General features: G+C 35.6%; 2 protein-coding genes across 2 annotated transcripts; one reads left to right on the top strand and one right to left on the bottom strand.

Moving 5' to 3' along the window:
* Positions 1-18,044: 18,044 nt before the first annotated feature.
* On the bottom strand, positions 18,045-18,584 carry LOC144450394 (uncharacterized). The gene has a single exon (XM_078140994.1). The coding sequence runs from the start codon at positions 18,582-18,584 to the stop codon at positions 18,045-18,047; it is 540 nt and encodes a 179-aa protein (XP_077997120.1).
* A 13,430-nt stretch (positions 18,585-32,014) lies between these two features.
* Positions 32,015-48,597, top strand: LOC144450230 (ras-related protein Rab-27A-like). The gene is made up of 4 exons (XM_078140821.1): positions 32,015-32,176; positions 43,221-43,303; positions 46,820-47,047; positions 48,402-48,597. Exons 1-4 carry the CDS (start codon positions 32,015-32,017, stop codon positions 48,595-48,597), a joined length of 669 nt encoding a protein of 222 aa, XP_077996947.1.
* Positions 48,598-72,089: the final 23,492 nt, after the last annotated feature.

Raw genomic sequence — 72,089 nt, 5'->3', positions numbered from 1 at the left:
CATCATTTCCACAGTTTTGTTATAGTTATCAATTCTCTCTGCTTTCCTCCATCATTTTCACAGTTTTGTTATAGTTATCAATTCTCTCTGCTTTCCTCTATCATTTTCACAGTTTTGTTATAGTTATCAATTCTCTCCGCTTTCCTTCATCATTTCCACAGTTTTGTTATAGTTATCAATTCTCTCCACTTTCCTTCATCATTTCCACAGTTTTGTTATAGTTATCAATTCTCTCTGCTTTCCTCCATCATTTCCACAGTTTTGTTATAGTTATCAATTCTCTTTGCTTTCCTCCATCATTTCCACATGTTTTGTAATAGTTATCAATTTTCTCCGCTTTCCTTCATCATTTCCACAGTTTTGTTATACTTATCAATTCTCTCCACTTTCCTTCATCATTTCCACAGTTTTGTTATAGTTATCAATTCTCTCTGCTTTCCTCCATCATTTTCACAGTTTATAGTTATCAATTCTCTCCGCTTTCCACCATCATTTCCACAGTTTTGTTATAGTTATCAATTCTCTCTGCTTTCCGCCATCATTTTCACAGTTTATAGTTATCAATTCTCTCCGCTTTCCACCATCATTTCCACAGTTTTGTTATAGTTATCAATTCTCTCTGCTTTCCTCCATCATTTCCACAGTTTTGTTATAGTTATCAATTCTCTCTGCTTTCCTTCATCATTTTCACAGTTTTGTTATAGTTATCAATTCTCTCCACTTTCCTCCATCATTTTCACAGTTTTGTTATATTTATCAATTCTCTCTGCTTTCCTCCATCATTTCCACAGTTTTGTTATGGTTATCAATTCTCTCTGCTTTCCTCCATCATTTCCACAGTTTTGTTATAGTTATCAATTCTCTCTGCTTTCCTCCATCATTTCCACAGTTTTGTTATATTTATCAATTCTCTCTGCTTTCCTCCATCATTTCCACAGTTTTGTTATGGTTATCAATTCTCTAGTGCTTTCCTCCATCATTTCCACAGTTTTGTTATAGTTATCAATTCTCTCTGCCTTCCTCCATCATTTTCACAGTTTTGTTATAGTTATCAATTCTCTCCACTTTCCTCCATCATTTTCACAGTTTTGTTATAGTTATCAATTCTCTCTGCTTTCCTTCATCATTTCCACAGTTTTGTTATAGTTATCAATTCTCTCTGCTTTCCTCCATCATTTCCACAGTTTTGTTATAGTTATCAATTCTCTCTGCTTTCCTTCATCATTTCCACAGTTTTGTTATAGTTATCAATTCTCTCTGCTTTCCTCCATCATTTCCACAGTTTTGTTATAGTTATCAATTCTCTCTGCTTTCCTTCATCATTTCCACAGTTTTGTTATAGTTATTAATTCTCTCTGCTTTCCTTCATCATTTTCACAGTTTTGTTATAGTTATCAATTCTCTCCGCTTTCCTTCATCATTTCCACAGTTTTGTTATAGTTATCAATTCTCTCTGCTTTCCTCCATCATTTTCACAGTTTTGTTATAGTTATCAATTCTCTCTGCTTTCCTCCATCATTTTCACAGTTTTGTTATAGTTATCAATTCTCTCTGCTTTCCTCCATCATTTCCACAGTTTTGTTATAGTTATCAATTCTCTCTGCTTTCCTCCATCATTTCCACAGTTTTGTTATAGTTATCAATTCTCTCCACTTTCCTTCATCATTTCCACAGTTTTGTTATAGTTATCAATTCTCTCTGCTTTCCTTCATCATTTCCACAGTTTTGTTATAGTTATCAATTCTCTCCACTTTCCTCCATCATTTTCACAGTTTTGTTATAGTTATCAATTCTCTCTGCTTTCCTTCATCATTTCCACAGTTTTGTTATAGTTATCAATTCTCTCTGCTTTCCTCCATCATTTTCACAGTTTTGTTATAGTTATCAATTCTCTCCACTTTCCTCCATCATTTCCATAGTTTTGTTATAGTTATCAATTCTCTCTGCTTTCCGCCATCATTTCCACAGTTTTGTTATAGTTATCAATTCTCTCCACTTTCCTCCATCATTTTCACAGTTTTGTTATATTTATCAATTCTCTCTGCTTTCCTCCATCATTTCCACAGTTTTGTTATGGTTATCAATTCTCTCTGCTTTCCTCCATCATTTCCACAGTTTTGTTATAGTTATCAATTCTCTCTGCTTTCCTCCATCATTTCCACAGTTTTGTTATATTTATCAATTCTCTCTGCTTTCCTCCATCATTTCCACAGTTTTGTTATGGTTATCAATTCTCTAGTGCTTTCCTCCATCATTTCCACAGTTTTGTTATAGTTATCAATTCTCTCTGCCTTCCTCCATCATTTTCACAGTTTTGTTATAGTTATCAATTCTCTCCACTTTCCTCCATCATTTTCACAGTTTTGTTATAGTTATCAATTCTCTCTGCTTTCCTTCATCATTTCCACAGTTTTGTTATAGTTATCAATTCTCTCTGCTTTCCTCCATCATTTCCACAGTTTTGTTATAGTTATCAATTCTCTCTGCTTTCCTTCATCATTTCCACAGTTTTGTTATAGTTATCAATTCTCTCTGCTTTCCTCCATCATTTCCACAGTTTTGTTATAGTTATCAATTCTCTCTGCTTTCCTTCATCATTTCCACAGTTTTGTTATAGTTATTAATTCTCTCTGCTTTCCTTCATCATTTTCACAGTTTTGTTATAGTTATCAATTCTCTCCGCTTTCCTTCATCATTTCCACAGTTTTGTTATAGTTATCAATTCTCTCTGCTTTCCTCCATCATTTTCACAGTTTTGTTATAGTTATCAATTCTCTCTGCTTTCCTCCATCATTTTCACAGTTTTGTTATAGTTATCAATTCTCTCTGCTTTCCTCCATCATTTCCACAGTTTTGTTATAGTTATCAATTCTCTCTGCTTTCCTCCATCATTTCCACAGTTTTGTTATAGTTATCAATTCTCTCCACTTTCCTTCATCATTTCCACAGTTTTGTTATAGTTATCAATTCTCTCTGCTTTCCTTCATCATTTCCACAGTTTTGTTATAGTTATCAATTCTCTCCACTTTCCTCCATCATTTTCACAGTTTTGTTATAGTTATCAATTCTCTCTGCTTTCCTTCATCATTTCCACAGTTTTGTTATAGTTATCAATTCTCTCTGCTTTCCTCCATCATTTTCACAGTTTTGTTATAGTTATCAATTCTCTCCACTTTCCTCCATCATTTCCATAGTTTTGTTATAGTTATCAATTCTCTCTGCTTTCCGCCATCATTTCCACAGTTTTGTTATAGTTATCAATTCTCTCTGCTTTCCTCCATCATTTTCACAGTTTTGTTATAGTTATCAATTCTCTCTGCTTTCCGCCATCATTTTCACAGTTTTGTTATAGTTATCAATTCTCTCTTCTTTCCTCCATCATTTTCACAGTTTTGTTATAGTTATCAATTCTCTCTGCTTTCCTCCATCATTTCCACAGTTTTGTTATAGTTATCAATTCTCTCTGCTTTCCTCCATCATTTCCACAGTTTTGTTATAGTTATCAATTCTCTCCACTTTCCTCCATCATTTTCACAGTTTTGTTATAGTTATCAATTCTCTCTGCTTTCCTTTATCATTTTCACAGTTTTGTTATAGTTATCAATTCTCTCTGCTTTCCTCCATCATTTCCACAGTTTTGTTATAGTTATCAATTCTCTCTGCTTTCCTTCATCATTTTCACAGTTTTGTTATAGTTATCAATTCTCTCTGCTTTCCTCCATCATTTCCACAGTTTTGTTATAGTTATCAATTCTCTCTGCTTTCCTTTATCATTTTCACAGTTTTGTTATAGTTATCAATTCTCTCTGCTTTCCTCCATCATTTCCACAGTTTTGTTATAGTTATCAATTCTCTCTGCTTTCCGCCATCATTTCCACAGTTTTGTTAGTTATCAATTCTCTCCGCTTTCCGCCATCATTTTCACAGTTTTGTTATAGTTATCAATTCTCTCCGCTTTCCGCCATCATTTTCACAGTTTTGTTATAGTTATCAATTCTCTCTGCTTTCCTTCATCATTTCCATAGTTTTTTTACGATACATCCTGACAAGTGAGAAGGAAATGAAGCAATTGTAAACATCATTTCCTGTGTAATTTTAAAACCTTCTTAATATTTTGTCAGGAAATTTTCACATTTATGTGATGACCCCATCCTAGGTTGACCTACTTTGATAGTACACTTTACTGCACAGTGCTTGCAATCAAAATATGAACAACAAAACAGACACATCGAGCTCCAGGACTAATGCTACTGAAACTGTGATATTGATAATATTACCTAAATGTGTCCGTGACTTTGTACAGAATTTAGTAGGGTCAGATCAAAGATGTGCCATAATTTGTGTACATCATTACTGATAACTTCAATTGTATTACAATTTGTAACAAATTTCAAATTTGGCACCTCTTACAGTTCCTAAGGTTTGTTGTCTAATACATCACTCTGTACATCTAGCCATGATGATATCTACCAATAGACAGGGTTTATTTGCAACAATGAATAGGCTGTACCTGTTTGGTGGCATACTATATATCAAAATAAAACTGCTATTCAACTTTGCCGCTGAGTAGGCAATGTTGTGACTACTACTTAATGATAGATAAAATTACGTCAGTGCATCAAGACAAGTTCAGTAATATATCAATATGTTGCAGTCCATCGTTCATACTTTGATTGGAAGCATTGTAAAACCTACTGTGTAGTACATGTAACTGTAAATGTAAATAGAGTGTACATTTAGGATACAAACAAAGAGAACAAACCTAGTACATGTAGAGCCATCCGCACTAAATAAATATTAAAACTGCATTCAGTGAGCAGTACTGTTTCACAGCTAGTCAATGTGTTATTCTAATCACATAGTGTAATTTCTTCCAAATAAAGACGATATACATTTGAAATACATGATTGTACAAATGTATGTAGTTTACTGAGCTGAAATTTAACTTCTACACTTGGTAGTGAGATTTAGCAAAGTGAATTATTTCAGCTAGAAATTTCTATCGATTTCCCTTAGTAGTAAGGGAGTGTACCATAGATTTGGTAGTTTTCAATCTCAATACAAATTGCATATTTCTTTTTTAAGTCTAGGTACTTACTTAGAACTACTGCGATTAAATTTTGAACTCCAACATTTGCAAATACGTGCATGTACAAATATAAGCAGTAACTTGTAAGAGAAGAGAACAGACCATCTGTACTTAACAAACAATAAAACAGTAGTACAGCGAGGGTTTTACAATCCCCAGGTTGTAGTGAAAACGGTATAGATGAGTCATTTATTCGATGTAGGTCACTTCAATTAGCATAAAAAATGTTTCATCATTTATCGGTGTGACAATGATCATGAGATTTCTAACCATGTCACGTTTACATCTATCTATGCATGGTATGTTGATGAATACATGCTCAGTGTCTCCAAACCTTTAGCAAACACACTATAACTACAATGATCTGGTTATATGCAAACCTCATTAAATATGCACACCTACTCATTATGTATTCATAGGTCATTAAATATTCATACAAATTACTACATACTTTTATGCATGAAATTCAGAAAAAAAAATTAAAATGTATGAATCATTTCCTGTTGAATTACAATATCTGATGGCCAGTGTGCCTTCTAATGATAGCCAAATTTTTTTAATGTGAGTCAAAATGAGAAAACCTGGCATTTCTTGTGACTCACCACATAGTAAGAGATAGGGAAACACCAAATTTTGGTGCAACAGTGATCACTAGAAATTGTGTGCCACCTAAGTGGTGCATCAAATTGGCTTAGAGGGCAGACTGCTAGTATCCCTGATTATACTTATTACAACAACTTTGATGGCTGACAAAAAATTAACAAAGTTGAAGGACGTAACTTGCTCAGCGATGTCTATATGTGTGTTTAGTTCTTTGCTATGACAGACATGAAGTTGGCAGTATTATCCATAATGTGAGCTTAAGTCAAGTGTGATCTTAGAATAACTTTGACTGCCTACTTACTGATCTTAGACTCTGTACATACCGGTATGAGTTCCTTCTCTGTCTGATGTTAGAATGACTTGGACTGCCTTCTTCAAGATCTTGGTGATCTTAGACTCTGATACATATGAGTTCCTTTTCAGTGTGATCTTAGAATGACTTAGACTGCCTACTTCTTGATCCAAGACTGTGATACATGTACATACATGTATGAGTTCCTTTTCTGTACAGTTTACTATAGTCTCTAAGTCTCCCTATATAATTTCTCCTGCTTGAACTACAAATAGTCGTACAGTACATCATGAAGACTGGGTCACAGAACCAGCAATGTCAATCAAACAGGTTAACAAAAATAAATACATTTATAGATATACAGTCAGTTGATGACCTATACTATTGCTATATTATATCTTGCCTTGATATCCTATGGGAAAAAATATTGATTTGAAACATCAGTAGTGAATTTATTTATCAGGACGGTTCTACTCATCACTTTTGCACGCCAGGATACTTAATATGCCAGGGATTCAATTACCAGGTTCTTGTCTTAGTGTAATCTTATCTATGGAGCCTTAAAATTAATAGGATTTTTTGTATGTTCTGGACTAACTATTTCTATAACTGCCAGACAAGTGTTTGTCTCTCAACTATAGTTTAAAGTGGCTATATGGATGAGGATTTGATATTTATTTTGGATTTTTAATTTATAAAACAATTTTATCATGGCATCCTACTTGAAAATCAATGTGAAACAACATGCATAAATTTGGTGTGTCACCTGAAATTGTGTGCGTCAGTGGCGTGTCAAATTGGTTTATACGATACACTGCACCTGGGGCTGTAGGTACCTGGTACTTGCAGACCATAGTCACAGCATGATGTGAGAATGATGTTCCAGCCACCTTTATAGTGATAACACACAACTCAGGCAGGCTATTACTGTCCCAAGAATGTATATCAAGTGGTATTTATTTTGACAGATTAACTAGAGTAGTTAATGGGATTATATAAATTTAATGACTTAAGTTAATACAGTGTCTACTTGACTTAATCTCTAGAATCTAGTTTGATATTGATTGTGTGTGTGTGTGTACACAGGAATTATAATAAGTTGAATCTACAGATTAAATCATGTAATAGCCTCCATGTTACTATGAGTATTTCCCAAGATACATGTACCTGGAGTAATTATACATGTACTATGTAGTGTAGCTCAGGAATTGTAATTTTTTGGGAGCTTAAAGTAAGATAAATGCAGAAAGGACTCAGTTCTGGATTCCAAGTGCTTCAAGTTAGCCATTGATTATGTGTACATGTACCTACTAACTTCTAAGCCAATTTGACGTACCACTGACATGCACAATTTCTAGTGATGTACCCAAATTTGGTGTTCCCCTATCTCTTCTTGCTAATACTATGTGGTGACTCGCAAGAAGTGCCAGTTTTCTCACTTTGACTCACAGTGTGCAACAAAATTTGGCAATCATTAGAGAGAACACTGCCTACTTGTACATGTATTATTGCATACCCTGAACAGTACTGAATCATCGTTGGGTAATGTATTTGTACCTACATGTATGGTGCTATATTTGAATAAATCAATACAAATTGATTTTTGGGTCCGCAATATATTGCAAAAAGCCCAAAAACTGTGTAATAATGTTTGTTATTGTACATACATTTTGCACATTTATCAATCTTTTTCAATATATTGAGTTACAAACACAGACCTATGGTCAGTGTTGTTTTACATTGATTTTCAAGTAGGATGCCGTGATAAAATTGTAAATTATATATTAAAAATTAAAAATAAATACCCAATCCTCATCCATATGGCCACTTTAAAGTGCAGAATACAAAATGTATCTTGTACACATACATGTAACCTAGGAAACGTTCTAAACTAGATGCTAACACTGCAATTAGTGACTAACTATATACCCTGATGTTACAAATGTCAAGTGATAAACAGTGACTCACTTAAACACATTGGTGAGACAGTTTCTTGTACGTTGGTGGAATTACATGACTGTGTAATTATCTTTGCATTCTCACGCAAGGAAGGCAATTAGGTCTGCTTCATGTGGATATTAATTTTGAAATCAGTTACTAACAATATGCCCTCTAATGATAGCCAAATTTTGTTGTTGTGAGTCAAAATGAGAAAACCTGGGATTTCTTGTGAGTCACCACATACATGTAGGAAGAGATAGGGGAACACCAAATTTTGGTGCATTACTAGAAAGTGTGTGCTACAATGGTGTGCCAAATTGGCTTAGACTCACTGACTTAGAGAGCACACTGACCACATAGAAAGAGATAGACCCCTGGCAGGCCATCTTTCTTCCTTACATGTACATGAAGTGTCATATTACATGTACCACCTTATTTCACTGAAAACACACGGATTAAAATAAATGATAAACCGTGATTTTGTCAATTTTTTGCAAAGACATGTAAGTATTTCACGTATCAATTCACATAATTGTATACCAGAGTGTCCCTAGAAATTGTGTGTCAGTGGTGTGTCAAATTGTCTTAGAGGGCACACTCACCACAAAGTAAGAGATAGGGGAACACCAAATTTTGGTGTGTCATTAGAAATTGTGTGCATCAGCGGTGCATCAAATTGTCTTAGAGGGCACACTCACCACAAAGTAAGAGATAGGGGAACACCAAATTTTGGTGTGTCATTAGAAATTGTGTGTGTCAGTGGTGCATCAAATTGGCTTAGAGGGCATACAGGTAACTAACTATATGTATACAGTAATGTTATAAGTGTCAAAATAATTTACTTATTAGCACAAGTCATTTGAACACATCGGAGAGACGAATGAAGTACATGTACACTTATCAAGCTTCTGTGACATTGTGCGTTTATTGTTCTTAACACAAATATGTCTACTTTCATGTGATTCAATGCTACATGTGACGTACATGTATACAATATTACGATATGAAGCCATCATATCTAACAAAATAGTTTTAAAAAAACAAATATATTAATTTATTCCCACAGGTGATTCAATCCTGTCCAGACTGTACAAACACGACAGCTAACAAAGATTTTCAAAAAACTCATTTCAGTTGCTGCATGTAAAGTAAAGGTATAGCTATAGGCATTTAGTAAAATTTCAATGTTGATTGTATTTGATTTACAATCTCTTAGTGTAATAAATGAAAATAAACTGGTTTGGAATTCGGTATGATACAAAAGAACAAGATTGAGACAGTGTTTTTGCTTTAGGTTGGGTAACTCCAAAAGGAATGGATAAAAATGCTAGTGTTTCCCTATAGAGTCTATGGTATTTTGTTTGGTAACCCAGGTAACAGAAAGTGAGAAAGGGATAAAAATGGCAGTGTTTTCTCCATAGAGTATAAGGTAATTTTGTTTGGTAACCCTGGTAACAGAAAGGGAAAAGGGGTAAAAATGGCAATGTTTTCCTGTAGAGTCTATAGTAATTTTGTTTGGGACCCAGGTAAAATGATTCGGGCACCCCAGTAGAATTTACCTATTTTTTGTACTTACCGCCCTTAACTGAAACACTGGTAGGTAACCCTTGTAAAAGTCTTTGAAATTATTGCGATTTTGTTTCTATAGCGAAGTAATTAAAAATAAATGTTTAGCGAAAATTTCCAGGTTTGCAGTATCCTGGATTTCAGATTAGTTTTGTAACAATGATTTGACTTCAATGTATTCAAGGAGAGTGGTCTTGAAAGACTTTTGATTGTATTTGTGGAACAGCTGAAGGTTTATCACAGAGTATAAATGACAAACATGTATTGCAAAATCTATCAACAGCAGGCAAGTACGCATACATGACATATGAAAGGAACTCGGAAATGAAAAGAAGTTAAATTTTTACCAAACCAGGTGTGTACACAAATGATGAAAACAGTGGGATTGTAAATATGGTAAAAAATTAATAAACAACCAAGTGGATATTTACGTAAAAGCAAGTCAACTTGGAAATGAAAACTTAAGTTTCTTTAATTTCAAGATACCAAGTGTATATTATTGTACACTTGATCAAACAAATAATGAACACAGTGGAATTAACAAGATTGTAAAGCTTGTAGTTGAATAAACATTCCAATAATATATGTAAATGTGCCTAGCAATAAGACCACACCCATAGCAACAGCTAAATGATCACTTACATGTATATTGCATTAGATAACAGGAATTAATAGACAAATGAATAAACATTCCAAAAATGTATGTAAATGTGCCTAGCAATAACTTATAAGACCACACCCATAGCAACAGCCAAATGATAGCATATATTGCAAAGATAACAAAAGTGGTTAATAGGCAATGAATAAACATTCAAAAAGTGTATGAACATATACCTAGCAACAAGACCACACCCATAGCAACAGTCATATGATGATGTATATTACAAAGATAACATCAGGTATTCATAGATAAATGAACTAACATTCAAAAAATGTATGCAAATATGTCTAGCAACATGACCCCGCCCATAGCAACAGTCCGATGATCGGGATATGCTATTGCAAAGATAACAACATGGTTGGATAGGCAACCGGATAATCATTCAGCAAATGAACACCTATACGTAGCATGGATTAGCAGATGGATAAACAATTCTAAAGACTATACAGTTGTGTTTCAATGCCATTGGCGCTATTTTCATACATGTGGTCATATTTGAAAGCCAAAGATAGTACTCTTAATTGTAAAAAAAAACTAATGAAACCAACAGGTGTATCTGATCAGATCAAACAAGTGATGAAGACAGTGAGGACTGAATCTATTGACAACTTTGTGTTTCTCAGGAAATGACAAGTTTATAACATATTACATACAACAAGTAACATAAATTAGGTAAAGCAACGTATACTGTTTCAATTGGTTTATTTACAAGCCTAGAGCATGTAGCGCATTTCTAATGTAGCCATGAAATGAAAAAGTATACTAAGTCTTTTACACGTACAAAAATTTACATGTAATATGAATGCTATAAAGTATAAACTAATTTATGCAAACATGTATAGTCTCAGTTACACAGACTCTCACCACTGGGGACTCTTCTGCGAGACCACCCAGGCGAGTCTGGAAAAACCACGTTCCAACTACCCAATGACGGAAGACACACAGTACATTTCTTCCAAGCTTAAAAAATGGGTTTATGAGGTCTGGTTGTTGTAATTAATATATTTCGGTCACTTGAGAAGTGATAATCTGTAGCAAAGGTACCTAAATCATTCAGTCTGCAATGTTGGACTTGAAGTACGGGCATGCCCCATGATGCACTGCTCCAGAGGCTACTTCCTGTGCAGGATAGTTGTAATCTCATTTCCCCAGACTCTCATTTGGGATGGTCTCGTAGACAGAGCCCCAGTGGCAAGAGTCTGGGTAACCAAGACTAGATGGTCTCGTAGGCAGAGCCCCCAGTAGCGAGAGTCTGGGTAACCAAGACTAGATGGTCTCGTAGGCAGAGCCCCCATTGGCAAGAGTCTGGATAACCGAGACTATGGTACACAGAGAAAATGCTAAATACTTTGGTGTTATGGGGTTATACACTGTGTGAGTCATGACTGTTATTTGTATCTTATCTGAACAGAGATGACATCCAATCAATTTGTCACCAACTTAATTGAAATTAGATTTATATCTCACTACTTGGCAGTTAATTAATTCTGACAAATATTCACAAAATTAATTACTATATGTTCTAACAGTTAATTAGGAATTACTGAAAAAGATCAGACATTTGACCTTTGACCTTTAGCTGTAAGGATTATCATGTTACTTAGATCTATGAATTTCTAATTTCACTTAGAAATAAATCTAATGTTATAGTCTTTACATTGGAATTCAGTCGTGTTGGGATTTCACTCTCAATTTTTCCGCTCCCATGCCTGGGATTTTGCCAGTCGTTAAATTTATTCAAATGTAAAATCAGATTACCTTTTACCCCAAGCAATGTTGAATATACATATTGTACATGTATGGTGTTTAAGTTACAAATGTTGAGTTGGTTCTAACATAGACCTTCCACCTGGGTGGAGGGTCAATGGTTCTGAATATCACATGTCGATCCTACTGGCGATGTAATCTCACACAGTCACAGCAGGGTAATTTTAAAATCCAATAAGAATTTGTGCCTGTCTTCAGACCAAAGCTTCACTGTAAATGGTTGCTAGCAAAATGCCAGGGGTGACACTGATAGGAAACAATTATATGTATATTATGTTAACCTTGAAATACATTTGTATGCAAGAATATTTGTTTCCCTATTGTGCATACATATATATTATATATAATATACTGGGTATATACCATATATACACAAATCAAAAATAAATAACAACAGAGGTTGTAAAACATGTATATATATAATTATATTATATTATATATATATATATATATATATATATATATATGGTATACATTTTTATATACGGTATATAATATGTACAGTATACACATGTACATTAAAGCGAAAAATTTTCTTTTGCCATATTTATTTGAAAACCTCATGTACACTCAGCCTAATTGAAGTCATGTAAAAATAGGATTGGTGACACTAAATTTCCCCGAAGAATAAAGTAATGAAGGTAGGGTCAAATCAGCCTCGTCTTGTCACCTTTGCCAATTTTGTATTAGATACAAAATACATCATTTTGTATGTTAGCATGCACAGAGTCTAATGAGAAGAAATTCCATCAAACAGGATTTCAAGTTACAGTTAAATACATCATTTTGTATGTAAGCATGCACAGAGTCTGTATGAGAAGATTTCAAGTTACGTTTTTTATCATTGACTCCTTTGAAGTCAATGAAGTTAATTAACTAGTGATGAGATTTTCCAGTCTGTCAAATACTTGACGACAAATGACCCAACCTAGTGGAAGCAATTTTACGCCACTTTTGCTGCTAATAATATATCTGTGTGGTACATACTGATAGATTTTTACCAACTTTCTACCCTTAGGAGATACTCTTGTAGGGAACCCTGGTAAAATGACTGGGGAACTCAGGTAGATTTTACCTACTTACCACCCTTAACAAAAACACTGGTAGGGAACCCTGGTAAAATGACTGGGGAACTCAGGTAGATTTTACCTACTTACCACCCTTAACAAAAACACTGGTAGGAAACCCTGGTAAAATGACTGGGGAACTCAGGTAGATTTTACCTACTTACCACCCTTAACAAAAACACTGGTAGGGAACCCTGGTAAAATGACTGGGGAACTCAGGCAGATTTTACCTACTTACCACCCTTAACAAAAACACTGGTAGGGAACCCTGGTAAAATGACTGGGGAACTCAGGTAGATTTTACCTACTTACCACCCTTAACAAAAACACTGGTAGGGAACCCTGGTAAAATGACAGGGGAACTCAGGCAGATTTTACCTACTTACCACCCTTAACAAAAACACTGGTAGGGAACCCTGGTAAAATGACTATAGGGAACTCACACAGGTAGATTTTACCTATCAAAAAATACTTACAGCATTAGTTAAAATATTGTTGGCACAAAATATGCAAGAAGTGACAAGGGAACTTGGGTTGATATTTTCATACATCATTACATGCATTTAACATACCGCACGCTTGCCAGAACAATTTATTAGTAATCATATGAGAAGTGGTCAGGGAGCCACAGCTAGTGCCCGTAACAAGATTACTGACGAACAGGCAAATAGAAATTGAACCTGTTGCAATTCAGATTTAGCAATTAGAGTAAATATAGTTAGACGCAGAGTTGTATTCGTACAGAGAATTCCAAATAAATTCACTCAAGAAGTGAAAGGGAAAGTTAATTAAATCATTGATATAATGATAGTAGAACTGACGTACACATACATGCTTTGGAATAAATTGGAAATAAATGTAAGAACTGACGTACACATACACGCTTTGGAATAAATTGGAGATGAAGAATTGACGTACACACTGTGGAATCGATCAGATTTGTCTAGAAGTATATAGATGTACATGTAATTATGTACGATTGTGTGAGTTTGGGAAAATCACTTGATTGTATGGGCTGTTGAAAGATTTGAGATCCAGTCAGATTTTTTTTGAAGTCTAGAAATTTTATCCATTGTTGCATTCCGTCGGTTTGTACTTCAAGTTTGGGAGAATCATTATCAGTTGATTGTATAGACCATGGAGAGGCTTTAGATTTGCTTTCATTTTTTGTAGTCTAGAACTTTAACCATTGAATCGGTTTAAATTTTGTACTGAGTTTCTGAGAATCAGTTTGATTGTATGGACCATGGAAAGACTTAATTATTAAAAATCTAGTCCGATTTTTTTTTTTTTTGAATTCTGAAAATTTAGTCACGGCAGTGAATCTACATTACAGTATATACATCAAGAAAATCAGTTTATTGTATGGACCATACAAATACTTTGATCGAGTCTGATGTTTTTTGAATTCTAAAAATTTGGACAATGTACGTAAAATGGAAGGTTTGAGATTTGAGTCCAATAGGGAACTTGCAATCCAGACTGAGCATGCTCAGACGCAAATGGTTATGGATTACCTGTGGTTATCGTAATACCTAATCTGGAGATACCGATAAAATAAACCTTCCACAGTGGTCAGGGTGACTATGAATTTATTATTCGTGGTTGCAAACAATGTAACAGTATTGCTTACGATACCAATTCATCAGTATTTATTAACACATTTCCCATGATGCAACATTCAACATGGCGGGTTTGCAAGTTCCCAATTGTGCTGAATTTGGGATTTGTGATCTGGTCCAATTTTATGAATTCTGAGAAATTTGGACAGTGTGTTAATACCCTGGTAGACAAGTCTGGATGTCATGTGGTTTCCAACTTAACCAAGTCTAGTCAAAGTCCCTCAAACAGTTAATCATCCAATCAGTAGGGAGTTCAGTGAAAAATTTAGATCCTTAATAGCTATATTTCAATATTGGACAATTATCATCCTAGGAAATTGAAGTAAAACAAAACAAAAATTATTGAAATTGGTCCACCGGTTCAAAAGTTATAACACTTTTACCGCGCTAAAATTTACCCGTTTTTGAGAAAATTGAGTTGTAAATCTCTAAAAACTGACAATTTCCCAATTTTACAGGAACTTAACTTCTTAAAAACTGCATTCATTAGCAAAAATCTTTAAGATTTTGAAAGAGTTATACCCAATTAAACAATATTTATATGACTTCTAAAAAGAAATATTCTATTTTTAAATTTCAGGACATCCCAAAATGCTAAGTATTTCATCTGACTTAGTTTTTTTCAGTGCGGCACCATTGAAAAACATCAAAATCCTCCAACTTTGATGACTGTTAACTTCAAAATAATTCTCTCAAGTTAGCTACAATTTTCAGACAACACAGCTATTTAGTTACAAAATTAAAAAAATATAGTCAGATTATATTCAGATTATATTTCTATATTTTCAACACATTGAAAATCATGAAGAGCCTTATGTTTTCATTATGAACAATGGCGGCCATATTGGCGGCCATATTGGATTTTTAGGAATTTTCATAAACAAACTTTTTCTGTTCATGTAGTTTATGTAACTAATTTATACATTCTCCAAAGTGATAAAATAATTGTTTAGGTGTTTATTTGTATCACATTTAGTGATTGAAAGTATCAAATAATTATCAAAAAGAAAATATAAGTAGGGAGTTTAGTGAAATTTTCATCTTTAAATGTTTTACTTATTTACAACAATTGAATATGAATTTACATAGGTGTAATTCATTGTCTCTTATGTATGATATCAATTTCATATTAGACAGCAAATATTAAATATATGCAAACCTCACCTGATCACCTGAAAGTTAATTAAAAGTATTTGTTCTTGAATGCTGTGTAAGACTTCTCTACTTGATCAATGTTTCTCACTGACCATGCACGCAATAGCGAATCTCTAGGTTCAACATAAATTTCCTTCAATATGAATTTGGGATCGATTGTGGCAACATCATCTTTGGTTGGCCATTTAAAAGAATTATTAGCACGACTGTTCCTCATGAGAAAATGGGCACTGATAGCATGTGGGGTACACGAAGTGACTTCACCAGCAAACCAGTCATCTTCATAGGCAACTGCTATATGGGGTAGGACCAACTCGGCCCATTGCCAACTCGTCCCATCGCCAACTCGGCCCACGTTATTGCCAACTCGGCCCATTCACATGCCAACTCGGCCCATTTACATGCCAACTCGGCCCATTCACATGCCAACTCGGCCCATTTACATGCCAACTCAGCCCACGCACGTCATGACGAAAATGTTTGTGTCATTTAAAGCCAAGGTCTTGAGTCGATGACGTGATAATATCAAATACTAGTAATATTCATATAATCAGAGAAAAAATCCTTTGCTCCAGGCACCGACATCGGTATACTACTACTACTTGTAAAGACACTATGGATTGACATACTAGTACATATACAATGTAGATCGCATGAATTTACTGAAGGGGTTGAGGAACACAGGACTTATATCGATCAAATGAAACAGGAAAACATTAATTCTGTGTTCACTATACACGATGCATGCCATTTCCTAGTCGCGCTTGCATACAGTTTGTCGTCCCTTCGGTGTTGAGGGTACAGTAACGTAGACCCATTCACCGTCGGCAGGACGGGCTACCATTACCTATCTACATGTATTTCAATATAACAACGTGTCCGTTTGACGCACCGTTCACACCACTGATATTAACGCGATTTGACTCGCCCCTTTTTTCAACTCTCCCTAATCATGGATGTATTATCTTACTAATACATCCATGCTCACCCGAACATCACTATGAGAGATCGAAATTTACATGATTTTTCGCTGGTGGTGCTCCTGAGATATGTGACTGATCACAACTGCTTACGGGTTTGGAGGCGTGGTTCCGGGGTAGTCTAGTTCCATGCCCCCTTTCTGCCGGGGATAGGCGTGTCGCGCTGTTTACAGGATGTGGTACATGTGTGTCATGAAATCTTTTATGAATTGACTGTAAGATACCATTGACCTTCCGAAATGTACTACACCGTACTACCTTTTCATCTAATATGCTGAGATGAATTATCTTGTAACTGATCACAATACTGATATTCAACCAAAAAACTACACTGTTATATTGTTATTTGGGAACGGAAATAAATGTAATAGTAGTGTTTTCAGTCACGGGATTTTCTTGTCTGTGGTACAGGGAGGTGTCTACATTTCCTGTTTATTTGTGTAATTGAGAGGACGATGAGCGACGCTAATTGAGTAGGTGTTAAGTGCCAGTTGTCAAACGCCTTCATAAAACGATATACTAGTACTGTATTTTCAAGTGATGATCAAAAATTTGAAATGGGCAGACTTTTCAGTTTTCACAAACTATTATCGAGAGAAAGAACGGAAAGTGGACGAATATCATACATATGGTATTAAAAGTTTTTTTTATGTTTAAAATTGACTTCCCACGAACAAGTTATTGGCGTTTTAATAGGTTGCCGCATTTCTTATTCGGATCCGGTTCGATCCGCCGTCAATTTGTCAAGATTGTTCAATACATAAGGGAAAAGATCAATATTTCATTGTCTGAAAAAAACGAGAACAACAAAGTTCATTTAGTATGGCGGGGGGGGGGGGGGGGGGGGGGGTGTTAATTTTATATTGAAATTGTGTCAGTTTATTTTAAAAAATAATGTGAGAATAAGGGAGCAATTTTCTCAATACACATTCATACAGTAAAGTAGACAGGAAAGCATACTGAACGAAATAAGGCATGAATCTTTAATAACACACTAACAATCAATATACACCATACTACATATAACACAAACAATATTCAAATGCGTGTAAAAGCATTAAACGGAAAGATTAGCAAACATACTATCAAAAAATAACCATTAAAATGTATTTATCTTCAATTGCACAAATTTCAAATTCAAAAAGTACTGAAAAGCATAAAAATGGAAAAAAAATTACACACTAATCATAAAGTACTAAGCTTATGCAACAAATATAAATGCAGTCCATAACAGTCCATAAAATCAATGCAGACCATAACAGTCCATAATAACGTCGTATCACACAAATACTGAATTCACTCTAGTACATCGCTAGGTGGTGGCCTATTCCGCTCAGAAGTTGTGATGCGCTTCTGTCGCCATTCCGATAGTCTGTCCATAGTTTTGATATATGGCCATGATGTTCTTTGTATTGGTGTTTTTGTCGACGGAGAACCTTTCTATCACTCATCAGTTTGGCCTGCATGGTCACCATAGATGCCTCCTCGTGCAACAATTCTATCAATAGATACACATTCAGAGAACCCTTCTTAGCTTTGCGATTTAACCGATAATGCCACCCTTCGACATCGTTGTTTGTTCTTATACTCTGTCCAAACACACTCCATGATGATGCTGGCCAAATGTCACTTGCAATCCATGTGTTATGAACGTAGTCCATCAGCGATTCAAGTGGGGCTGAACTGACTTCTCGTCGCAGACGAGTGAACATCTCCTCTATATGTTCATGCGGCAGATATGGCAGAGCCAACACCTTCCTCACGAACTTCCTAGTTCCATCATCTTCATTATATGCAACTTGCAAGCCAAGTTGTTGAACATCGATAGTATTATAGTTCATAGTGTACAATGTGGGGCTACCTGGGATTATGCTTTTTTAATTTTTTTTTGAACATAGCTGTATGCAGTGAATTATACTTCCATGATCAATGTATCCGAAGATGCGTAACTACTTTTTAATGTGATGATAGTGGAAGCATGGAAAGTATCACAATACAACTGAACATGTAAATATATAATACAATACATGTAAATGAATTATGTAGGTTTCGGCCTTAGAATTGCAGCAATTTTGAATTTGTCTTCAACAATAAAAAGGTAAATAAATTATCGGGATAACTTTACATTCTGACTTATACACCCTATATTCTAGAGCAATGTTATGGCAACAAGTTCGTTTTGCTTCAAGGCTGTTTAGATTATCATTTTTTTCAGTCGAAGTAAATCATGTTTACATATGAAACATCGCAAGCAATGTCGGTATCAACGTAACTCTATCAAAGCATACGATAGTGTGCAATAATTACTAGTATACACTGCTCGGTTTGCGTTTGATGGTTTCGTTGATCGCCAGTTATCACAAAGTGGTCGCGGTATATTTGATAGTGATGGTTATATTGTTTCAAAGGACCCCCTTACGTGTTACACTTTCACACATCGTAGAGAACCTAGCTGTAACAATGTAGTCATTAACGCCCTCGTCGCAAATAATCGCCGATGTGTCTGTCGTATATGCCACACATGGAAGCAAGGTCACTTAACAGTGACCGTGATAGAAGGTTGAAGTTGAAGATTTGCAGTACTAGTGCATTCCTATCTCAGGCTTACCATTCTCCCTCCAGAATAATTGCCTTTACTTAGTCTTACGGTTTGTCCTCGTGCATACAGATGACTCGACCGAAGCCTGTCAATCATCCGTAGATTAGTCGGCACACCGGACAGTTCGTTTGCCTTTTGACACCATTTGCAAATGGTCAAAGTTATTCAACAACTTGACACTTTAAAGAAAAAATAAATTAACTTTACCACCAATGTTATATGAATAGTTATAAACCTTTATTTATTTTCTAGGAGATAAAAGCATATTGAAATGTCTCCATCAAACAAACCGAAACAACATAATTCCAAAATAATCTGACACACTACGCTTGATCGTTTCTCATTCAACATGTAGCTACCCGATACGGGGGTCTGCTATAACAGCCTACGCGTGTCGATCGTTGCTAACTTTTAATAGTTCCAACAAACCATGGAAGTAAAAGCGCCTTGTACTTCCATGGACAGGCCAAGTTTCACGAAATACTTTAATTTCAACAGTCGTCTTCCCAACGATTAATAAAAAAAAAGATCAACCCATTTTAGAGTGCATGTCGTGTCGAAGTGGGCGATACGTTAGTAATAAACGCAATCGTTTATTTCAAAGTGTTTCGGTTTTGAAGTTACAATCACGTCGAGTTGTACATCTTGACTACTTAGTATTTACGAATTGACGAATAGGGGACAAAATATCTATAGTCAAGTTGGCAGAGAGTGGGCCGAGTTGGTGGGCCGAGTTGACAGAGAGTGGGCCGAGTTGGTGGGCCGAGTTGGCAGACGGTGGGCCGAGTTGGTGGGCCGAGTTGGTAGACGGTGGGCCGAGTTGGTGGGCCGAGTTGGAAATGGGCCGAGTTGGACGTGCACCCTGCTATATATATGCCGGGTTGTATTGGTTGTGTAACCCCAAATTGTTCTGCGTGTGTTCTTGTTTCTCTTTTCTTGTTTCTCTTAGCTATTTGTTTTGTGTTGTTATTATCTACTACCTTCAAATTGTTATTAATGTCATCAACAAAGTTTGGTAGGTCACCTGTTGTACGAATGATACTATTTAGATTCTGTGCAAGTTGTGGTATTGTCAGTTTTTTCCCCTGATCCTGCCACTTCTTTAGCTTTTTGTTTACAAGTTTTGTCTTTAAAATATCAACATGAAACAAAATCTGGTCTTTCAGTGCTTTCACTTGTTCACTTCTCTTCATCTCTCTTAGTTTTTTCTCTACTTCGACTTCACTTTTCCAAACCCCATACTTATTTCTAATCCTGTGTTCCAATTGAACTGTCTTCTGTTGTTTTCTTTGTAGTTGTTTGTGTTTCTTCTCCATTCTCATTCTCTGTAATTGTCGTCTTTTCTTCATCAGATCCTTACTGTAATTTTGTTCTCTTTTTTTACGCTTTGGAGCTTCTTTTCTTGCGATCTTTAAGTATTTTGTCTTAATTTTTTGGGGAAGAGTAGTAATATATGCTGTGGTCTTATTTCTAGAATAACATATGATTCCTGCTTTTGGTAATCTTCCTTTTTGAGGGGCTCTTCTTATCTGTCTATCAAGGTCAGAAAAGTCACTTTCAGATCTTATATTAGTCAGTGGTGCATTCCCCACCTCATCAATCAATGTACTATTGGGTTGGTTCTCGTTCCCCCCAGGTAGTTGATTCTTTAATTGTCTATCGACAACAGGGATCATAGATTTGCAAAAACACTGTAATGCTTTGGAGGTTAAGGCATCAAACTCTGTATCCCTTTCCTTTGGAAATAAGTGTGAGTACAAATCATCCTTGGTTACAGTTGTATCAGTTAAGTATGATGTTTCATTTAACAATGGTGATGGATCTATTGCATTGTCAGCTAAGCATGTTTTTAATTCTAGCCAGTGTGGGTTCATGTCATAGTAGTGAATATCTGTTCTTTCTAACAGACGCATTAATGGCCCAGATATTAATTTTGAGATGATACCGAGTGCCCTACACTCTGCCATTACCAATTTCTCATCTAAAATGGAACCTATTACACTTATCAATTTGTTCACAGAGTCAACTCGTCCTGACTTCAAAAAGTCAGAGATATGGTTTCTATGGTAATAGACGGCTGCGCCCTGATGAAATGCTATGTTAAATCTATGGTGTTGAAATGTTGTTAGATGATTTATTTCTTTTATTTCATCTAAGTAAGGGGCAAAATCAGTGAAAACTCCTGATTTCTGACATCCAGAGTTAGTGAAGGCTTTACTAGCTTGGTACAGAAGTGCAAAGCAGTGTGACTGGTTACCAAGTGGTCCCTTCTCTGTATTCAATTGATCTTTGTTTTCACTTTCAAAACATTTACTTGAGTTACTGACTGCTGTTGCCAAACCACTAAGAACATGCATACCACACAATAGGTGATTTACTGTTTTCATACTAGTTTTCTCAGATTCATTTAACTTGTCCCAGTTCTTTTCCACTATTGGTAGTAATGTTCCTCTCAATTCTTCTAATTTGCTTTTGTATTTTTTGTTCACTACATGGCGATCGCTCATTATGTTTTTACTGTGGAGGAGCAGTTGTGCATATATTTCTTGACGTTCAATATCATTTTCAGAGATTGCCTCACTAAGCTCATGGAAGGTGTGCATGGTGGCTGATATATAGTCATCAGCACTCCCTCTTAAGAGTTCTTGAAACCCTAAAGAGAGTGATGTTTTATCAGGGAGTGTGACCTGGATCCCAGCATAATCAATAAACCTCTTTCTAGTACCATCTGAATGGAGAGTGTTTATTGGTGGTTGTTCTAGGATTTTGGAAGCTGCCTGGGCCTGTGCAATCACTAAAGCTTCGACTTGCATCCTTAATTCTAGTATGTGTCTAACTTCTAGGTTCATTGTACGATCTTCATTCTGAGGAAAGCTACATGTTTTCAATATCTCTGGTGTGATGTGTTTGTCTTGAAAAGTAGCTGATAATTTTGGTATGGAAGTGGTAATTGGAATATTAGCTTGCATAATATCTGCTTCATTCCCTTCCTGTCTTGCTCTATCTATCTTCTTCCTAACTTTTCTGACTAGATTGCTAACTTTGGATGGTAAGTTCAGGTTCGGCTCAAATAACCTAAGGACGCTAGGCAACACCTGCTGAACATTTGTACCTGTGGTCTGAAGCCCACTGTGTAGACTAAGAAGGAGCTCATTTGTCAAAGGAACATCACATCCTATCTCTACTAATGTTGTCTTTCCTGACAATAAACTTTCTAGTTTATCACAGATTGTGAGAGTAGTTTCCATACTCTAAGTAGAGAAAAATATATCGAGTTATTAAATTGTATATACCATTTCTAGTACACAATGATCTGATTTAATATTCTAGCATTTTTAAAGACCAAAAAATTACCTTCTCATAATGCAAGTCTCCAGTGTTATCCTTAGAGTATATTAGAATGTATTTCCAACATAAAAGCAAATAAATTTGAACGTTACCAGTAGTATAAATTAAAATTTCGTTACTAATTACACGTAAAACTAAAAGTCACTTCGTGCATCATACTTCCGGGTTGACATAAACATGTATACTTACTACGAAATGACAAACACAAAACCATTAGTAAAATAAAATAAAGTTCAAGATTTTTATTTTCAAACTGAACATCAATCTCCACTAAACATTCAGTAACTGAGTTCGTGTATTTAGAAATGTTCCTCAAAACACAAACTAGCAACACGGAACACGGAACGTGTAATTGTAGTACTACCATGGCTTCCAGTTCAATATGTAGACTAACTCAGTGTAAGTTGTAACGATAAAATTTACGATCATCACCGCATGTAGGAAGTACAAAAACATACAACACATTGCTTTCTTGTTGAATAACCTCATCGAAACAAAATGACACACGAACTAGACCCACAAACTAAAACGATTTGAAATTCAACGCACCGATATCAACATGATAACATTGCGTCATTGATTTTGACAGCCGCCATTGAGCTCACCCAGTCAGTTACGCCGAGCGCCCGGTCGAACGTTGACATCCAAATTTGTACAACGTTTTTATAAAGGGAGCTCGTCAATGACATACTAAATGAATAACTCAGAAACGTAGTTTAAATACCAACTGATCTAAAAATAACTGTTTAGAAAGACTACGTACCGTCTATAAATACGAAATCACGCGACAAAAACTTCAATCTTATTTTACTACTAGAAATGTCGGCCCATTCCGTATTAAACACATATCATCTTACAGCTAATTTTATTGGCTATAAATTCAGCTAGATTTGAAAGGTCTTATATGATTGGCTCTCCCTTCGCTATTCCCGTTTTCAAGAGACACCCCCGCCAGAATCAAGTGCCACGTAGTACGGCAATGGCGCGAAGTCGCCCAACATGCGACTTTCCCACCGGGCGTGCTTTTCGAAAACTACACAACATATGCTTTTAGGGCGCGAAATCATTGCAAATCTACCCCCTTTCAAAACTAATCGTAATTTTATCGCGTATAGACAACCGGAGTTGGTTGATATAGCAAATTAAAAATCGAATGAAGTTTACAGTGACCGTGAATTCGTATGGCCGCCATTTTGAATTCTGAACTCCCATCCAATCAGTGAACCTCAACTGTTATAGTGATGTAAACAGTGTATAAGTAGCATCCTGAGCTGACAAATATACCATATTTGGACATTACATAACTGCCCCAATAAATATTACGGGTAACTTTATGACTCAGTATGAGGGACTGTGATTGGTTAGAATTTTGTGATTGATTAACAAAGGCATGATGTTAATGACTATGTTGGTGGATGAATTTTAAATTACATCTCATGCATCTCAGGACTTCAGTACTAACGCCTTTGACTAGACTGTGAGTGGATGTGTAAATCATAACGATACTGTATAGGAACTAGACTAGTGGTACACATGTACATGTATAATAATGTATTTGAATGCAAATTGCAATTGTGTTGAATTGAGAGACATCATTTGATGGATAGACCATGCAAAATGATTAATATGTATTCTGATTTTTATTGAATTCTGGAATATTCCAAAATCAACAAAACCAAACATTCTGTGATGAAAACATGAACGACAACTTTGTGATTACGTGCTAAATTCTCACGATAGTCAAAACAGTTGTATCAAATGAATATTAATGAGTGATGACGATAGCCTGTCAATTTGTGATGGTTTACTACTGACATGTGCCATTTGCGCTTCACCCAGCATGGGGTTGAACCACATTTAACGCCTAGAGTAATAACATTGACTAGACATAATGGGAAGATAACGTAGTGTAGCATTGGAACACAGTTGTCAGGAACCGTAGACTAATATGTACAGAATCCTCTAAGCTACATGTAATTTGATGTGCCACTGACACGCACAATTTCCAGTGACGTACCTATGTCTGTGATGTTCCCTACCTTTTACTACATGTATGTGGTGACTCACAAGAAATCCCAGTTTTCTCATTTTGACTAACAACAACAAAATTTGGCTATCGTTAGAGGGCACCTTGTACACAATATACATGTATGCAAGATTTGAGTTAAAAAATATTAACTTATCCATGTATCCATATTTAACATACCACATGCTTGCCAGAACTATTTATTAGTAATCATATGATATCCATATTGTATATATGGAAGAAGGAGTCCTTTAAAATCACTTGAGATTTTGAGTGCAGTTTCCATCATTTCATTCACACACAAACTGAGAAAGAAAGCTATTTATAGTCAGCTAAGATGACTCGTCACTTAATGCATTCACACTTACAGGCATATAATCTTTGTGAACATTTCCAATTTATCAGTGTCTACCACCTGAGATATAAATAGAGAAAATCTTACAGACACTGAGCTCCATGATTCTGTGTAATACTAATATAGTCACGATAATGCAACTATCATCACCAGGAGATGAAATTTCACTTCTAAATTAGATTTGTGAATAAAGGTAATCCACTGTGCTTTTGCCGTGGGTTTTTAGAAGCCTATTTGGTCATATTAGTTCATGTTGTATGTACATGCAGAGGAGGAAATTCTGTCAAATTGACTGTCCTGATTTTCGTAGATGTTGTAGCAATTTGCTCATGGGGGTTATTAGAATTCTTTGTACCACTAATAATAATAGTAGCGTGGATATCTGATTAGATTTACTTTCTGTGCATACATTTAGTATACAATGTATAGTCATTTGCCAGCATTTCAGAATCTGGGTTTTAATACAAATAATGTATTACAAGGTACAAGTACGTATTGTAAGGTTTCCAAACCAGGGTTCATTATACAGAATTAATACAAACAGGGAATTCTTTTTACACAGTCTAGTAACACACCTGTAGAAAAATACTTGAAAAAATGTTAAGAATGGAAATCTGATAAATTTTATTTATCCAGTGCATCATGTACACGTATGTATAATCCACAACATGTTTAGATATTTGCCAAGGTTTCAGAACCCTATACGTACTGGTTTATACAAACGTAAACGAGGGGAAATCTGTACATTTACTAGTGTTTTTGCAATTTAGGTTTCGAACCCTGGTAATAGAGATAGGGAAATCTAGTAAAATTTACAATGTTCATGATATATTCATTGAGTTTACTAAGATTTTAGAACCCTGGTAACAGAGAAGGTGAAATCTGGTAAAATTTACAGTTTTCATGATATATTCATTGAGTTTACTAAGATTTTAGAACCCTGGTAACAGAGAAGGTGAAATCTGGTAAAATTTACAGTTTTCATGATATATTCATTGAGTTTACTAAGATTTTAGAACCCTGGTAACAGAGAAGGTGAAATCTGGTAAAATTTACAGTTTTCATGATATATTCATTGAGTTTACTAAGATTTTAGAACCCTGGTAACAGAGAAGGTGAAATCTGGTAAAATTTACAGTTTTCATGATATATTCATTGAGTTTACTAAGATTTTAGAACCCTGGTAACAGAGAAGGTGAAATCTGGTAAAATTTACAGTTTTCATGATGTATTCATTGAGTTTACTAAGATTTTAGAACCCTGGTAACAGAGAAGGTGAAATCTGGTAAAATTTACAGTTTTCATGATATATTCATTGAGTTTACTTTAGATTTTAGAACCCTGGTAACAGAGAAGGTGAAATCTGGTAAAATTTACAGTTTTCATGATATATTCATTGAGTTTACTAAGATTTTAGAACCCTGGTAACAGAGAAGGTGAAATCTGGTAAAATTTACAGTTTTCATGATATATTCATTGAGTTTACTTTAGATTTTAGAACCCTGGTAACAGAGAAGGTGAAATCTGGTAAAATTTACAGTTTCCTATAATTCAGTGTTTTTACTAAGGTTTTAGAACCCTGGTAACAGAGAGGTGGGAAATCTAGTAAAATTTACAGTTTACAGTTTCCTATACATTCAGTGTTTTTACTAAGGTTTTAGAACCCTGGTAACAGAGATGGTGAAATCTGGTAAAATTTACAGTTTCCTATACATTCAGTGTTTTTACTAAGGTTTTAGAACCCTGGTAACAGAGATGGTGAAATCTGGTAAAATTGACAGTTTCCTATACATTCAGTGTTTTTACTAAGGTTTTAGAACCCTGGTAACAGAGAGGGTGAAATATGGTAAAATTGACAGTTTTCTATACATTCAGTGTTTTTACTAAGGTTTTAGAACCATGGTAACAGAGAGGATGAAATCTGGTAAAGCTTACACAATTTCCTATACATTCAATAATTTTACATTTAAAATAGATTTTAGAACCCGGGTAACAAGTAAATTTAATATGTCAACTGATTGTACTATAAAACCTATGGTAAAAAAAAAAACACCTGCACATAATGTTTCCTTTCTGATGGATATGATGAAATGGTCAAAGAAAAGTAATCACACCATAATTCATATTGTCTTATCTGATCATCATGCAATTACTCACTTTGTCACAAAAGTAATTTGAGATGCATTTTGTGAGGTGATGTTTGTAATATAAATATTATTTTGTGAGGTGATGTTTGTAATATAAATATCATTTTGTGAGGTGATGTTTGTAATATAAATATCATTTTGTGAGGTGATGTTTGTAATATAAATATTATTTTGTGAGGTGATGTTTGTAATATAAATATTATTTTGTGAGGTGATGTTTGTATTATAAATATTCTACTATATATTACTAAAGTTGGATTGTAAATCTGGTAAAAGTGTACCATTTTAACCACAGGACTTGTAATTAAATTTTTCCTTTGGTAGTCCTAGTGGGCTACATATTTCAGAAATTGGTAGTCCAAGGATTGTGACCAGTAGTCCTATATTCCTGAACTGAAGACAGATTTATATGTCTGTTATTAATATACTTTTGTTTCCATAAATCTTCCATCCTCTAAATCATCACATAATCAGTGGTAGCCTGAGTGGGCTATCAGCTGCAAATTATGGTAGTCCCATGACAAGAATTGGTAGTCTGTGGACATGGGAATACATGTAGTATAATTTCAAGTCCTGTTAATTAAGCCTGTAGTGCATGTGTGTAGTTTTTAGATTGTCTAAATTGTTACATACAAATGTATAGTCATGACTAATCACTCCATGGATGCACATAATGTTCCTATTTGGATAGATTATTATGACTGATACTGTGAAATAAAGGTTATCACGTCATTATGACATACTGTGAAATAAAGGTTATCATGTCATATCATCCAATAACTAGTTTACGACAAAAGGTAATTTGAGATGCATTTTGTGAGCTGATATTTACAATGTAAATATCATTCTACAAGGGAAATCTGGTACAGTGTCAGTGTACCCTCTAAGCAAATTTGACGCACAACTGACGCACACAATTTCTAGTGATGCACCAAAATTTGGTGTTCCCCTATCTCTTACTACATGTATGTGATGACTTACAAGAAATGTCAGTTTTTATCATTTTGACTCACAACATCAAAATTTGGCTATCATTAAAGGACATACTACTACAGTGTACCCATTCTAGAGTGTCTGCCATACATGTATGCAAGCTCAAATAATGCACTAGAAAAAACCGTAACGGATACATTACCTGTGAGAGTTGCATGATTGATCACTCATAATGATCTCATTTGGATAGATTTTATGACTGATAATGGCAAATAAAGGTTATCACATCATAGCATTCAATCACTTTTATCCAGTTTGTGACAGAGGTAATTTGAGATGCTTTTTGTAAGCTGATGTATCATTCCTCAACATATGTCTATTTAGAAAGGGTTAAGTATATTATGAAGAAAATTGATAAAATTATGTATTTGTACAGTTATTATATATATATATATATGTATGCGTCACCTATCACCAGTCTAGCATTCTGATTGGTCAAGAACCCTGCAGATATGGAGGTGTATTTTTCACCAACAGCCGTATTTTTGCTTGTTGTATCACATGATCACTGCATGTCCCCTTGTAAACAAATCTAGCAGACAACTAGAGATCGAGCTATAACCAGCATTTCCAATGCCAAATTTATTATCAACCATACAAAATATTAATTGTTGTATACATTGTAACAAGTCTTTGAATTGAACGTTTTGTGTCCTAGGGAAAACGCCAAAAAATGCACACAGAACAACAACAAAAACACGGTGAACGCACGATCATAAACATAAATTCCTTAATTTATGAATGATATCAAAATTACCGCCACCAAGGGTGTAATTTTTGCTTAACTAGAACAACAGCATTTCTGTACATTTAACGGAATACAGTATGGAGGTGAGCCATTATTTAATATTATCGGAAAAATTACCTCGCTGCAAGATATGGAACAGTATTTGGCAAATTACACATGCTTATTAGTTGTTGAAGAAAAATGAGTAAAACCTTAGGGTTAATTTTGCTGAAGATATGCTGATTAAAATAATGTGTTTGAATATATACAAAATGTACACACTGTGTTATGTAAATTTAATACAATTTAAAAAGTTTTTGTTAAAGTTGATTTGCTGGCAGGTTACATGCAATCATGGAAAATGATGTTTGATAATACACTAATTGTTTTAACTTTAGAAAAATGCATGAAAATTGACGGTTAACTTAATGTACAAGCTAATGCTGATTACAATTAAGTGTTTGAACGCCACTGTGACAGTAATTGCCAAAGAAGACTAAATAACAGTTTGAGAGTTAATCGTCTTCCTACACAGAGGGGGAGGGGGAGGGGGTGGAATGGGTAATACTATTTGTTAGTACGCGAGGAACCTACAAATTGGGGAAAACGTGATTAACTTATTAATTAACTTAATTAACTCACATGCAAGATAATGCTGATTACAATTACAAGTTTTAATGCCCAGAGTAATTGTAAAAATACTGAATAAAAATTTGGCGTTAACTTGTGTGCAATATATACATGAATGTTGATTAATATTTAATATATGTGTGGACATCCATATACATGTACTTCTAGATTGCGTAGGAAATAAGAATAAAAAGTTTTCAAATTAGAATTGTGATTTGCCTGCAGGTTACATGTATTATAGTGATCATTTGAAAACCACGCGATTTGTCTGAGAATTATGTATAAAGAGTTTATTGTAAGTTTAATACAACAGAAATATATGTAGGATTTGTACTCCCACATTGTCTGAAAAAAAAATTATGAATTGATTTATATAAATATAAGTAGAAAAACATACTTATATCAATATTTTTAGATGATAATGGATTAAAAACACCCACACTATTATAGTGGTATATATAGAAATGGGGGAAAAGTGTTTCTACAGTTGTTTTGTCAGCAAGATTTAAAACACCCACACTGTCTGAAATAATGACAAATATTTTCTTGCCTACTGGACAAATAGAAGTTAAGAAACACTTGTTCAAATGAAAAATTACTTGTCCAAAAAAGTCAATATTTTTTTGGTAAATTTTATTGAGATGTTTGATTGAGATGTCCCTTTTGATCAGTTTTTGGCACCAAGTGAGTTGCCATAAATTTTTTTTTTTTGCCATAAAATTACTTCCAGTTTGAGTATTAAAAATCAATAAATCTGCTCTGAATAATAATTTGAATGTATGCTTGCATTGATTCATATGTTAAAATATCATTTTGAAAGTGTCTGCAGATACAGGAATATTTCACTTAAATATTAGAATAAGCAAGCAGAGGTTTTAAAATTGAAAACCATGAGAAATTCTACATATCCACTGAGAACCGGACTTTCTAAAATCACTAGTCCGGGACAAGTAAAGCACCCTTATATGGAGCCCTGGAATATATTGTCAGGGGTGACCAAATCATTTTGTGAACTGGTGGTCCCCGGACCAGTGCCTTAAATCCAGCTGAAAGAATTAGTGGTCCCATGTCCCGCTAATGTGAAACATTAAATCTTACTTATGAATCTGTATATTCAGGTGACTTTTTAACATAGTTATTAACAGTAAGGTACTGGTCCAACGGACCAGATAAGGTAAAATTTGTGTATGTCATGCACATGTATGCAGTACTGGTATATACTGTACACATCTGCATATCACGTTTGCATAATGTTTTGTAGCAGTACATTCATATTGTTTGTTTCAGTATAACATTTTTCTATGTTTTCATATTTCATATTAAGTGTCATATTTTCATGTTTTGTTAGAGTATACAATTGTATTACATGTATTTGTCATAGATATGTGTTTTGTTACTGTGACGGAATATCAGATTTGTAAGTGATACGTCATACATACATGCCGATGTATACATGTATGATATGTTTTGTTACAGTATATCATATTTGCATATGTTTCAGTGTTTTTGCTAAGGTTTGGGAACCCCGGTAACAGAAAGGGGGAAAGAGGTAAAACTGGTAGTGCTTCCCATGCAATGTATCATAGTTCAGGTGGGGAACCCCGGTAAAATGATGTGGGAACCCCGGTAGATTTTACCTACTTACCGCCCTTAAATAAAACACTGTGTTTTGTTAGAGTACCATATTTACATATATGTTTTGTTACATATTTTGAATGAATGAATGAAATTTATTTCACCAGATAACAAAAATAAGCTACACTTTCAAAGAAACATATGATACAAATATACAAAATGAATACAAAAGAAATAGACAATTGTTATCTGATGACACTGGACCATGGAAATAGTTCAGTGGAACTAGTCTTGTCCATGGCCCGTTGTATGTGTAATATTTTGTCCATGGCCTGTACATATAATATTGATTTTGCATAATATGTTTTGTTACAGTGTATCATATTTGCATAATGTTTTGTTACAGTGTATCATATTTTGCATATATGTTTTGTTACAGTGTATCATATTTTGCATATATGTTTTGTTACAGTGTATCATATTTGCATATGTTTTGTTACAGTGTATCATATTTTGCATATATGTTTTGTTACAGTGTATCATATTTTGCATATATGTTTTGTTACAGTGTATCATATTTGCATATTGTTTTGTTACAGTGTATCATATTTTGCATATATGTTTTGTTACAGTGTATCATATTTGCATATATGTTTTGTTACAGTGTATCATATTTGCATATGTTTTGTTACAGTGTATCATATTTTGCATATATGTTTTGTTACAGTGTATCATATTTGCATATATGTTTTGTTACAGTGTATCATATTTGCATAATATGTTTTGTTACAGTGTATCATATTTGCATATATATATATGTTTTGTTACAGTGTATCATATTTGCATATATGTTTTGTTACAGTGTATCATGATGACAGAGTCTTCAACAGCAGAGTATGATTATTTGATAAAGTTCCTTGCTTTGGGAGATTCCGGTGTCGGTAAAACCAGTTTTCTTTACCAATACACAGATGGAACATTCAACTCAAAATTTATATCAACCGTAGGAATCGATTTTAGGGAAAAACGTGTGGTAAGTACCAAAAATTAAAGTATGTTTGATGGCCCTAATAATATGGATGCTTGTGCCTGAGGTTAGGTTGGATATCCATGCAACAAGGGGATTAGTCTTGGTTACCCATACTCCCACCACTAGGGGCTCTACCACGAGACCACTAGTCTTGGTTACCCATATCCCACCACTGGGGGCTCTACCACGAGACCACTAGTCTTGGTTACCCATACTCCCACCACTGGGGGCTCTACCACGAGACCACTAGTCTTGGTTACCCATACTCCCACCACTGGGGGCTCTACCACAAGACCACTAGTCTTGGTTACCCATACTTCCACCACTGGGGGCTCTACCAGGAGACCAGTAGTCTTGGTTACCCATACTCCCACCACTGGGGGCTCTACCACGAGACCACTAGTCTTGGTTACCCATACTCCCACCACTGGGGGCTCTACCACGAGACCACTAGTCTTGGTTACCCATACTACATTTGTGTACATGTAGTTGTGGTTAAAAGCTTGCGCAGGACTTTAGCGATTCACAAACAAACGGCAGCGATGGGGCTTGAACCTGCACCCTGCAGATTCAAAGCCAGCCTCACTAACCATTCGCCCATCATGACTCCAAACTGTATTGCCATGATAAAGATCTTCCTAGTACAAATGTACAGTAGGAATTGTGATTGAGAATTAAATTGAATCTGAATGTATGGATGAAAGAAATAAAGTAAGGTGATAAGAGATCTCTGACTTAACTACTAAGTATAAATGTTTTCACAGCTTTTGATGTTATCCAATTGATGAAGTACAAAACTACAAACGGCAATTAACTTTTATAACTCACAGATTAGTACCTGTCTGGAGTTATAAGTGATGTACATGCAATTGGTTGACCTTTCAACCTACAGGAGAATTCCATTATAATATTAATAGCCTTTGGGTTTTCATTTGCTGTCGTGCGTTAACAAGCCTGACCTGTTGATCTAAAGTATAGCTCCTTAGGTTCCCGTTGATTGTTGCTTACTGAACATATGAGTATCTGCCATGTACTACAAGCTGTTACCTTTTGACCTACAAGATAATTGACCCAGGTAGGCTATGACATGTTTGTCATACTGATTCATTTGAATAATGATAGTCTGGCTTGCTAGTGTTAAAGGGACGATACAATGTGATTGACCAGGCCTTTCCAAAGGTTGCCACATGGTGGCGCTCTACTTCCTGTCTGTGTGTACCTTAAGGGGTATACATGGTGTAGGTGACTTGGTTAATCATAGGGCACTGCTGCATTCCTCGATGTCTGAACAATATGAAAAACATCCCTGATTTACACTTCTACAGAATACCAAGGGACAAAGCTCTGAAGAAACGGTACTATGAGGTGATGATACCCCCAATTTGAGCGAGGGCGCTGTATTCGCAATTTCTCAAGTAAACAGTTACAAACAGTGACTTGGCATATATTTTTCAAGTATAAAACCATGATAAGATTGTTGTGTAATTTAAAAATCCAAAATAAATACCCAATCCTCATCCATATGGCCACATTAACCTGTAAGATTGGAGGTTGAGTTTGTAGTAAACTGTCCAGATGAAGTGATCAATCACGGCTGTCAGTCAGTGTGTGATGGATTACTTCTGACAGAAATTGATCACCCTTTCCCCAGCAGGAGATTTAGCTAGATTTTCAGTAGAATTTGCCCATTTGACTATACATGGAGAGAGAGATTGTACAAAACAGCCACACATACATGTATAGTTACTATACCAGACAAATAGCAGATTAACTTTTAACTACGTAACCATAGTAACATTCGCAATGTTATTACTTTTTTACTCCCAGCACGCTAAAGCTTTATCTCATAATGTAACCCTGTAGGGTGTGTAAAATAGAAAACTTTGATCAGATAAAAATGATAATAAAAGCATAATTTTGTTTCATTTACAAGTGGCTTATGGCTCTGTGCATGTACCGGTACATTATTACATAATTATGTACCAGAGATTACTTGCGCTGTTGCGTGAGCATATCAGTGGTATACCAATGCCGAAGACATTATTACATACGTGCATGCATGCAAATGAGGACGCGATCGTTCATTGTAAACAAAAGTGTGTAATCGCAGAGTATCATTTTTTACGGATATTTGCTGTTTCGGATAACCATATATACATGACAGAATCCTATTCCGTGTGAGTTCCAGTGTGGGTACTCAGGGGCTGGTATTTGCAATCATGCTTGCAGTGTTTTCAGCTGCACTTTCACTCATTACGCTAGTGAAAGTACGACCACAGAGAACACTGCAGGCACGCACATAAATACCCCAAGTATGCCACACTTCCACTCACGCATCATGGCGTTATGTCATGTTAGACAATAAGAATTGTGGGAATGACAAGACAACATGAAGCAAACTACGTGTGGTTTATTAGGTCAACAATGTGATTGACCAGGCCTTTCCAAAATTTGCCACATGGTGGCGCTCTACTTCCTGTCTGTGTGTACCTTGGGGGTATACTAGTATATGGTATAGGTTACTACGTGTGTGCTTCATTAAGTCAACTGTATGTAATACTAATAAAAGGAGGTGCTAATGCTTTGATCTTTTAGACACTTGATGTTATTTCTTTAAGTGATGTACATAAAGAAATAAACATCAATCTTGCATGGTTACCGTACATGTAGACGTTAATATTTTGTTTCTTTTTTAAAAGCTGAACTACCGGTAATTGTAACTGAAACACTATGTTTTTGAATCAGTCTGATCTATGGTGATGCAATCAATAACATATTCACTGAAAATTGTTACAATGCAAATTAGATATTTATTTATTTATAATTTATTTATCTATTTATTTATTTATAAATGGCAATGCATCCCTTATATGGGTTTTCATGCAATTACTAATTTAAATATAAACAAATACAAATACAGATTTAAAATACAAATATATGTGACAGATACCAAAATTATGTGACACTAACGATATAGTGTACATGTTAATTACAGGTCAGTTTTATTTATAATTACTACGTAACTGTAAAAGGTTGAAATTATGATTTCGTTGGGTACTGATTTTAGGATGTGGACACAATTAATTTCATTGGCGTTCTTTATTGTGCCATACATATATCGTGAGCTACACAGACATACTTTTGTGTACATTTAGACAGTGTACCCTCTGAGCCAATTTGACTCACAAGACATGTCAGTTTTTCTCATTTTGACCCACAACAACAATTTGGCTATCAATATACTGGTAGTATCATTAGAGGGCACACTAATGATTACCTGTATGTGATTGAAAAGTGGACGATGAACTCTCATGACTAATTTAAGCAGTTTTGTGATATTGGGGTCAAAATAAAAAAAAAATATTTAAATAATAAAACATGCCAGCAAGAACGATACCACAATTTAATGACTGCCATAGGGTTGGCACTTTTACCAAAATGTTGATGATGTCGCTTGCCAAAAGCGAAGTCACTATCAACACTTTATTATAGAGAGTGCCAACCCTATGGCAGGCATTAAATTGTGATATTGCCCGAATGCATGTGTTATTAATTTTATTACACTGTCCACTCATTCATCCGCTCATTCACATGTCCACTCATCTTCCATCACCATTCATAGAAAATATTCCCTTTCATGGTGGGTAACATGACCTTGACAACCTGTATAGCAAAATAGTTCTATACATGTATTTGAGATGAAATCCACATTTTGCCTGTTATCTCCAAAAGTTTGATACATATCGACACCATTCAAGTGTCTACCCCCACATTATAAATGATGAGCTTTCTAATGATACCATGACCTTTGACCTTGACAAACATGTTGAAGGTGAAAAGTAAGAAAGTGTTATATTCTATCTGTACACTTAAGACAGCCAAATATTATTGTTAATGATACTGAAAACCCAACACTACAGATGTTTACATCCCTGGAAAGTCTAACAAAGTATTTCCGTTAAAAATGGCCAAAAGCACGAGATTGTAAAGTATTGTTTTGATAAGCATACCAGAACTCCATGCTGCGTGAGTGCAAGTATGGATACTCAGGGGTATTAGTGATCACTCTTGCTGTAGCCTTTTCTGCTGCACTTTCACTCACTATACTCATGAAAGTACAGACCCAGAAAACACTGCAACTTTCACTCACTATACTCGTAAAAGTACAGACGCAGAAAACACTGCAGCTTTCACTCACTACACTTGTAAAAGAACAGACGCAGAAAACACTGCAGCTTTCACTCACTAAACTTGTAAAAATACAGACGCAGAAAAGACTGCAACTTTCACTCACTACACTCATTAAAGTACAGATGCAGAAAACACTGCAACTATACTTGTGCAAATACCTGAGCATACGAAACACTTGCACTCACACATGATAGGATTCTGTCATTTGAGTTTCAACAGCTTTCCTGCGAGGCAGTGAGATGATGTTAAAATGCATTGTATATATATATCGTACATTATGGTGTCTACCTTAATTATGCACAAAGGCATACATGTAGGTGTACGCATTTCCAAAGATCAAATGTGAAACTTTGATCAAAATGTACACATGGCTTCATCACGAAGTCAGTTTCTATACGTATAGCCTTGAGCACTTCTTAGAGAGATACACTGTATGCATTCTTGGACAATTTAAGATGAGAGGAGGTCACATCAGTAAACGGTTGCCTAGCAACCCCATCTTGAAATACTCAAGCATGCCTCTTATGTTGTATTTCTCAGATGAAATGGTAACCACTGCATTAACCTTGCTCAGAGCTCCAATAATGGAGAGTGGATGATTGATTTTTTGTGTGTCAAATTACTTCGAATAGATAACTTACGAAAGCTCTTCTCAGCTTTGCTATCTTATCTAAGGTTCATATGGATGTCACAAAATTTAGAACGTATTTTTTGATTTTTTGTGAGCAGTTTTCTTCTAACTGGTAATGTACAAAAGCTCTTTCAGCTTTGCTATCTTATCTAAGGGTTATATGAATTGAATGTCACAAAATTTAGAACATATTTTCTGATTTTTTTGTGACAAATTTTCTTCTAATTTGTAACATATGAATTAAGCCCTTCTCAGCCTTGCTATTTTATCTATTACATGGATAGGGTCATATGGATGTTTCAAAATTTAAAACATACAATTGTATTTTCTAATTACTTTCTGACCAATTTACTTAAAAACTGAACAGATATCTTCTAGAATTCTTCTTAAGATCTGTTAATATTGAGTTTACTTTACTTTGTATTGATACAGGTACTCTATAAATAGATAGCGACAATTGCTGAGCAGCGTTACCCATGTATGGCAATTTACATTAATTGCATGATGCGTTTAAACTGATATGTTTTGTCATTCACTCTTACTTTAGTTAACTTGCCATTTAGTCAAGCCGGCAAAATTTAGTCAGCAAATTACCGACATTGTTAGAAATTCAGGGCAGTCAGTCTACTGTCTGTAAATTACTTAAATTTGATAATCATTCTCTATTTAAGTACATTTTTTTCATTTGTAGATGATACTCTAGCAAGTGTCACAGCTAAATATCTCAGTGATATACTTAATATTTTCAAGACATTGTAAACAACAGTGTTTCATTTGGTATATTTTCTTGCCAATGTCACTTCTTGTGTACACGGCTTCATAAATAAATAGATAAATAAAAATAAATAAATAAATAAATATAAAGGTTTCACAGAATTCATGGTGGTTTTATTCAGCTTAAAAGGTGCAATTAATAAATAGTTTTATAGACCTTTGGTATTTGTACATAATTGTACACATATACATGGAACTTACATACATACCGTTACTATGACGTTTTGTCAATTATTTCAGTGTTGTCAATTACGTTATCATTTATTTCTAGTTAACGTACCAGTTAGTCAGAGCAAATTGCCACCGGTGATACAAATTCAGTGCAGACTCTAGTATCCATAAAAAAGATTACCATGGTAATAAATGCATTTCATAGGCAACATACATATCCTTTCTAGTCCACCATTATTGAGCAGTACATAGTACGTATTACCAGCCTACCGCATTTTACACAATTTTATATTACTACAACTTACAAGGCCTAAAAAAATTGTGTAATTTCGAGTACACTCAATTTTAGAATAGGTAGGGTAGGTAGATTTTTTTTTTTTTTTTTTCTCTAGATGAGGTAGTTATGTTTTCCATCTTTTTCCAAATGGTCGCTGTGTTGTTTATTTCTTCCTATCAGATGTACAGCCATTACAGATTGGAAGAACAGTTTTATACAGTCATGTACTGTCTTTTTAAGTTGATGTCAGTTTCCGCATCCACTATTTCTTGCGAGACTTCAAAATTCGTGGTTTTATTTTTTTCTCGAATACATTATTAAAAAAGTTAAGGTTTGTAAAAAATTAGGTGGGGTTAGGTAACTGGAACCAAACATTTTTTTTTCATTTTACTCTAAGGCCTTACAAAAATTGTGTGTGGTTCCAGTTATGTTCAATTTTAGAATAGTTGGGATAGGTAGATAGATACGCAGTGGCTAAAAAAGGCTATTACAGGTACAATGGGTTTTGTCTGAGCACATGTCTGCCTGTATGCATCTCTGCGTACACATCCATGTCACTGAGGTGCTGTGACCCATTGTATTCAAACCTTGCACAAAGGTGACATGTATAGTGGGACATGGAATAATGTATGCATATCACTGTGTTAAAGTGGCCATGGATGAGAATTTGGTATTTATTTTGGATTTTTATTTGATAAAACAACTTCACTAAGTTTTTCTACTTGAAAAAATAATGTGAAATAACATATACCAAGTCCATGTTCATAACTCAATACATTGCAAAAAGATGCACAAAGTGTAAAAAGTTTGTTATTGTACGTACAATAACAAACATTTTACACATTGTTTAATGTTTTGCCGTTTATTGAGTTGTGAACATAGACTTGGTATATGTTATTTCACATTATTTTTTCAAGTAGAAAAACTTAGTGAAGCTGTTTTATCAAATAAAAATTCAAAATAAATACCAAATTCTCATCCATATGGCCACTTTAAGAAGCATATATAAATTTGACCAAATGGAGACCATATTTGTATATAGTTCAAAGCCAATATTTACCACAACTTAAAAACTATAGTACATAGAGATGCCATTTACAGCTAAAATGATGTAGGCTTGGCTTTTCACTCAGGTGATATGACACTTAATACACACCCTCAGACAACTTCTATTTGCAAAAGAAACAATTACATAGGTGCCGTGCACAGTGGGAGATGTAGAAGTAGTCAAGTTGAAATATTGATTATCAGTTAGAAAATAAAGAATTGCAGCCATTAAAATCATCAAGTCCATGTGTAATGTTTTCATTAGAAGCCTGTTTTTACTGCACTGTGAAAGAATAGCAATGCTTATCAGTGTTCAATGTGATTGGGCAAAGGATCCTGCTGTGTTTATTGTGTCTCTGTTATTGTTAGTCTAAAGTCGAAATATGTCTATCTTTGTGTCAAAAACGTAATGTCCCAACAAACACCAAGCCTACATCATTTTAGTTGTAATGTTCCATGAGTGAAACACCAAGCCTACATCATTTTAGCTGTAATGTTCCATAAGTGAAACACCAAGCCTACATCATTTTAGCTGTAATGTTCCATGAGTGAAACACCAAGCCTACATCATTTTAGCTGTAATGTCCCATGAGTGAAACACCAAGCCTACATCATTTTAGCTGTAATGTTCCATGAGTGAAACACCAAGCCTACATCATTTTAGCTGTAATGTCCATCCCATATTATTTTGTAAAGCCTGGGGTAAACTGATGCTTAATTTAGATTGTACGTTGTACACTATGTATGTGTAGCTGGAACCTTACCAGCATAAAAAGCTAGTTACTAGGAAATCAGAATATTTATAGTCTTAGAATCACACGACCATGCACATCTACTGGTACAGTAACTGTTTTTAGTACAACTGTATGATGACTGGTTGATGTATTTATCTAGAAAGAAGGACATGGATTATTGGTCACCAACTCTACCACAGGTTCACGCCACTGACATGGCTTGTACATCACAACTGCATCTATCAATGGATCGCTGATGTATTTGTTTAGAAAGCAGAAAGTGGATGTTGGCCTTGCAAACCCGCCATGTTGAATGTTGTATCTTGGGAAATGTGATAATAAATACTAATCAATTAGCATTATAAACAGTGTTGATACATTGTTTTTAACCACAAATAATCAATTCATAGTTACCCTGACAATTGTGGGAGGTTAATTCTATCAGTAGCTCCAGATTAGGTATTATGATACCCACAGATAATCCCATAGTCCTTTGCGTCTGAGCATGCTCAGTCTGAATTGCAAGTTCCCTATTGGTGGGACACAGGTTCGAGTCCTGGCTCTGGCAAAATTTCTCCTTCTCATTTACTATGAATGAACCGGACACCTATAAATAGTTTCATTTCGTATAACATTTATTTATTTATTGAACATATGACCAAAGCTGTTACATTCTTTGTATAATGGGCTGTGGTCCTTTACTGAAATATCTAAGTATAATTATTATGACTTCCATAGATTATTAAAAGCAGTTCAAAGTTGTTGTCAGCACTGTGCTTTATTGATATGTAATTCATTTAATCTGCCAAGCTGATGAAGATTTTTTGATCATGAAAATTAATGACGTACATGTAATAGGCAATTTAGACATGAAGATGACTTTATGTTAACCATAGTACAACTGTCGACATCAGATAGTGGACAAATAGAACCACTACAAGCAGGGAAAGTAAACAAATGAATTGGATTATTAATAACACTTTGCACAGCATTGTCATACAACTGTTGACATCAGACCGTAGACAAACAGAACCTGTTACAAACAGGGAAAGTAAATAAATGAATTGGATTAATAACACTTGGCTCAGCATGTGAAGTACAGAGACTTGTATTACACACTGTGGTTAGATAAGAACACTTGTACTAATACTATGGCCATTTTACATAATAGTTCACATTCACAAACAAGGTTTGATTTGATTTGATTTGGCAAAAAAATACTCGGAAAACCACAACTAAAATGGATATACAATACGGCATGCAGCTATCACATTCCTATGAAAGACAAAACAGATACATCACTGAATACCTTTGCCGAGGATGACATAAAAAGTTTTAACAACTTATTTCCATTGTGGTCCTCACATACAAAATATCACACAATGTATTAAAAGAGCGATGAAAAACAATACATAACAGACAAAATATCACTATGATTGTTAACCCTATACGTGTAGTATGTTGTAGGTCCATGGAGGATATATATATTGTTCAATGTTCGAAGAATCACTAGGACAGTACAATATACATTGTTGTTACATTTGGAATGGTAAATTGGAAATGAATGCGACGTTTTGCTTCATCTACTTCAGTAGTACTATAGTACCGGTATATTGACCTTGATCATGCAAGAGTTTAAAATTGCATGATCAAGGTCTGTATTATAAGACGGATCAAAAGTCGCTTTCGTTTCCAATTATACAAATGTATATTATTCCAAAATAACTATATCGTATTGTTCTATGTTGGTAGGTGTTTTCTCCTGTGGTAAACTAAATTTATATTCTCTTTCTGACCTTGGATTGTGTTTATGAGATAATGACATTGGATGTCAATCAAAGATTACTAGTTAATTGTGCACATGGGTATGAACCAAGGACAGACACAGAAGATTTCACTACAAATTTAAACTCTTGGTGGCAGTCTACAGATTGATATGAACCAAGGACAGACACAGAACATGTCACTACAAATTTAAACTCTTGGTGGCAGTCTACAGACTAGCATGATATGATTTTATATCAGGGGTTGTAAATTTAAGTGCAATACAGATTAATGTATTCAGACTAGTCTCAATTCATTGTCTCAATGTTTGATTGCTGTTGGGAAACCCTGGTAATTGAAGGAGGTAGACCTGCTAATGGGGGGGGGGGGGGGGGGGTTCTGGTGAAACCTGAGTACTATATTTCAATGTACCATGGAGAATAAGCCTGTAAAACCAAGTGGGGGGTTGGAGTGTTCTGATAAAACCTGTGAACTAACGATATACTATATTTCTTAGTTTTCAACTTCTTTGTACTTTTGTTTAATGTTCTTTGTAAACTTATAATGTATTTTATTCTGTGTTATTGCAAGACAACTTTCCCTGTGAGGGATAATAAAGGAATATAATAGTAAACAAAAAGAACTGTTGTCTACACAGATGAACAGGTTTGAACTGTAGGTGGCGCTATACATTTCCCATAATTTTGCTAATAGAGTGCTAAACATGTGTATATATATGGTACATGTACATTTTGCACAACTTGTCTTCACATAGCAGTGCAGTATACAAGTGCCACACAGATATTAAATGTATTGTTGGTGGCGATGGACATGTACTGCACAATTTAAGTTCATAGGCCTGGATTGTATAATAGAGCCAACAGGTGGTAATTCTATAGACCATTGCAGACTGCAAACAGGAAGTTGAGAATACAGCGCCCTCACTCAATTTGGGGATATCATCACTTCATAGTACTGTTTCTTAAGAGCTTTGTTCCTTGTATTCTGTAGAAGTGTAAATCAGGGATGTTTTTCATATTGTTCAGACATTGAGGAAAGCAGCAGTGCTCTATGATTAACTGAGTAACCTATACCATGTATACCTCAAGGTACACACAGACAGGAAGTAGAGCGCCACAATGGCAAATTTTGGAAAGGCCCATTGAATGTCTGTCTGTCTGTCTGTCTGTCTTGTCTGTCTTTGTCTGTCTGTCTGTCTGTCTGTCTGTCTGTCTGTCTGTCTTGTCTGTCTTTGTCTGTCTGTCTGTCTGTCTGTCTGTCTGTCTGTCTGGTCTGTCTTTGTCTGTCTGTCTGTCTGTCTGTCTGTCTGTCTGTCTGTCTTGTCTGTCTTTGTCTGTCTGTCTGTCTGTCTGTCTGTCTGTCTGTCTGTCTGATTGATTTAGTCTGTATTATTCTCTGCTGCTCTCTGATTATTACAAATTTCTTCTTGCTCCTTAGATGCATAGACCAAGAGGTTCTGATGCTAATGCTAGAGGCCAAAGAGTGCATCTCCAATTATGGGACACAGCGGGTCAAGAAAGGTTAGACAAACATATTTTATGATCACTAGATTAGGTCAAGATTTATTGAATGAATATAGCACATAACAGTGTAACGTGGTATATAGTTTTAGTGTAATAAATGCCTTGCTTTCATTTTGCCCCTCAGAGATGTGTGGGCGGGGGGATGAGGGGATGGGCTTGAGGGTAGAGTACAGCCCAAACGCAGCTTTCCGACTTTGCTAGCCTTGCGTTAGCCCGGTGCTAACCCTGGGCCACGAAGGCCTTGTAGGTGTTAATCGTCCCATTGATCAGCGCTATAGCTGGGCCATGAAGGCCTTGCAATGTGTTAATTGACCCCATTGACCGGCGCTACCTTGCGCCAGCGCAAAACAAAGCAATGGCGCACTGATAAGAACAGTATTCATGAAGAAGACAATAGACACGTCATCGTTAGCAAGGTGAGTGGTATTATTTTGTTGTTTATCACTGGTAGACCACTGCAAGTTCTAATAATTTCTGCTCAGAATACACGTACACATCAGTTGTTTGATGGACCTTACATTTGATGGCTCATGAATAGTCAATTAGGTAACTTTTGACACTGAACAAAATAAGCATTCCTAATATGATATAATCAGTATTGTACATGTATGTCTTTCAATTCAAGTTTGATTCTCTTATTGTGATAAACACATTACAGTTACTTGGTATAACAATATTCTCTTTATGTTAATGGACAAACTGGAACGATTTCAACAAGAAATACATTTCAAAATATTTTAATGATTTTTATAACTTTTCTGTTTCAGCTAACCCTGAATAACAGTATCGTAACAATTTCTTCACACTATGGACTGTGTAATGACCTGACCGTACACAATATTATTTGACAGTTTTAAAGGGGAAAGTGATTGTCCCATGTTCATGAAATGGGTCACAACAACAGGGAAAAAATGAATGTCCGATGTTCAAGGAAGGATCACTGAATTTGGTTAAACTGGATCGTACAAGCAACGATGTCGATGTGTATTCATGGAACAGTATGACAGAACTATACTCAAATTCAAAGTTATCAGAATAAGATTAAATGTACTTCAAATTGCAAACAAATGAAATGGGGTTTTCGCTATATATGTATATATGTGTGTGAATTACATTCCCGGACGACAGGCTTCCAAATGTTCATTAGTCTGTATTATAAATGAGTGCAGTGGTTCTGTTATCACTTTTAGATGCAAGACATCACACTACAAGATGATTGAGTAAGAGTGGAATGCAGGTTCGTTGGCTCGGTTTTTCCTACATACATACTGTGTAAACCCTGTCCCCATATGAATCTATCCATGGCTAGAAGTCTGTGATTTGGAGTCACGATGGGTGAATGGTTAGCGTGACCAGCTCGGAATCTGCAGGTTGCAGGTTCGAGCCCTGTCGCTGCCTGCTGTTTGTTTCTGAGTGGCTAAAGTCCTTGGGGCAAGATTTGAACCACGACTGTGCCTCAGTCAACCCAGCTGTATAATTGGGGACCTGGTAGGATGTAGGTTGCAATGTGAAGGCTTTAATCTTATGCAATTAAATGGCTGTAATGGATTGTATGCTCCCCAGGGAGTTGAGGAAGACTAAAGGGCCATTGTGCCGTTCTGATCCGAGCCAGGGGTAATAATTGTAAAGCACTTTGAGCACGGAGTGGGAAAGCGCTTTATAAGAACCCAACATTATTATTATTATTATTATTTCTCAATGTTGACAAATGGGCAACATTTTTGTCTCAATGTTATCATTTTCTACACGTTTGAAACAAACTTGCGAGGCTTTATAGTCATGCACTGTTTTGTCAATCGTTGACATTTTTGCTCTGCGGGTTTGGCATTTTTGAAAGTTTAAAATGTGCCAAAAATGACTCAAAGATTTCTCTTATAGCCAAAGCATGGCAACACAATGGAGATTTGATTTTCATTCCCACCATCGGAAAAACGCAACTCGTCATAATCTCAGACCACTGAAAAGAGTCTGAGTCGTAGTTAACACTTATTTAGTGCGTTGTTGGTCTGAGGTGCGTTGGTTGATTGGATGACCCTTTTGTATCAGGGTGACGTGCGAAAAAACTTTAATAGACCAGTCCGCCATTATATTTCGTTTGTCATATTTTTAGACAAATCACAGATGTTCCCTGCCTGTTGGCCAATGACAGCACACCCAAAGAGTAGAAACCAGCAGTTGTCTGATGATCGCACAATGCGTGAAACTCCGAGTTACAACCAAGAAAGAGTTCCAGTACTACCAAAACTATTGTGCTCTGCCACTGCGGTATAGAGCACTGTCTTAGCAGATTGATACTCACCGAGTTATATATATATATATATATATATATATATATATATATATATATATATATATATATATATATATATATATATATATATATATATATATATATATATATATATATATATATATATAATATATATATATATGTATATACATTATTAGATTAGAAGCTATTGCGGTGGAGCCATGGGAAAATTTTTTAATCCAACAATAGACCATTTTCAAGAGTTGTGAAGTCTTTTGTGTTACGCCACTGCATTAACACCCTATTGTGAACGTAGCGTTAGCACTGGGTTAGCCCATCGTTAGCACTGGGTTAGCCCATCGTTAGCACAGGGTTAGCCCATCGTTAGCGCAGGGTTAGCCCATCGTTAGCACTGGGTTAGCCCATCGTTAGCACTGGGTTAGCCCATCGTTAGCGCAGGGTTAGCCCATCGTTAGCGCAGGGTTAGCCCATCGTTAGCACTGGGTTAGCCCATCGTTAGCACTGGGTTAGCCCATCGTTAGCACAGGGTTAGCCCATCGTTAGCACTGGGTTAGCCCATCGTTAGCGCAGGGTTAGCCCATCGTTAGCGCAGGGTTAGCCCATCGTTAGCGCAGGGTTAGCCCATCGTTAGCACTGGGCTAGCCCGTCGTTAGCACAGGGTTAGCTATTCGGAAAGCTGCATTCGGGCTGTACTGTACATTTTGTATATATATTTACATCTAAACTTGTACAATTATTTACTGTTTCCGGGGAACAGGCACGATTAGCATTGCTATTTTCTGACTCCTGTTATCCGATCTGATTGTTTTGCTTAATATATGTATTTACTTTAAACTTGTGATGTCATTTTTTTTTCTTTTTGAGTCAGTAATAAAATATATCATATCGTATCGTATCGCATCATATCATATATCGTATCGTATCATATATCATATCATATTGTATCATATCATATCATATCATATATCATATTGTATCATATCATATCGTATCGTATCATATCGTAAATATGGCAAGTACAGACGATATTTATGGTCTTTGGACCATCTTATGACAACATTCAAGCACTCTTAAACATACCGAGTACCATGATATTGTATTTAGTGTGTCTAACATAGACAGTGAAAGGCCAATATCTTCATTCACATGGCCATGTTAACTACTACCACATTGTAAAGTTTAAAACATAACTGACGTCGTCCATGTTACAACTTTAACACTGTATTTGTGTTCTTTTCCAGATTTCGTAGTTTGACGACGGCATTTTTCCGAGATGCAATGGGTTTTATACTTCTCTTTGACCTGTGTAGTGAACAATCCTTTGTGAACATAAGGAATTGGGTAGCTCAGTTACAAATGCATGCGTACTGTGAAAACCCTGATATAGTTCTATGTGGAAACAAGTCAGATTTAGAAGATCAAAGGGTAATTAGTGAAGAGAAAGCCAAAGAGATGGCTGAAAAATATGGGTGAGTTGTCAGTTATGTCATGTAGAACTAGAGTTGATTGTTAGTAAGGAGAAAGCCAAAGGTATGGCTGAATAGTGTGGGTGAGTTGTTAGTTATGTCATGTATAGTAGTTAGTGCAGAGGGAAGACCAGTGAAATGGCTGAAAAATATGGATGAGTTGTAACGCTTACTACATGGTCACCGGCAAGCTCTTCTTGCAGCTATCTTGTAACAATACCTGACGTAAAGGATAATTACACAGTGTAACCTACCCGCCCCCCCCTCTAAACAGATGTTGGACATAGCCCCCTCCCTCTAAACAGATGTTGGACATAACCCCCTCCCTCTAAACAGACATTGAACATAACCCCCTCCCTCTAAACAGATGTTGAACATAACCCCCTCCCTCTAAACAGATGTTGAACATAACCCCCTCCCTCTAAACAGATGTTGAACATAACCCCCTCCCTCTAAACAGATGTTGAACATAACCCCCTCCCTCTAAACAGATGTTGAACATAACCCCCTCCCTCTAAACGGATGTTGAACATAACCCCCTCCCTCTAAACAAATGTTGAACATAACCCCCTCCCTCTAAACAGACATTCAAAAGTGTGATATTAATATGTTTATATATGACGTACATGTAAACCATGATGAAAATTGTAGCGGTCACACCAGTACGATCGGTGCAATGTAAAAAAAATACACAAGTACATTAAAAATAAAATACTACCAGAAACTATATCACATTAGAAGTAAATTTCAATCAACTTATCAACATCTCAGTAGTAAATACAAAACCTATTATCATTGAAGGCCTGAAAGTTTTTGAAATTTCGTAAGAGTAATCCCATTGTTCACCAGATCCCATTCCCCTAAATGGACACAAGTTTATTTATTGAGCTTGTGTAGATTCTCTAGTCTAGTTCCTATAGAACGCATTACAATAACAACCATCGATCACCACTCACATATAGGGAAAGTCATTATACTAACACAGAAGTCTGTGCTTCCCCCGACTACATGCATAGAAACGTTATGATGTTATCTCGTCCCCACATCATTTTAGTTTCAGACTGGAGAGATGGAGTTCAGATAATGAGTAATTGTGTGAAGGAAGTAAACCAATTACAACTACCTGTCAATTTGTGATAGATTACTACTGACATGCGCCATTTCCCCTTCGCCCAGCGGTGGTAGCACATATTTCTGTGTTAGTATAACGACTTTCCCTATACACGAGTGGAGATGATGGTAGTCATTGTAATGCGTTGTATAGGAACTAGACTACAGATTGTCTGCAGGGGGTGGTGGAAGTCAGTGAGTCTGGGTAACCGTGACTAACTATGTTTTGTGATTTTTTGTTTTTCAGTCTTCCTTATTTTGAAACTAGTGCTGCCACTGGTAGTAATGTCAGTAAAGCTATAGAGTGTCTTCTAGATAAAGTCATGATACGTATGGAACAGAGTGTTGACAAGAGCCAATTCCCACACATGTATCAAAACCACAGACTCGGAGCACCGATGGAAATAGACGAAGCCGGAGAAGACGGAAAGTGTTACTGCTAGGATCAAAATCACCAAGTCACAGGGATCACAAGATGATATTTATTGATAAGCTTTCATTTGAACTTGTTTTACGAGAAAATTATAATGTTCAGCACACGATTAATCTGTAAGGTCCACCGTGATGGGGCGCCCTCACATATCGGTCTACCCCTCCCACAAGAGGAGGCCGATGAAGGCGGAACGACACAATGCATCTTACAGTCTAGCACACAATATGAGAGCTACGAATAATGTCTCTCATTAGCATATGATTAGCATATGATTAGCAGCGTCAGATTGTATACTCCATGTGTATGTTAAATAGAAAAGACTTTTCCCGAGTCATTTTAATTTTCAGAAGAAATTTAATACTGGCCTGAAATTGTACATGACAATGACAATGGCAGTGACAATGAAACTCCCTGTGTGTGCAGAATACATGACATTGTATGGGGAGATGTTCAATGCATCTTTGAAACAGCAACAGGTGTATGTTTAGTAAGTGAAATTAAGTATCTCCAGAAGTTAAGGAGTCTGATTTTATGATTATCATCCTTGATCAATATAATCCTGAAGGAGATAAGGAGTCTAATTGTATGATTACCTTCGTCAACATAATCCTAAAGAAGTTAGGGAGTCTAACATGATTGACATCGTCAACATAATCCTAAAGAAGTTAGGGAGTCTAACATGATTGACATCATCAACATAATCCTAAAGAAGTTCGGGAGTCTAACATGATTGACATCGTCAACATAATCCCAAAGAAGTTAGGGAGTCTAATATGATTGCCATCCTCAACATAATCCTAGAAAAGTTAGGGAGTCTAATTACCCGATTACCATCTTCAACCTAATCCTACAGAAGTTAGGGAGTCTAATGGTTACCATCGTCAACCTAATCCTAAAGAAGTTAGGGAGTCTAATGGTTACCATCATCAACCTAATCATAAAGAAGTTAAGGAGTCTAATGGTTACCATCGTCAACCTAATCCTAAAGAAGTTAGGGAGTCTAATGGTTACTATCGTCAACCTAATCATAGAGAAGTTAGGGAGTCTAATGGTTACCATCTCCAACCTAATTCTAAACCTGGCCCCAAAAGGAGAGACGATGTTGATCAGGTGAAAGCTAGTGAATCGAAATATATTCGTATCCCTTATAAGTTCAAAGTTCAACTTGATTATTATGATGGACATATTCCAATGTACAGATTTATCTTGCAAATTCAACCTACACAATTAACCGTGACGTCAACTTTTCACTTGAAGCTCAATGAATATTTGGTAAAGATGTATGTTTGCCGAAACATTCTTGAAAATGATAGAATTATTGAAACCTTGTAAAAATTATATTTATTAATCTAGAAATAGAACTTGGTAGACAGTAGGAAGACTTAATCACATGACATTGTATCATTTAAATATATGTGTATTCTACATGTTATCACTTGAAGTATTATATAGTATGATTACGTTGATATTGTTTATTTTAGTCAAAAAAAAACATTCATGTCAGAAAGGTGTAGTACTACTCATATCTAGATGTTGCAGGTTGCAGGTTCAAGCCCCACCGCTGCCGTTTGTTTCTGAGTGGCTAAAGTCCTTGGGCAAGATTTGAACCACGATTGTGCCTCAGTCAACCCAGCTGTATAATTGGGGACCTGGTAGGATGTAGGTTGCAATGTGAATGCTTTAATCCTATGCACTTATAAAGGCTGCAATGGGTTGTATGCTCCCCAGGGAGTTGAGGAAGTATAAAGGGCTGTTGTGCTGCTATAGATCCATGCCAGGGGTAATTATTGTAAAGCGCTTTGAGCACAAAGTGGGAAAGCGCTATATGAAACCTAATAATATTATCATTATTACTATAATAAGTGCTTGAAAGTGTACTTCCGAACAGTGTTTTAGTGTGGTTCCAATTGGATAAATAGCTGAAATATGTTGCAAGCATATATTTAAAAATAATGCTAGTGCTAACTGATACAAAAACAAACCATATATACTGTGCATACTGCTTGAAAGGTATTCTCCTTAATTTATTGGATTTTCCCATAGTCCTTCGGTGTGTCAAAGGTCAAGACACCTTGTATGACATTAATTTGGGATCATTTGATGGCCACATTGGATTTTCCTATAATCCTTTAGTGTGTCAAAGGTCAGGACTCCCTAGATGACAGTTATTTGTGATTGTTTAATGGCCATATTGGATTTCTCCCATAGTTCATTGGTATGTGAAAGGTCAAAATACCAAGGAAGCCATCTTTCTTTGTCGGCCATATTTGATTTTCCTCATAAGTCCTTTGGTGTGTCAAAGGTCAGATTACCTTTAAATACAATCATTTATTGTAACCAATTCCAAATCAGAGATAAAGTAAACATAATTCTATAAGAGATATTTACAGTTTTTGTGGGGATTTTTATCAGAAAAACATTTAAATGGCATTACATCAGAAATAAGTTTCAAACATAAGTTAATTATCAACAGACATAATGTGAAAAATTGTAATCAAAATTAGTTTTTAAAATTATGTACTCAGATCACAGTAATTATATATTTACATATTTTGCACCTTGTACATCCCTAGATTAGAATAACCTTTGATTCTTTCTTCCCTTGAAATAACTGTCAGAATTCCATTTCTTCAAATATGAAAGTAAATCTCTGAAGAAAAAAATGTATTTAAGTCAGTACAATCAAAAAGAGTTTTAAAAAATTTTGTTTTTACGTATATATAAGAAAACTCCCAATTCACTGGTAATCAGAATTAAACAGAAAATTGTGGCTTATCATGAAACTTTGAATATGTGCTAGAAATTTCAATAGTATGTGAAAGTATTTCAAAATGGACATCAAATACTATGAACTTGGGTATAATGGATTGGTTTAGCTAAATTATCACTTTATGCTGTTGTAACATCAGGATCTACCAGTAGAATACTGCGAGTACTTTTCAGTATGCAGAAAACAAATTACACCCTAAAAACATAAATATAAAACAAATTTTATGTTATAAACTCAGATTGTGCCCCTTTAATGTATCAACCACTGAGTATAAAGTTATCAGGGATGTAGATGATTTTGAAAGTAGATGGTAAAAATATAAACAAAGTAGATGGTAATATCTAAGAATGAGATCCATGATTCTACCCAATGATGGAATGAGACCCATGATTCTACCCAATGATGGAAATATACTGGTTGAAATAAAGAATTTTTAAGCAAATTCCTACAAATATAGCCGGCAAAACATTTCAGAGTAGCCGGCTAGTTTTGCTGGCTGCCGACACTTATTTTCATCCCGGCTTATACAAGATCATCAAAGATTTAGCTTTATGGGAAATATTTCTGATTGGGTGTAAACGTTAATAAGCTCTTCAAACTGCCTTTATTAGGGTTAGGGTTATACCCTTATCTTCATCTCGGCTTATAAAAGATTATCTACTGGGAAACATTTCTGCTTGAGTCTAAATGTTAATCAGCTTTTCAAACTGCCTTTGTGTTTAAATACACCTGTAGTACAGATAGAAATAAAATGTGTTAAAATCATCCAACTAATTGAACTAATTAAAGCTAACAGGAAATCATATAAATGTAAATTCAAAGATACTTTTAATCTTTGTGATCCTTATTGCCTTAGACAGACTCTGATAACTTATAGACTTCATCGTGAGAAATAGTGATATTGTAAATAATATTTACCATCTTGACATAATTCTTTATCATATCTTTATTTGCTGATTGGCCAATTAGAAGTGTCAATCAATTTATATGCTTGCTGATTGGCCAGTAGAAGTATCATTCAAATTTTATGCTTGTTGATTGGCTAGTAGTTTATGCTGGCTGATTGGCTAGTAGAAGTGTCATTCAAATTATATGCTTGTTGATTGGCTGGTTGAAGTGTCAATCAACCTTCCTACATGCTGATAGGCTGGTAGAAGAGTCACTGAATCTGTTTGCCTATTGATTGCTCTACAGAAGTGTCAGTCAACCTGTCTACTTGCTGATTGGCTAGTAAAAGCATCATTGAATCTATATGCTTATTGATTGGCCAATAGAAGTGTCAATCAACCTTCCTACCTGCTGATTGGCTGATAGAAGTGTTAACCTTCATACTTGCTTGAATAAGTTGTTGCCCATGTATCAAACCTGAAATATCTTACGTATCAAAATTAATTTGAAAACGTCAAATCTCTATATCTGTACTAAGAAAGTTTAGGGAGATAGAGCAGGGAAAGGGTATACACAGTAAAATGAAATTGTCATTTATGATTTATCACCTTTTTGTAGTCACTGTGGTAAACTAAGTGACCAAACAGTTTTTGTAATAAAGCAAGTGATTTATGATTGCTCATTAGTATGCGCTATAGATTCTTTGGTAAACTCTCCAAAAATAGGTGTTAAAAAACTTCTAAGGTCAAAGGTGAATCCATGTCAAAATGTACGTATGACAATATAAAAGCATATTATACCGGTAGTGAGGTAAAATTTAGAGTCATGAAATATTTCAATTTTTTCTTTTTATTATAATTTCTTTTTTTTTATAATTCTTAAAAAAAAAATGTGTTACACTATATCACAGCGCATTGTACAACAAACTGGATAATATCATTTTTTTTTAAATGTTCTGCTTTAAAAAGCCAAATGTACTATTTTATTGATTTCTCAAATTCTATAATCACGATGTTCAAATTTGTTTAATAGCCAATCAGATGATAGATGGTAAGCCAGATGTAAGCTTTTTATGAACCAATCATGACACAAAACAAATGATATCCCAGGTGCAAAGCTATTTACTAACCAATTAAGAAGCTTAAGACATGATATCCCAGGTGCAAAGTTATAGTATGTTAATAAATCAGGAATTGTACAACATGATATTCCCAGGTGCAAAGTTATGATATGTTAACCAATCAGGAATTGTACAACATGATATTCCCAGGTGCAAAGTTATGGTATGTTATCCAATCAGGAATTGTACAACATGATATCCCAGGTGCAAAGTTATAGTATGTTAACCAATCAGGAATTGTACAACGTGATATCCCAGGTGCAAAGTTATAGTATGTTAACCAATCAGGAATTGTACAACATGATATTCCCAGGTGCTTATTTTAGAAAACATATGCTATACTTTTTTATTGGCTTGTCAAAGTTCAATATGTGAAGCTAGTAAAAAGGAAAAAATATAATGGAAACACAAAAAATATGAGCACATACTAATCTGTATGATATACATGTATGTCAAAATATATGACCAGGTAAGGATAAAAACATTTGCACAGTAGACTACTCTTGGTTTAGGTACAAAATAGGAAAATGTTCAAGCGTCTAGTACTCTTTCCAAAACCCTTACCCCTTAGCTTAATTAAAAAAAACATCTCACCATTATGTTCTTAGTTTAGCGCAAAATAGGATCATGTTAGGGGGGTCTTGTACTCTTACCAAAAACCCTACCACCTAGCACAAATAAAAATTGTAGTTCACCATTATGCTCTTAGTTGAGTGCAAAATAGGATCATGTTAGGGGGTCTAGTACTCTTACCAAAAAACCGTACCCCCTAGCTCAATTAAAAAATGTGTTTCTGATGATTGATTTCACATGTTTGTTTAGCAAGGTATTACATTCACTGTTTTGTGATAGAATTAATTTTGAATAATCTGCCACAACTCAACTTATTTTTTATTCATTCTTACACTCTTTATGGACACAACTCTCAAAGTCACTGTATGATCACAGTCATAGAATATTCAAATTACTGTCACAGTTAAAGTTTCAAAGAGTGTCACCTTTCAAAGTCTTCTTTCACATATTATTGCATACTTTATGAACAGCTCTCATCAAATCACATTTTTATATAAAGTAAAATAGATAGAGAAAAGATGTTTCCAGAGAAAAATGGAAAATGTAGATCCATTTTGTCAATAGGGAACTTGCAAACCCGCCATGTTGAATGGTGCATCATGGGAAATGTGATAATATATACTAATCTATTAGTATTGTAAACAATATTGATACATTGTTTGTAACCACAAATAATCAATTCATAATTACCCTGAATATTGTGGGAGGTTTATTTTATCAGTAGCTCCAGATTAGGTATTACAATAACCACAGATAATCCCATAGTCCTTTGCATCTGAGCATGCTCAGTCTGGATTGCAAGTTCCCTATTTTAGAATCACTATTGTCTAACTTCACCTAAATGTTTATCAATCTGTCAGTCGTGTCACATTTCATAATTTAGTCTCTATTAAGGCTGCACGAGCTGAAACTGGAATTTTTTTTTTTTAAACTATTTTGTTAGATAGAATGACTTACTTGTAATATTTTACACTCTGAATAGTATCGAATTACTTGTAGGTAAATATTTTTGTGTAGCTGTACACATGATTCATAAATCTAATCAAATCAATTTTTGGGTCCACACCTTAAAATCAGCACCCTCAACGTGATCCTGATTTCAACCTGTTACTGTACTACTTATGGTTAAAACTGGGTGGACTTGATTGACTCCCTCGGTTTAACACAGTATACACCGGTTCAGGTTTTTTTTTACACATGTTTAGTGCAGTGGTGGGATGCACAAATTCTGTCGGGGATACCCGAATAGCCCGACTGATTTTGTCGGTAATAGATGGTCAAGCATGGCGGCGGGGAGCTATAAAAGTAATCTGGAAGTTTATATTTATGTTATATGTACTTAAATTACCAAAATAACGTCCTTACATATGAAGCTAAGAGTTGAAATATAATATTAGAGTAGCTATACAAGTTTTATGACATCGATCAGAAGATATCATAGTTGAATAAGTGAATACTGTCAGCTGGCACTTGAGTGGATTCATCAGGCAAACTATCCCGAGCACGCAATGATGTAAGCCGGTCGTAACCCCGGTGGAATCGACCGGGTCGCTCAATCAAGTCCACCCACTCACATCACTTATAACATCTTATTAGTATTTGGATAATTTTCAGTGAATATATTTAGATGTTATTCCCCAATAGTTTTCTTCATTCAACCAAGGAAAATATGAGTGACCTAAGGAGTCTAGCAAATTGTACTCCCGTACCCTTAGGACATGAATATTTTCCAGCTGACGGAAGAAACATAATGGAGAATAACATATTGGAGAATAACATGATAGAGGGCGCTGTTTATGATCACCTCACAAGGTGATTGGATGATATTCCTCAATGGTTTTCTTCGTTCTGCAAAGAAAATATGAGTGACCTAAGGGGCCTTTGCCACTATAAGTCGCTAGATGAGTACCCTTAGGGTCATGAGTATTTTCCGGCTGAAAGAAGAAAAATATTGGAGAATAACGTATACAATGTATACCAGTGTCAGTAATATCATAGAAAAAATAATGGAAAGTAATGGTAATTTTGAACGTTTTGACTCACATTTCGAACACAGCAGAACCAGTGATGTAGACATGTTGTTGTGACATAGAAGCACGTTGTCATGACGTAGCACAACCAGAGTATATATTCCATATTTTTTGTTCAACTTAGCTTGTGTATGATATGATGTTGGTTGTGTGATTGCAACATTTATAATACCCAAGTTACAGCTATAGTGGTTTTTGACTGTTAGCAAGGTTCTTGCCAAATGTAAGTCAATGCTTAAACCGATGTAAGACTACATGTAATATTTGAAGAATGTAGGAGACTTTAAATAGCTGACAGAAATATACTAGCCAGGCCAACGTAATTTGTAAAATGGTGAAAAACTTTCTAAAGTAGATGGTAGTTTTTAAGGCTACTGGCACTTACATAGCCCAGAGATTTGTCTTGGTGTTACTATCTCAACAAGTTCTCTAAATCAAGTCAAGGTGTATGCACTTGAAAGCACAGAAATCTGTTTTTAATATGAAATCACCATCAACAGCTTACTAAATCTAAGAAGATTGAATAATGTTACAGTTAGTAATAACTGTATTCCTACACAGCTTACAACTGTGAAAATACTGCGGTGCATTTGCTTGAATGAATTGAGCTAAGTAAAGACTTCACACAATGACAAAATTAGGCGAAAAAAAACAAAACAACCGATACACAAACAAAAGTACCGGTAGGTGCCTCTGGTGTAGGTTCAGGGGATGTTTTTATACGTTTATCTATATCTGTAGAAGTTATAATTTAACACCAACAATTGTTGTAACATGTAGCATTCTATACAGAGTTATGGGATCCTGGCTCCTGTGGTGTTCATGCTTCGATAAGTTACTGACACTAATTATGTTGTATGCCTTTGAATGAAACTTGCCTCATTCCTGCTTACCAAGAGCAAGCAAACGCATTGGTTTTTTTCTGTGGTTGTATATCAAGAGGGTAGCCAAATGCACTGGGTTTTTTTTCATGGGTTGTATATCAAAGTGGTTACCCAAATGCACTGGGTTTTTTCATGGGTTGTATATCAATAGGGTAGCCAATGACAAGATCTTGTTCAATTAAGGCACAGTTGTTTGTGGTCATTTCAAATTCAAAATCTATTTTTGTGCTTTAGAAAGCTAAATGTTAGGTAGTACCACCAAGACAAGTCTCTGTGCCATAATGTATACCTCTCCTTGTATACAAACTTGATATATATTGCTTCTCACTTCTATTTACATCATTATCACTGTGAAGCATGTATATGTAAACATATCTACTATCTGTATATGGTTTCAACGTCAGAAACCAGGTTTCAATTTATTGGTGCTTTTTGTGTCTACAGTTTTTATGGTGGTTATGTGTGATGTATATCTATCATCATGGTAACATATCTGTTACAACAGTATTGTATTTTTGAAAGCATGACATTTCATTGTTCTATGCCAATTCTGTGTATTCGATCTATACTCTAGATTAGATTCTGTACAGTGTCTAAACTTGTGATAATAGACCTCATTGTGGAACTGTATCCAATGTCACTTTAGCAGATACTTACTGATCACTGTGGTCCAGTGAACACTGTGCTGTCATTATATCAACTGTGATTACTGTGGTCCAGTTTAACACTGTGCTGTCATTATATCAACTGTGATCACTGTGGTCCAGTTTAACACTGTGCTGTCATTATATCAACTGTGATTACTGTGGTCCAGTTTAACACTGTGCTGTCATTATATCAACTGTGATCACTGTGGTCCAGTTTAACACTGTGCTGTCATTATATCAACTGTGATTACTGTGGTCCAGTTTAACACTGTGCTGTCATGATATCAACTAAATAAGTATATGAACATCCCATTTTACGTTATTGAATTTACCATGAATTTATTGGGGTAGGAAGCCAATCGGGCTTTTAAAGACCCCTTACTGTTCTGAGGTGGTGATCAACAAATGCCTTAAACTGATTAACTGATGAAGCAGTAATAGCTGACTCCGGTAAACTGTTCCAAATATCAATGACTCTGAGACTAAAGAAATGTTTGCGAATGTCAAGCCTTGATCTGACCTTATATAGTTTCAAACTATGACCTCTAGTTTTAGTTGAAGAAACTTGAAAGAAAATTGCTGGGTCTATTCGAGTAAGTCCGCGGAAGATTTTAAAGACTTCTAACAAATCCGCCCTAACTCTTCTTGTTTCCAATGTCATCAAGTTTAAAGACTGCAATCTGTCCTCATACGCCAAACTCCGCAAACCTGGAATCATTCTAGTAAAGCGACGCTGCACTTTTTCAAGCAAAACAATGTCCCGCTTCGTATAAGGAGACCACACTGGCGAGGCATAGTCTAAATGCGGACGAACTAAAGACTTATAAAGCGGTATTAAAATATCCTTAGATTTGAAAGTAAAGGTCCACTTGATCATCCCAAGTACACTATTGGCCTTCTTTACCTTTTCCGCTATATGTGTCCGGGGGTTGAGTGATTTGTGTATTACTACTCCCAAGTCCTTTTCATAGTCCACGACGGAGAGTTTATTTCCACTCATAACGTACTCGTAGTCCGGATTATTATAACCAACATGTATGACTTTGCATTTGCCCACATTAAACAACATCTGCCATTCATGTGACCAATCTACCAATGTTTCCAAATCATTCTGTAGTAAAAGCGCATCTTCCTTGGATCCAATACATTGTATTAGTTTTGTATCGTCTGCAAATTTCAACACTTTACTTATAATGTTCTCATCAATATCATTTATATAAATTAGAAAAAGTACCGGTCCTAGTACAGATCCCTGTGGAACACCGCTTAACACACTTTTCCAGTCAGACGTATTGCCATTTAGAATGACTCGTTGTTCCCTGTCCTTCAACCATGCCTCAATCCAAGTTGAAACTTTGCCACTAATGCCATGAGCTTCCAATTTTCTGATAAGTCTCTGATGAGGTACTTTATCGAAGGCTTTCGCGAAATCGAGGTACACTATATCAACTGCAAAACCTTTGTCAACAGAGCCAGTCACATGCTCTAAAAAAGACAACAAATTACTGACACACGAGCGGCCTTTCATGAAACCATGTTGAGAATCACGAATAATACCAAATTTAAATAAATGGTCAACAACAGCATCCCTAAAGAGTTTTTCAAAAACTTTGCATATTTGCGATGTCAAACTGACTGGGCGATAATTGCCACATGACCCCTTGTCACCCTTTTTAAACAGCGGTGCTACATTTGCACGCCTCCAATCAGCTGGGACTTGACCCTCGTCTAAAGATTTCTGAAAAATGTAGCATAATGGGTCAGCAATCACATCCTTGGTAGCTCGCAAGTACCTAGGAAGAATGCCATCAACACCTGCAGCTTTGTCTGGTTTCAACATCGTCAGCATCTCCATTACAGATGACCTCGAAATGCTAATATCTGTCAGCCTATTTACATCTTCACCTTTAAACATCTGCTTTGGATTGGGAAAATTATCAGATCGTTCGTTGGTAAAAACCGAAGAAAAGAAATTGTTCAACATATTAGCCTGCATCTTGTCATCACAAACTGGATTTCCACTATCGTCAATCAGTGGACCGACTGCAGTTTTAACTTTAGATTTAGATCTCACATAGGCGTAAAAAGACTTAGAATCTTGACGAATATTCTCAACCAAGGATTTTTCAAAATCACGCTTGGAACGCCTCACTTCTCTTGTCGCTGTATTCAATGCTTTTTTGTATAAGTCATAAGTGTGCTGGTTCCTATTCTTATTATAATTTTTCCAAGCCTCATATTTCTTACGCCTCGCTTTGAAAGCCTGTCTGTCCATCCACTTAGGTTTCCTTGTCTTATATCCACTCCGCCGTTGCGGCACAAACAATTTGATAGAATACTCGATACGCATTTTAAATAAGTCCCACATTTCCTCCGTAGTTTTACCAGTAAAGTCATCTTCCCAATTGTGTGTATCCAAATAGTCTTTAATAGCTGAATAGTTTGCTTTATTAAAATCATAGACGTAGTTACTTCCACTAACATGTACAGGGCATATAACCTCAAAAAAAATAATATTATGGTCACTATTTCCAAAGCGTTCGCGAACTTCTAGCTTTCCAATCATATCTGGTTCTGTTGTAAGAACTAAGTCAAGGAGTGAGTCAAACCTCGTTGGTGTAGCAACATGTTGTGTCAAGAAGTTATCTTGAACAAGATCAAGTAATTTAGAGCCGTCTGTATCAGATTCGAGTGTGTCCCAGTTTATCCTCCGTCGGTTGAAGTCACCCATAATAACTGCATGACTGCTTACTCCCCTCTTAATAACTTCATAGAGAATGAAACTGTCTTCGCTACTATTACTTGGACTGTCGTAACAAACTCCGACAACTAACTTGTTATTATTCAAATTTATTTCACACCACACCGATTCGCTAACGCCGTCAGGGTCAAACCTTGTAATCTCCCTGGCAGTAATTCCAGCTCTGACGTAGAGAAGCACACCCCCGCCATGTCTACCTTTACGCTCCTTACGGAATGGCAGATTATACCCAGGCAAATTTAAAATATTGTCACTGATACCATCGTGAGACCAAGACTCGGTAATGCCAATAACATCAGGTTGTAGTTCATGGGTGTAAACTTCTAAAAGAGACAATTTCCCCATAACACTCTGAGCATTAATATAGAAAAACTTAAGGTTATTTCCTGAAAGTGACTTCTGAGAACCACGGTCATTTAAATGACGAGAACGCAAACAGCTGCTGGGTGCTATATTCTGTACAAAAACGTTGGCATCAGTAGCGACCGCTAGTCCCCCGATGGAAACTCTCCGTGTCCTGCAACATCTGTCATCTCAGGGCGTGGTTGACGTGTAACGATTACTCCTTTCTTGATAACGACATTCTCACCATTTTCCCGTCTACGCTTTAGCTCCTCCCTAAGCATTTTTTCAACCATTTGTTGTTTCCTGGTTAGATCCCTCGAAATAAATATATTTTTTGTACTCTCGTGATCGGCCAACTTTTTCGCTGATGCCAGTATCTTATTTCTTTGGCTCATGCTATCAAAGGAAACTCGCAATGGTCTCATTGAATTTCCCTTACGGACACCAATTCTTACCACCTGTGAAATATGCGGATCTTCTATATTCATTTTAGCACAGAATAACTCGGTAACTAAAACTAGGTCACTTTCCTTTTCACATTCAGGGGTATTTCGAACAATAACGTTCAGTTTTCTCTTTTCCCTTTCAATGGCTTCTTGCACATATTACATATGTAATGCTATTAATGTGATCCAATGACCACTCTATTGTGTTATCATAAATCATGTTTGATTGTCTCACTTGAAGTGACCATATTATATGTATGGGGATGTTTTTCATTTATAAAACAGTTTTATCGTGACTTCCTACTTCCATAATTAATAGTAAACAACATTGACTATGTTCGTGTTTGTAACTCAATACATTGCAAAAAGAAAAAATTTGTAAAAAGTTTGTTATTGTACGTACAATAGAGTACACAACAGAGAGTGTTCACTGGACTCCAGTGATCAAAGTGTGTCTGCTATCATGAAATGTACATGATACCATGGTCATTGGAACTCAGTAATCACAGTGTGTCTGATATCATGAAATGTACATGATAAAGTGTTCACTGGAACTCAGTAATCACAGTGTGTCTGATATCATGAAGTCTACATGATAAAGTGTTCACTGGAACTCAGTAATCACAGTGTGTCTGATATCATGAAGTCTACATGATAAAGTGTTCACTGGATCCCAGTAATCACAGTGTGTCTGATATCATGAAATGTACAGGCTAGAGTGTTCACTTGGCCCCAGTAATCACAGTGTGTCTAGTACTATGAAATGGAAGGGTCAGACATAATCCATATTACCCATACAATACAATACAGTGTTCACTGGAGCTGTTGCCATGCCCAGTATTCACACTATGTCTCAGTGATACAATTCCACAATTTGTAATGACATTGATGTAAACATAACAGTACATGATGTAAACATAACAGTACATGATGTAAACATAACAGTGCATGATGTAAACATAACAGTACATGATGTAAACATAACAGTACATGATATAAACATAACAGTACATGATGTACATTACTTCTACTAATTATACAGCATTACAACTACGCGTAGTTAATCTTACATCTACTGATTAGCCAACTTTTCATTTTTGTGAAATGACAAATACTAGCAGAAAACCCAAGTGTAATGTATTATCCAAACCAGCAAGTAAAATTATGTATAATTAAGTATTTTAGTTCTTTATTAACCAATAAGTGAAATCACACACAATGTATATTTTCTAACTGATAATCAACATTTCAACTTGACTACTACATCCCCACTGTGCATGCCACCTATGTAATTGTTTCTTTTGCATTAGAAGTTGTCTAAGGGTGTATATTAAATGTCATGTTGCATAAGTGAGACACCGAGCCGACATCATTTTTGCTGTAATGTTACCCTAGTTAAACACCAAGCCCTCATCATTTTAGCTGTATTTAGACCAAGACATTCTAAATACCACAATTAAGTAGTGTGCTTAGTTTTGCAAAATTTTGTATAATTTGAAAGTTGATTTGTAGGTTAAGAGGTTTAGGTATGTATATATTATTATATAGATTGTTTTATCTTTTGCGTTATTAAGGACACTGTGATATTCACCCGGCAATGGTGCATAAATAGGTAGATGTAATATCAGATGTGAATTATTCCAAATAGGACTTATTTAAGACATGTGCAGTTTAGCAACAGAGAACTTAATCTGTGATTTTGCCGCCAATGTGGTGAAATACTACTACAGAAAGCTAGCTATTGACAAACTAAGATTGCATGTGCTTGTTGCATGTGGTAGATTATACAACTGGGTGATAGCAGTGTCTCGTTTATGAAGGTATCACGATGTAATCAAGTTAGTGTTCACACTGAATGAGGTGGAGTGCAGCTGATTGAGGGAAAACTTGACATTAGAGAGACCTTCCTGCTGTGAGTGTAATTCAACATTCATTGCATCAGTGTGTTGCAATATTAGTTTAAATTTTAGGTCTAACTCACTTTGCCAAAAGTTTGACTTCCGTAGTAATGTGCTGCTGTCGTTTGTATCGATTAAAGAATAGATACACATGACAGGAGCATTACTACTGATTTCACTAGAACTTTACAAATTCAATTCAGGTGGTTGACCCCTACATACCCGTTATTAAGCCTTGATTCTTATTGTACAACTGTTTGATTTAAGTGATATAGCTCATTTATTTGGTACAATTTGTTTCATATAAATGATTTCATTTAAGTGTTACAACATATCTCAGCTGATTTGTAGAACGGATTTGACATAAGAGATACAACTTTTTTTCACAACCAATGTCATTCTTTAAGAGATACATAGTACAACTGATTTCATGTAAGTGTTGAAACTGGTTTCACTGACATAGTACAACTGATTTCATGTAAGTGTTACAACTGCTTTCATTTAAACAATATCATTGATTTCATTTAAGCATTAAAATTGATTTCAGATAAGCATTACCACCAATTTCATTTAAACATTACCACTGATGTCATGTGACTTCATTTAAGCATTAAACTGTTTTCATGTTAACATTACAAATAGTTTCATTTCAGCTACACAACTCACTTGATAAAATTATGGCTATAAATTTACAATTGTATTTCATACTCAAATTCTGTCAATTTTAGAATAATGTGGATAATTTGCATATTTTTGGTGCTCAAGGTTTGATTTTCTTGATATTGGCCAACCAATGGACAACCTGGAAATGCTACAATGAAATCATTTCATATTCTTATGAATACAAAATTTTAAATAATTGATCAGTAACTATCTTTTTGACAAATTCTAAAACTTTACAAAATAATACCTTGATTATTAATATTTTTCTGGTTCTGACTTATTCTCATTAGACAAGAGCCATTCTCTTCATTAAAACATAGTATTTAGTTTAATATATAATTTCAAGCCATTTTGTGTACATATAACAACATAATGTGCAGTCAAATGACACTGCCAGCTTGTCTGATACACCTGGCTATCATCCAATCAGGCAACTATGTTACACCTGGCTATCATCCAATCAGGCAACTCTGTTACACCTTGTGTTCACCCAATCAGGCAACTCTGATACACCTGGCAATGATTCAAACAGGCAACTCTGATACACCTGGCTATCTTCCAGTCAGGCAACTCTGTTACACCTTGTGTTCACCCAATCAGGCAACTCTGATACACCTGGCAACGATTCAAACAGGCAACTCTGATACACCTGGCTATCATCCAATCAGGCAACTCTGATACACCTGGCTATCATCCAATCAGGCAACTCTGATACACCTGGCTATCATCCAATCAGGCAACTCTGTTACACCTTGTGTTCACCCAATCAGGCAACTCTGATACACCTGGCAATGATTCAAACAGGCAACTCTGATACACCTGGCTATCTTCCAGTCAGGCAACTCTGTTACACCTTGTGTTCACCCAATCAGGCAACTCTGATACACCTGGCAACGATTCAAACAGGCAACTCTGATACACCTGGCTATCATCCAATCAGGCAACTCTGATACACCTGGCTATCATCCAATCAGGCAACTCTGATACACCTGGCTATCATCCAATCAGGCAACTCTGTTACACCTTGCTATCATCCAGTCAGGCAACTCTGATACACCTGGCTATCATCCAATCAGGGAGAGACTTCTGAAGATGGTTAACATAATACAATACCTCAGCCTTGAGTACATTTCCATGTTTAGATTAGAATATTTAACAAATCATAGTGTTAATTTGATATTATTGAATGGTAAACACGAGGGAAAAACAGATACTGTAACAATGTTTTATGCTATCATGTGTTAATGTTCATTGTTCAGCCAAATTAACTGGTACTAAAAATGTATTATATTGGATACTTCAGTTTTTGTTTCCATTTGCCTGGAGCTTGATTTATCAGTGTCACACATTACATCTTGTAAAAATATTATGTAATTTTGCTTGAAATGGAAATTTTTGTACAACAAGTTGTAAGATAGCATGGACTTTTGATGTGATACGATGTTAACTGAAATATATATTCAGAAGCTTTTGTCAAATGATTCAATCGAGGTTATATTATTCATGGTTCCAAGAATCAATAGGACAGTACAATATAGTTACTTTGGAAAGGTAAATTCTTTTGAATGTCTGAATTCTTTTGAGAATATATCAATGTAGGTGTCTGAACTCCTGATAGTGTTAGGTTCTTAAAATAAATGTCAACATTTCATGAATATTTGCATGATAAATGTAGTGTGGGAAACTTTGATAAAATTTACAGTTTCCACGTACATTCAGTGTTTTTTGCTAAGCTTTGTTAAGCCTTGTAACAGCTTGGGAATTTTGGTAAAATCTAGTTTCATATTAATGTGTTCTGGTAAGTTTTAACAGTAGTCTGGTAAGAGAGGGTGAAATCTGGTAAAATTGACAGTTTCCTATACATTCAGTGTTTTTACTATGGTTTTCGAACCCAGGTAACAGAGGTGGTGAAATCTGGTAAAATTGACAGTTTCCTATACATTCAGTGTTTTTACTAAGGTTTTAGAACCTTGGTAACAGAGAGGGTGAAATCTGGTCAAACTGACAGTTTCCTATACATTCAGTATTTTTACTAAGGTTTTAGAACCCTGGTAACAGAATGGGTGAAATCTGGTAAAATTGACAGTTTCCTATACATTCAGTGTTTTACTAAGGTTTTAGAACCCTATCAATAGATGAGAAACCGGGCAAAATTTACAGACTTTCACCTTAACCAAAAAAATGTGCAATGTATATCTCTTTCCTATGTTTGTAGTAAACATCTGTATGTGTCCTTTCTTCACTCTAAGTTTCATCAACTTCACAGTTTCATAACTCTACATACCAATAAACACTAGCTAAAATTCACTCCTAAAGTTTCAAACTTTCTAAAATATGTATCTGTATGCTTGCACAGGTTTTAGAAGTAAACGTTGGCTAGATAATATTCATACTTGTAATGTAAATTATTACCTTCCTGCACATGTTAATTTTTTTAATAATCATATATACATATGGTTGTATTTTTGATTTTACTTGGATGGGACAAGATTAAAATAAAGGGTATATATTTGTAAATATCAGAAAATTTATGATCAACTGCTGCATGTTTATTATTTTTTCCTTTGTGTGTGTTTTACACATTTAAAAGGAAAATTTGATCTGGGTTAATAAAAGGAATTGCTGCACAAATCAGATTGTCTGTTCTTTATTTGTGATGTATACTATTGAACCTTTGTATTGGTCTGTGTATAGTCAATGTACTACCAAACCAGAGTGACTATAGAGTTTACATTAGTCAACACAAGAGAAACTATTGGACCCTGGAATTGGTGTACATATAGCCAATGTACTACCAAACCAGGGTGACTATGGAGTTTGAATAAGGCAACACACAATGATATAAATAATTGGATTTCTTCATGTTGCCAATTTACTACCAAATCAGAGTAACTATAGAGTTTCAATAAGACAGCACAATGATCTAAATTATCATATCCTGGTATTGATCTTTGTGTAGCCAAGGTACTACCAAACCAAAGTCACTACAGAGTTTCAGTAAGGCAACAGAATGATATAACCTACCGTACCCTGACATTGTCTTCGTGTAGCCAAGGTACATTTGTACTACCAAACCAAAGTCACTATAGACTTTCATTTCGGCAGCATGATGTTTTCTTTGTGATATACAACAGGTTTTTTTTCTTTTTACATAAAACGAAATACAGACACTCAGAGTGCAAATATATAAAATCATACATTATCACTCTCGAAGGAAGCAAGATAGATTCAAACACAAAACTGTTTTATTTGTGTTCACAGTGAGATAAAATGTAACATTTGATGTACATGCACATTATCAGTGAATGTATTTGGTGTAATTTGTATTAAAACCCTATGTGAGATGGAAAAGTCATTCTGTCGTCTAATTAAAACCCTCTATTGTCTTTCTGGTTTGGTATTCGACAAAACAAAATCCAAAATTGTGTAAATTGGACCCCATTTTAAACTCCTGGTCTCAAAAAATACACAGTACCCATTTTAGACCAAAAGTTGAAGAAAAAAAACAGCCCCAAAGAACAGTACATGTAGGTATACCTAAAAAGCGGGAGTACCCTTCACCGTGTGAGTGACAGAAGGCGTCTGTTCTTTGACCAGTGGAGATGAAATCCTTGTAAGGAAGGTCCATCTTAGGAACAACAAAATCGACTACAAACGCACATAAATGAAGACATTGCAAATATTTAGCTCACTTTTAAAAAAGCAAAACCGAATATAAACATGAACAATCGAAGGAAGGAGAGATATTAAAATAAAGAATTATTATATTACCCTACATCAGATTTTAAATAGATGTTCAAAAACTAGACTGACACCTGTAAGTTTGGGAGATTTCTTTTGTTGTTAGTCTCATCAATCAAATATTTAGAGTTTGTAATTCACTTAAATTTGATTTTGAGAAAAATGTCCTTCACTTTAATTTTATTTCACCCCCCAAAAAAAACACAACAACAACAACCAAAAAAACAAACAAATTAAATAAATAAATGAAAACTACAAGCTAGATATATGCGTTCATCCAAATGTGTCATCATTACTGACTCCTGTTCTTATTAATTTGACATAAATGGAAAGTTTGTTTTTCAATTACTTTATGTTATTAAAGTAAAGAGTGAAAAAACTGGAGACTTTAAGAGTACGTCGTCATCAACCAAACACAAACAATACTCGTACCAGTCAGCGCATGCGCACAGTACTGGTCATCGCTTCTTGGGACGCTGAACCTTGTCAACATGCGATAGTGCTACGAATATTTGGAAGTAATTTGAAATGGACATTTTTATATGCGTCTTGAATTTAAAACTAGATTTCTTTTCTTTCACGTATCTATTTTTAGTATTTCGTTACTTCGAAGACACTGTCGTCACTGACCCGAATCGTCTGCTAGAGTATCTTTTGTGTAGTGTTTTACCCGCCTTATTACCTATTCAAGGTTGATAGAATTGTAACCTCGTTGTGGTCATATGACAAAATGTGATATGCCTGAAAACGTTCTTATACATACATTTCTTAGTAATCCATCCCATAGCCTAGCCGTAGTAAAGTAGCAGTAAACAAAAACACAAGGTAAGTGTTGTTTGTCAAATTTGACTATCATTATTTTTTTTTGTTGAAATTTATATAACATTTATCTCGTTTTTAGCAGTTACTATTTTAGTTAGATTTGGGGGTATTTCTTAGACAGTCACACGGTCTCGTCTAGCTTGCTATTGTTGTTGTCGACAACGGTATATTGTATATACTGTGGGGAAAATGGTTGGTTTACGTTTGAATATTTGTGCCTTCAAATCAAAATTTGTCATTTCACCCAGCATCTATAGTTTTTATCGTTTGTTAAAATTAATGTATTCTAAGTATTTAAAAGTCAGTGTGCTGTAAAACAATTTGCCAGGTGAAACAATGGCGGCATAGAGTCCCGGATGTATGTTATGCCACTTGGTGAATTTATAACCTGTAACATGTTCTGACAAGTAATGTTTACCACTAGTGAATTTACTCGGTATATTTTGTTAGATTTGTGGGTATTTCTTTGATAGAACGTACTCGACACACACGGTCTCGTCTAGCTTCTTGTTGTTGTTGTTGTTGTTGTTGTTGTTGTTGGTGGTGGTGTTGGTGTTGTTGTTGTTATTGTTGTTGTTGTTGTTGACATTTCACTTGAAGCTTGTAATCACAAGCAAACACAAGTATTGAAATCATTTATTTAATTTATGCATGGTGATATATCAATATATGTTAAAGTATCGGGTACATGAGCACATATGAAGAATACTCTGTGTAAGAATACTCTGTATAGTCTATAATCTAACTAGCTCAGGCTGTATTTAAGCATGCATAAACTGTGTCTGAATAAACCCACCCTGCCTAAATGTAATTTCAGGAAAATGAAAAAAGGAAAATTGTATCGTCTCGACATAACTCAACAAGTTGCTAGCAGATAATATAGTTTGTCGTGTAATCCCTTTTTCAAATTATAAGAAAAACACTATCTCCTTCAATACCTCCGTTCCTAAAATACTTCATGTGTACGTTATTACTGGTCTTTTACTTTCTAGTTGGTGATATCATGTTTTGCTTTCGTGGCAGGTGAGGACTAGAGAACTACAAGGAACCATGTCTACCTCCAAAACAGGAGAAATGGCGGCCAAATTTGACCTGTCTGACGAGTTTAAAACAACGCGGGAAAAGACAAACTACGCCAGGTTGTGCAGACTTCTGATCGATGGTGGTACAAAGGCAGTTAGAGCTGCTTTCGATTCTATCCATCCACCGAATAAATTAGTTCAAATATTAAACCAACAACATATAAGAGATGCTATCGATAATCTCAAGGTTAAAAAAGTTATCAACCAAAGGCAATTTGAAATGCTGTACCCTAAACAGATGATCCCACTCACGTCAAAAGAGTTCGACATTACACTTTTAATGGTATTAATACGTAATATCTGCTACCTAAAACGACCAAGGACAGGTTGGGATCACCAACCAAAGGCAAGCGATCATTCGATCGAGGCTGACATTGTCCGCATCAAGATTTATCGAAATATTCTTCTACATACTGCTACAACACAGATCAGTGATGACACCTATCAAATCTACTGGCAAAGTGTAAGTGATGCAATGCTTCGTCTTGGGGCAGATCCTACTGATGTTGATAACTTGCAGACTGAAAATATGGACAGTGAAAGTGAGAAAACATTCATCGAAGCTTTAGAGCAGTGGTCACAGAGAGATGAAGAAACAAGATTAGTCCTGACACAAATTGAACAACATCTAAGTCGCCAGAAAGAAGAATTCCATGACTACATGTCAACTACCCAGGAAAACATCCAGAAAATCATGGAGATGATGAGCAAAGAAAGACAATTCCCTTATGGAGCAATACTTCCTGGAAGCATTTCTGTATGTCGGGAAGAAATTCCAACATGTTACTGTATGGAGCATGACTTTCCCTTCGAATCTTTCTGTACTTCATGCGATGTCCCTATTTGTAAAGCATGCAAGGACGGTAAACATAAACCAATTAGACAGCACAAACACAGGGACCTGGACAGCACATACCAACAATGTTGCGATGACGTCAAGAAAGGTGTTATCGAAATTCGACGAAAACTTGACAACATTTTTATCAGCAAAGGTAACATGAAGATGACACAAGAAATGTTGAATGCCCGTTATGTAGAAGGAAAGAGGCAGCTTGAAATACACACAAACGAAATCGTAGCGAAGTTAACACAAAGACTCCGTCAACAGGAAGAAGTACTTCGGAATGACTGGCACAGGAAAACTGTAGCTGCAAATGAAACAATGACAACCAACATGAAGGAACTAGATTCAGTTGGACAGCAGCTCTTAATTGCCTCTGATGTTCTTAAAAGTTCAGTTGAATCCATATCTCCATCAGAAGTTCTTCTAAAAATCACAACTATCAGACAAAAACTGACCGAGGTACACAATCTAGATTGCAAAGTCACAGAAAGACCTGATCACCAAACCCTTCCACGACTCTCTTGTCATGAAGTTGATATGCTGGGAACACATGCAAAACTTGCATGGCCTACCGACCCAAACAAGTCGTGTCTCCAGATAAATGAATTCACAGAATTGGTAAAAGTTGGGGAAAATGTGAATATTGCTCTTCAGATGAAAGATGTGTCTGGTAATATGATCATTGGTTCAGCAGACGTGTATGCTGAAGTCTATACTCCAGATATGATGGTACAGAAGACTAACATAACGGAGTGTGCAAATAAATCTAGTCATGGAACGCATCTAGTGTCGTTTGTTGGCAAAACAGTTGGTAGGCATCAGTTGTCTGTGAAGGTGGAAGGCAAGCACATTGTCGGCTCACCATACAGCATACAAGTCGTGGCTAAGTCTGGAAAGAAAATAATTGATGTCAGTAAATCCTTTGCAAAGGTCGGAAAACCATGTGGCGTGTGCATAGACAGGAGTAGGAACATTGTCGTAGCTGGAACTGGTGTTGCTAATATTGTTACTTTGAATCTTGATAATCCTGGCATTACTAAATCTCTGAGATTCGAAGAAGAGGAAGGGATACCAGTCATTCCTGGAGGTATTGCTGTGACTGGAGACAACCACTATTTGCTTACTGACAGTAAGAAGCACGAGATCATTGAATATGCTTGTAATGAGGAGGAAGTAACATGTTTTGGTAAGGACATGATGGTGGACCCTCGAGGCATTGCTATAAACCACATCAAAGGTATCATCTACATCACTGATATCGGTTATGCCGTCATACATATGTTTAACTTAAAAACAAAAGAATACATCAAATCATTTGAATATCCACAAGATGAAAGGCAGTCATGTTTACAGCCATTTGGGATCACCGTCAACTCTATCGGTGATGTCATTATCACATCCCTTAATGAGGACTTCATTGTTGTTTTCAGCGAGAATGGAGACTTTAAATTCAAGTTCAGTTGCCATGGAAATGAACCTGGACAACTGAAAACTCCACGTGGAGTGGTATCGGACATTGAAGATAACATCCTGGTTTGCGACTCCAGTAACTCAAGAGTGCAGATATTCAATAAGATCGGTGAATATCTGGATGTGATTGAAAGTGATAGAGCAGGCCTGCTGAGCAGTCCCTCGGCCATCGCTGTCACCGATGACGTCACAAAAACAATCGTTGTTACTGATTGGATAACAGATGGTGTCATCGTTATTTCATAAACACAAATGATATATTCTGGCAAGCAAGAACAGTACATTTTGCTAAGCAGACAGTAGGCTCGGATACCCGGACTCTCCACGTGAAAGATTCAACAAACCCGGCCAGAGAGTCTTGGGCAATGTAGTCTCGTTTACCCCGGGGCGATGTAGTCTCGTTTACTCTAGGGCAATATAGTCTCGTTTACTCTAGGGCAATGTAGTATAACAAATTTTAGTGGATTACCTCTTCTGTTTAGGTAACCCCCTTCAATGTTACTCTCTCTCTCTCCTCT

Source organism: Glandiceps talaboti, chromosome 19 (assembly GCF_964340395.1).
Source record: "Glandiceps talaboti chromosome 19, keGlaTala1.1, whole genome shotgun sequence".
Lineage (NCBI taxonomy): Eukaryota > Metazoa > Hemichordata > Enteropneusta > Spengelidae > Glandiceps > Glandiceps talaboti.
Note: the sequence above shows the minus strand (reverse complement) of the source record. Positions and strands in the feature narration are given on the sequence as shown.

Bases quoted from the DNA above. Each gene is read 5' to 3' on its own strand.
- LOC144450394 (XM_078140994.1), bottom strand. From the start codon at position 18,584: ATGAACTATAATACTATCGATGTTCAACAACTTGGCTTGCAAGTTGCA.
- LOC144450230 (XM_078140821.1), top strand. From the start codon at position 32,015: ATGACAGAGTCTTCAACAGCAGAGTATGATTATTTGATAAAGTTCCTT. The intron at 43,304-46,819 runs GTTAGACAAACA...GTTCTTTTCCAG, and splicing joins GACACAGCGGGTCAAGAAAG to ATTTCGTAGTTTGACGACGG. The intron at 47,048-48,401 runs GTGAGTTGTCAG...TTTGTTTTTCAG, and splicing joins GAGATGGCTGAAAAATATGG to TCTTCCTTATTTTGAAACTA.